This window comes from Polyodon spathula, chromosome 1 (assembly GCF_017654505.1).
Source record: "Polyodon spathula isolate WHYD16114869_AA chromosome 1, ASM1765450v1, whole genome shotgun sequence".
NCBI classification, from domain to species: Eukaryota; Metazoa; Chordata; class Actinopteri; order Acipenseriformes; family Polyodontidae; genus Polyodon; species Polyodon spathula.
Window position 1 is genome coordinate 48,338,184 of NC_054534.1, and position 60,948 is coordinate 48,399,131.

The 60,948-nt window shown below is 41.2% G+C and overlaps 1 protein-coding gene across 1 annotated transcript; it reads left to right on the plus strand.

The window, feature by feature from the left end:
• Window positions 1-32,446: 32,446 nt before the first annotated feature.
• On the plus strand, window positions 32,447-58,667 carry LOC121319476 (mitochondrial nicotinamide adenine dinucleotide transporter SLC25A51-like). Its single transcript, XM_041256931.1, has 2 exons — window positions 32,447-32,540; window positions 56,381-58,667. The coding sequence occupies exon 2, from the start codon at window positions 56,430-56,432 to the stop codon at window positions 57,315-57,317; it is 888 nt and encodes a 295-aa protein (XP_041112865.1). The 5' UTR covers window positions 32,447-32,540; window positions 56,381-56,429; the 3' UTR covers window positions 57,318-58,667.
• Window positions 58,668-60,948: the final 2,281 nt, after the last annotated feature.

Consider the following 60,948-nt stretch of genomic DNA (forward strand, 5'->3'; position numbering starts at 1 on the left):
GGTTTGGCAGCCATTTTGGATTTTTCGATCATTTTTGTAATGTTTTAAAAATCTTCTCCTCTGAAAAGCTTCTGGTAGAGATGAGAAACTTGGTGCAATAGACTACCATCATGGCCTAGATGTACGGTTCTTCAAGAGAAGTCAATTGGTGACATGGTTTGGTGGCCATATTGGATTTGTCAATAATATTCTAAAGTTGTCTTCTCTGAAACCGTTATGCCGGGTCTGTGTAACACGAGTGCTTAAAATGTATATTTGTATTTTGTCACTAGGATTGAACAGCACTTCAAGTGCAAGTAAAAAGTAATAATATGTGAGCACAGGAAATTGCACTTTATTAATTCACGTACAGTTGTACCGCAACTCCAATTGAATGATTGATTAGCAATCGAGTCACGGTACAGCTGCATAAAAGCTGCATGTTTTCACCCACTCGGGGTTGTGTGTTCGGAGAGTGGAGAACGGGATTGGAGACAGAGGTAAAGAGAATAATAATAATCATTAAAAAGAAGCTCACCATGTTTTGTTTGTATAGTCTGTTTGTTTGTCTGTTTATTTTGGCTACCAGTGCCGTGTACTGTGTCTTTGTTTGTTTCCACCGTTTATTTTCTGTCTGTTCTGTTCACTCATTAAATGCTGAGCAAAGCCATTCGCTCAGTTCCACCAAACTCCACCTCTCTGTTTGTTTATTTTCCTGTTTCTGGTCGGACATCCCCCACTCCAGCCGTCTTTGTGACACATGGTGTAATCGTGGGATTACCAGCGCCACCTAGACGCCGACCAGAGCAGGGACCGCAGTTTTGGGGGAAAAAAGCAGGAGCTGCCTCTGCCTCCACCGCCTCCACCGGCAGGAGCAGAGCAGCAGGAGCTGCCTCTGCCTCCACCACCTCCACCGGCAGGAGCAGAGCAGCAGGAGCTGCCTCTGCCTCCTCCACCAGCAGAGGGTGAATGTCTGCTTGGTCCCTGTCCACCAGCAGAGGGTGAATGCCTGCTGGGTCCCTGTCCACCAGCAGAGGGTAAATGCCTGTTGGTATCACTTCCCCACCGTGGATGAATGCCTGCTAGTATCACTTCCCCCACCAGCAGAGGGTGAATGCCTGCTGGTATCACTTCCCCCACCAGCAGAGGGTGAATATCTGCTGGGTCCCTGTCCACCAGCAGAGGGTAAATGCCTGCTGGGTTCCCGTCCACCAGCAGAGGGTGAATGCCTTTTGGTATCACTTCCCCCACCAGCAGAGGGTGAATGCCTGCTAGTATCACTTCCCCCACCAGTAGCGGGTGAATACCTACTGGGTCCCTTTCCACCAGCAGAGGATGAATGCCTGCTGGTATCACTTCTCCCAACAGCAGTGGATATTTCGCTGCAGGAGTTCTGGGGGCTGGATTCCCCCCAGAGGGAGCTGCTGGCTATAAAGGGGGGAGAGGTCAGGAGACCACCTTCCCCCATAGCAGTTTCGCTGCCGGAGATCTTGGGGGAGGTCTGGAGACCACCACCCCCTGCAGCTTTTCCGCTGCTGGACTTGCCCCGGCTGAAGGAGTCAGTCTGGGAGCTGTCAACACGTCTGCTGACAGCCGCACCATTGGCAGCATTTCCGCTGCCAGTGGTACAGCAGGAGGAGAGATTTGCCCCACTGTCAGCACATCTGCTGACAGCATGGCCAGTAGCAGCCTGGCTACTGGCAACATTGCTGCCCATCAACCCCTTAAAGTCCCTGTTTTTGGCCCAGGACTTTGAACAAGACTTTTGGGATTTTAAGGGGGCAGGTGGCCATTGAGGCCATGTGTGCTTTGCACAGGGAGGGGTATATGTGACGAAGTGCCCACCCCTGTGTGTATTTTCTGTTATATGTTGCGTGTTGTGTGCTAATGTTGGTATATAGTCACTGGTACACGGGATATAAACGGGTCTGTGTAACACGAGTGTTTAAAATGTATATTTGTATTTTGTCATGAGGATTGCACAGCACTTCACGTGCAAGTAAAAAGTAATAATATGTGAGCACGGGGAATTGCACTTTATTAGTTTACGTGCAGTTGTATCACGACTCCAATTGAATGATTGATTAGCAATCAAGTCACGGTTCAGCTGCATAAAAGCTACATGCTTTCACCCACTTGGGGTTGTGTGTTCGGTGAGTGGAAAACAGGATTGGAGACAAAGGTAAAGAGAATAATAATAATCGTTAAATAGAAACTCACCGTGTTTTGTCTGTATAGTCTTTTGTTTGTCTGTTTATTTTGGCTACCAGTGCTGTGTACTGTGTTTTTGTTTGTTTCCACCGTTTATTTTCTGTCTGTTCTGTTCACTCATTAAATGCTGAGCGAAGCCATTTTCTCAGCTCCACCAAACTCCTCTCTTTGTTTATTTTCCTGTTTCTGGTCGGACATCCCCCACTCCGGCTGTCTTTGTGACAGGCCGCTATGGTCAATTTGTATGTATTGCAGTGTTTTTCTATGGTAGAATGTGGTAGAGTAATGAAATGTTATAAAAGCAATAGAGGCCTATGGGAATTAATGTCAACGAAAGAATGAAGTGATTGGTCACATGGTTTGGCAGCCATATTGGATTTTTTTAGCCAAATTTTTGAATGCCCGTAAAATGCAAAACTAGCTTTAACTCCTTACAGAGTGCAGATAGGGTAATGGTTACTATGGAACACATATATGAACCCATACAGTTTATGCGCTATTCAAAAATGTTCTTGACCTTAACCTTTCACCTCTCTTCTCTTTTTCAAATGCTAAATTCCATGATATGAAAGCTTACACAATGATTTTAGCTATAGAAGATCAGTATAGAACATTTTTAAAATGTCTGTATAGAACAATTTATACTATTGAATTCACTTCTCTCTTTTAAGGTCAAATGTTAAATTATAGGATATTAATGCTTATAGAACAATTTTGATAATTGAATTCCCTTACCACACTTTTAAAATTACAAACTTACAAAGCAACCATACCACGCAGACAAAGTTTCTCCAGAAACTTTCATTCTAGTTATTGTCTGCATTGTAAAAAGCAGACACTATTTTCTCTCGGTTTCTTTCTTGTTATTATTATTATTGTCTGCGTTGTAAAACATAGACATTCATGGGGTTTCCATGAAAGTTTTTTTTTTTTTTTAACTCGAAACATTTACACAAGAAAAATGTTTCATGTAACATGCTTTTTGGGGTTTCAGTTCGCTCAGTTTATTTCTCTAGTAGACCGGGCTTTTCACCTGACGTCATGCAAATGAATGGGAAAGGTGAAAGTTGGTATATGTAAAGTACTTGTGTTGTTTTTGAAGATTACTAGTGAAATTTTGTGAAAATGTGGTTTCCATGCGCAGAGAACTGGTACACAAGTGAATCTAAGCTGCAGTAATAAAGCAAAATACCTTATGTCTAGTTGGTTAATAATGTGTTTTACTGCTCTTGTCCAAATTGTTTTTCAAATGTCATTAGTGGATTATTATCATGTCACTAGTAGTGAATACTGTTTCAACCTTCTTGACTCATTAATTAAAAAAAATAAACTAGGAGGTATAAAATGAAACTGACCAACTGGTATTGCAGATCACCATAGCTGAAAACCAACGGAGACAGACATATATATATATATATATATATATATATATATATATATATATATATATATATATATATATACAGCTCTGGAAAAAATTAAGAGACCACTGCAAAATGATCAGTTTCTCTGGTTTTACTATTTATAGGTATGTGTTTGGGTAAAATGAACATTTTTGTTTTATTCTATAAACTACTGACAACATTTCTCCCAAATTCCAAATAAAAATATTGTCATTTAGAGCATTTATTTGCAGAAAATGACAACTGGTCAAAATAACAAAAAAGATGCAGTGTTGTCAGACCTCGAATAATGCAAAGCAAATAAGTTCAGATTCATTTTTAAACAACACAATACTAATGTTTTAACTTAGGAAGAGTTCAGAAATCAATATTTGGTGGAATAACCCTAATTTTCAAGCACAGCTTTAATGCGTCTTGGCATGCTCTCCACCAGTCTTTCACATTGATGTTGGGTGACTTTATGCCACTCCTGGCTCAAAAATTCAAGCAGCTTGGCTTTGTTTGATGGCTTGTGACCATCCATCTTCCTCTTGATCACATTCCAGAGGTTTTCAATGGGATTCTGGTCTGGAGATTGGGCTGGCCATGACAGGGTCTTGATCTGGTGGTCCTCCCTCCACACCTTGATTGACCTGGCTGTGTGACACTGAGCATTGTCCTGCTGGAAAAACCAGTCCTCAGAGTTGGGGAACATTGTCAGAGCAGAAGGAAGCAAGTTTTCTTCCAGGACAACCTTGTACTTGGCTTGATTCATGCATCCTTCACAAAGACAAATCTGCCCGATTCCAGCCTTGCTGAAGCACCTCCTGATCATCACCGATCCTCCACCACATTTCACAGTAGGTACAAGACACTGTGGCTCGTAGGCCTCTCCAGGTCTCTGTCTAACCATTAGACGACCAGGTGTTGGACAAAGCTGAAAATTTGACTCATCAGAGAAGATGACCTTACTCCAGTCCTCTACGGTCCAATCCTTATGGTCTTTTGCAAACCTCAGCCTGGCTCTTCTTTGCTTCTCATTGATGAAGGGCTTTTTTCTAGCTTTGCACGACTTCAGCCCTGCCCCTAGAAGCCTGTTTCGAACCGTCCTCGCCGTGCACTTCACCCCAGCTTCCGTTTGCCATTCTTTTTGTAGGTCACTTGATGTCATCCTACGGTTGCTGAGTGACATTCGAATGAGTTGGCAGTCATCCCGGTCAGTGGAGAGTCATTTTCGCCCTCTGCCGGTCTATAGCTTTGTTGTCTCCAATGTGTGCTGCTTGACCTTGTTCTTATGAATCGCTGTCTTTGAAATTTTAAGGGTGGAAGCAACCCAACGCTCATTGTATCCCTCTGCCAGTAAAGCCAGAATTGAACCCTCCTTTTTCTCACTCAAAACTTTCCTTTTCAACTCTTTGGGCATGGTCAATAGTTATTTTTTGATTCCAATTACTTTTGAGGTACTACTAACACTGTTTTGCCATCCAGCTGGTCCTATTGCAAGAGGATAGTGATGACCACAGGAGTGGTTTTTATACTTTTCCTCATTAAATAAGATTTGGTTCAGGTGATCCCCTAATCAGTACCTCATTCAGTAGAATGAGGTGTGCCTGTGTTGGTATTCAACAGACACTGGAATGGAATGGCTGCCATACATGTAGAGATGCTGATTTAAGAAGAAAAATTTGCAGTGGTCTCTTAATTTTTTCCAGAGCTGTGTGTGTATATATATTGTGATGTATTCTGACCTTTTCAGCCGGAGTCCGCGTTGTTCTTTCAAACAGGTGTCTGTTTCTTTAGTTATTACACGACACAATGGAAGTGCTCTGTAAACGCCGTGGCGTACGTTTATTAGCAAACAGAAGTTATAAACAAACAAAAACATAAAACAAAACCTAGCCCTTCTTTAGGCGCTAATTAAACTGGTTAACAGTAGTTCTATCTAATGCAGGGCAGGGTAAGCCTGTTCCCCTGTTTAAATCAATTCCACAAATCACCTAAACCAAATCATATTCAAGCACTTTTGTCAGAACTCGTACCTTTGTTTCGACACACCTTTCCACCGATCAGTTTCTTTCCTCGCTCTCCGTTTCAACCCTCTCCCCTGAACACACCAACTGAAAACCTTTTTAACCCCAACTTGATCACTCACATCTGATCAGCATTTGCCCATTAAATACACAATTAAGCAATTGTTACCTTAACTATACAATTAAGCAATTGTTACCTTAACTATACAATTAAGCAATTGTTACATTCGTCATCATACAATGTGTGTGGCTATCCCCAGGGTCCAACAGCCTCCAACTTGACGTTTGGTACATACACATCATCACTATATATATATATATATATATATATATATATATATATATATATATACTACACACTGAACAAAAAAATAAACGCAACATGCAACAATTTCAAAGATTTTACTGAGTTACAGTTCATATAAGGAAATCAGTTAATTCAAATAAATTCATTAGACCCTAATCTATGGATTTCACATGACTGGGAATACAGATATGCATCTGTTGGTCACAGATACCTTTAAAAAAAGGTAGGGGCGTGAAAACCAGTTAGTATCTGGTGTGACTACCATTTACCTCATGCAGCGTGACACATCTCCTTCGCATAGAGTTGTTCAGGCTGTTGATTATGGCCTGTGGAATATTGTCCCGCTCCTCTACAATGGCTGTACAAAGTTGCTGGATATTTGCAGAAACTGGAAAACGCTGTCGTACACGTCAATCCAGAGCATCCCAAACATGCTCAATGGGTGACATGTCTGGTGAGTATGCAGGCCATGGAAGAACTGGGACATTTCCAGGTTCCAGGAATTGTGTACAGATCCTTGCAACATGGGGCGTATCATGCTGAAACATGAGGTAATGGTGGCGGATGAATGGCACGACAATGGGCCTCAGGATCTCGTCACGGTATCTCTGTGCATTCAAATTGCTATATAAAATGCAATTGTGTTTGTTGTCCGTAGCTTATGCCTGCCCATACCATAACCCCACTGCCACCATGGGGCACTCTGTTCACAACGTTGACATCAGCAAACTGCTCGCCCACACAACGCCATGCACGCTGTCTGCCATCTGCCTGGTACAGTTGAAACCGGGATTCATTCGTGAAGAGCACACTTCTCCAGCGTGCCAGTGGCCATTTGCCCACTGAAGTCAGTTACGATGTTGAACTGCAGTCAGGTCAAAACCGTGGAGAGGACAACGAGCACGCAGATGAGCTTCCCTGAGATGGTTTCTGACAGTTTTGCAGAAATTTTTCGGTTGTGCAAACTCACAGTTTCACCAGCTGTCTGAGTGGCTGGTCTCAGACGATCCCGCAGGTGAAGAAGCCAGATGTGGAGGTCCTGGACTGGCATGGCTACACGTGGTCTGCGGTTGTGAGGCTGATTGAACGTACTGCCAAATTCTCTAAAACGACGTTGGAGGCGGCTTATGGTAGAGAAATGAACATTCAATTCTCTGGCAACAGCTCTAGTGGACATTCCCGCAGTCAGCATGCCAATTGCACACCCCCTCAAAACTTAAGACATCTGTGGCATTGTGCTGTGTAACAAAACTGCACATTTTAGAGTGGCCTTTTATTGTCCCCGCACAAGGTGCACCTGTGTAATGATCACCCTGTTTAATCAGATTATTGATATGCCACACCTGTCAGGTGGATGGATTACCTTGGCAAAGGAGAAATGCTCACTAACAGGGATGTAAACAAATTTGTGCACAACATTTGAGAGAAATAAGCTTTTTATGCATATGGAAAATTTCTGGGGTCTTTTATTTCAGGGGACCAAAACTTTACATGTTGCTTTTATATTTTTATTCAGTGTATATATATTTCCCTTTCATTCAGGCAATACAGCATATAGGGGATCAAGTTATGCTGCATATATTACCTTGGCTTAGAAACCCTACCCGCCCGGATGGCTGACCGCTGCTGAGGAAGCATTCAACACCACGCTTGGGCAAATACAGGTAGTGGACACTTGAAAGGGAGATGGCAGATACTGATGAAACGGACTGAAGTGCATTAATTCATTCCCAAAATTGCCACTGCCTGCTGTATCCTGCACAAACTCTTTGTCAAAACAAAATGAGGTGTTCAGGAATCAGTGGCTGCCTGTGAGACAGAAGGGGAAGGTTACAGTATCACAAGAAACAAAGTGGCACTGTTTTTCACAAGCAGTGAAAAAACAAGCGCAACCCATGTTAGAGTGGGTGTTTAGGAAAACTACAACCCATAAAAAACAAGCCCAATTCCACTTATTATAAGTGGACTTGGCAACTGTGAATGCTACCTCAGCCGCCAGTTTCAATTGGACAGCAGCGATCTGAGGAGGCTCGTGCTGTCAGAGATTCTTTCCTTTCTTTAAGTTGTGTTGGATTTGCTTTTGTATTAAATATTAATAATGCAAACAAATAAAACACAGCTAATACGTTCATTTGCAATTATATTTGGTCAGTTCTGAGAGGGAGTCAACAACTTGTTAGATGTTTGTTGCGCTGTTTTGGGAGATCGAGCTGGCTCTGTTGTATATTATATAGTACACTACAGAACTATAAGTAATGTATATACTATATTTCAAGCAAATATAGAACACTAAGTTTGTGCTGCAAATATTAATATATTTCATTATGTTGGGATATACTGTAACTAACAGAGGCATTTAGGAAACTTCAATCTCTAGATGCCATCATTACATTTTACAATGATTGTAATTTGTTAGTATAAAAACTGTAATGGCTATAATCTATCGTTCATGGTCAAACTGGACAATTCACGGTTCGTACAGTATATAGCTCCTTACAATGCAGACAAAGTTTCTCCAAAAACTTCAATTCTAGTTGTTATGAACCTGCATCCATCTTCTGCAGGATTTTCTGTATGCATATGGAGTCAGCAGAAAACGATACTTGAGACCAAAAGCGAAAAATAATAATTTATTTTTAATTATTGTTTTGAAAGGAGAACAGAAAACTAAAATATAACACAATCTCGAGCTTTTTCCAGGTTGCTGTCTCCTTTGGATGGGGTCCTTCAGCTGTGCAGTTACAAAGTGAGTCGTTGTTGCTAGTCCACTTTATTGCAGCTCCTTATTTGTTGGCACGTTGGGTGTGGTCTCTCTGTTCCTTTGTCGGATTTCCACGAACAACCAACAGATGGAGCTGCGTGGTCAGAACTAGCAGGTTGGTCGCACACTGTATATGGTGCCCTCAGTTGCCACCTTTTGTTCGGTTGGAGTACTGCACCGTATACTGTACCCAGCCGAGCTTAAATGGAGACAGAACACAAAGACAGAACACAAAAGACTTATTTTATACACTCACGTTCCATTCATTCTTTTCGGATTGGTGAATAAAGCTTATTTTTAAATCCAGTTGACTTCTCTGTGTTTCCTTAACTTGTCTGCCTACAGGTAACCTTCCCCATACACAGTCGTATTTACGGTCTTGGTGATGACAGCATCCAGGACATTGTGTTTGTCTTGACTGTAAAGCTACGTCTTAGTTGGTGCTTATCTTGGCGAGAGCTGAGTTCAAATTTTAAGTGTAATTACACTCTCGTGTAATGGAAATCATGAAGATCTGGATACATCCAGTGACTGCTGTGACTAGTGCAGCTGGCAACAAGGGAAAGACCTTGTGACAGCCTGGAGAGACAGCTGACAGGAGGAAAGAGACCCCATTGGGGCTGGCAAGGGTTAGCTACCCTTGTCGGCAGTATCCAGCTCTGTGTTTACAGGATGCTGGAGACACCCGCCCAAGGCTTCTAAGAAATTAAAGAGAAAAATACCCCTAGAGTCTGCGAGAGCGGGGGCGGAAGATAACTCAACGTTGCACAACACGATTAACGACTTAGGAACGGGAACGGATATGAGAATGGAGAGTACTTCACAAAAGACTAGTTCAAGATCTGCAGTTAGCAAAGACATGGAACTCCAGGTTTGTGTCTGTGGCTGGAGCAAGGCGACGGTCAGTCAAATCAGTCGAATGAAATCCAGCGACAGGAAGCAAACCACAGTTCGCAGGATATCAGCACCCATGTCATAGACGTGAGGAGGACTTGCATGGACACAATTCGTGATGAACCCAATGATCCTTGCGAACCCGGTCAGACAAACCAGCATAAGAGAGAAAAGAACCTCAACGGGCACAAGCCTGGAGTTAAATGGCCAAGAGCTTGTGAAAAAACTGCATGGGACACAGTAAATACAGATCTCTGCTTTGCATTGGAAAGGTTAAGTGGAACAGTTGAAAAGAAGCTGGATAAATTTGGGGACATCATCTACGCATATGGAAGTGAGAGGTTTGGAATTGAAAAAAGGAAGGAAAAAGTACAAACTATCCCTGGAAAGTCTAGACGGCAGCAGGAGATTGAACGCTTAGTTAGAGAAAGGAGACAGCTGAGGAAGCAATGGAGAAGAGCAGAACAAAGTCAGAAGGAGGGACACAATCTCTTACAAAGGGTCATAAAAGATAAGCTTGCAACATTGCGCAGAGCTGAGCGCCTACGGAAACGCTACAAAAAGAAGGAGCGTGCAAGAGCTAACTTTTATAAAGACCCATTCAAATTTGTTATTCACCAGTGAGAAGAATGGCACACTAAAAGCATCTAAGGTTGAGCTGGAGAGATATTTGGAGGAAACACATACAGATTAAAAAAGCCAGGAGCCTATATCAATTCCTTCAGACATCCCACCTATCAATCCACCAGAATACCAAATGGAGGACTGTGCACCTAAGTGGAAAGAAGTAGAGCAAGCTGTGAAAAAAGCAAGGGCTTCATCATCACCAGGGCCTAATGGAGTTCCGTACAAAGTGTACAAGAGTGCTTCTGGAGTTCTACGAATTCTGTGGAAATTGATGAAAGTGGCATGGGAAAAACAGGATGTACCAAGAGCATGGCGCCGAGCAGGTGGAGTCTTTATACCTAAAGAAAAAGATTCTACAAGCATCAATCAGTTTCATTCTATTTCCCTATTAAACATAGAAGGCAAGATTTTTTTCAGCATTATTGCTCAGAGATTGTCAACTTACCTATTAAAGAACTGCTTCATTGACACTTCAATACAAAAAGCGGGCATTCCAGGTTTCCCAGGATGCTTAGAACACATCAGCGTAATCTGGCAACAAATTCAATCAGCTAAAAAGGAGAGGAAGGAGCTCCATGTGACATTCCTGGATTTGGCTAATGCATATGGTTCAGTGCCAAATGAACTTCTTTGGGCAGCATTTGATTTTCTCAGTGTACCGATGACAATAACAAATTTAGTGAAAGCCTACTTTGGAGATTTGCAATTTAGTTTTTCAACTTCAGAATTCAGCACTACATGGCAATGCCTAGAGGTTGGAATAATGGCAGGATGCACCATTTCTCCACTGGCTTTTACCATGGCAATGGAAGTAATCATTAGGGAATCAAAATGGGTAGTAGGAGGAGAGCGCTTGGCTTCTGGAATGTGACTACCACCAATTCGAGCATACATGGATGACATGACAACCATGACTACAACAGTAGCCTGCACTAATCAGTTATTGGACAAATTAACCAATAACATTGAATGGGCACAAATGCAATTCAAGCCCACTAAATCAAGGATCATCTCTATAATTAAAGGCAGAGTAGTAGATAAAACATTCTTCATTAATGGTGAGGCAATACCAACAGTCTCTGAGAAGCCAGTGAAGAGTCTTGGGAGACGGTACGACGGGGATCTAAAGGACACAGTTCGTGTGGGAGAAGTTAGACAACAAGCAGTGAAAGGGTTGAAGAGCATAGACAGCTGCGCTCTACCAGGCAAACTAAAACTCTGGTGCTTTCAGTGTGGTCTGCTGACGAGGTTGCTGTGGCCACTGACTGTGTACGAGGTTTCTTTGACAACAGTAGAGAAGCTGGAAGCTTTAATCAGTTCATACATCAGGAAATGGTTGGGAGTTCCACGCTGCCTCAGCAGAGTGGGACTTTATGGTAAAGAAATACTGCAGCTACCAGTCTCCGTTCTAACCGAGGAATTTAAGTGCGCCAAGGTCAGACTGGAAATGACATTAGTAGAGTCACACGACAAATGCATAAGGGAGGCAGCACCTGTGTTGAAAACTGGAAGAAAGTGGACGGCAAAGAAGGCTGTGAGATGCAAAGGCTGCCCTTCAAATTGATGATATCATGGGGCAAGTTCAGCATGGAAGAGGGGGTCTTGGTCTCAGTTCAGCTCCTCCTACATGGCACAAGGCAGCCCCAGCTCAAAGGAGGAAGCTGGTAGTCAAAGAGGTGCAAAAGCAGGAGGAGAGGATGAGGTGTATAAAGGCCATTTCCCAGGCCAAGCAGGGAGAATGGATGAGATGAGAGAGTGTGGAACAACGCAAGATTGGCTGGCAAGGCCTACAGTCAATGGAACAGAGCAGGATCAGTTTCCCCATCAGGTTAACATATGATGTTCTCCCATCATCACAGAACCTAAACCTCTGGGTAGGACAGGATCCCTCATGTCCTATGTGTTCATCACCTGCAACATTAAGGCACATTTTGACAGGATGTAAGGTGGCTCTTAGCCAAGGTCGGTTTACTTGGCGCCATGACCAGGTGCTGCTATGTTTGGCCTTAGCAATGGAAGACAAGCGTTTCCTTGGACGTAGTGGGTGTTTGTTGATGTCCTCGAAGTAACAATTCCATTGCTGGTTCGTTCTTCGTTTTCTTTTTAACAGGTAAGTTGTGCTCTGTGCTGCACTCACTTGTACAGGCACGATTTCCATCATTTTCGAGGTTGTCCTCCACCAGCGTCACTAGTTTGGAAGACAGTCCTTCAGACACTCTGACTTTGGCCTGTTCGGATAGGAAATCCAGATGGTGAAATCGTGGGGTCAAGAAATGACACAAAAAGCAGTGGCATAACCTCATTACTTGGGTCATTCAGCTGATGCAAACAAAATTACTGAAACAACTTACTCACTAGCTTATCTCTCAAACTCCGTTTAACTGGAATTAGCAAATCAGTTGAATTTGAAGAAGACGGTGTCTCCTCTTCATCAGGAACTTCAGTCAGTCTGTGTTTTATTGTTGCAAGTGGGTACAAAGAACTAGCCGTAATGTTTTTCTCTGCACTCAAAAGTACTGTAGCCAGTTCGACAGTAGTAGAGGTAATATCTCAACCATTGGCTTCCACTGCTCAGTCGTGAGATCTAAACTAGCTCGTCAACTTTCTGGTCAAATCTGGGTTTGTCAAAACAGCAATAATTGGCTATTTTAATTCAATATGGCTTTCAAACATATAATAAACCGTGTTCCACCTTGTTTGTACGTCCTATATTAACTTAAGTGGTGCTTTTTCTGTGTTCACCATTTCTGTTTGTTTCCTATTTAAAACACTTATTGCCATCTCACACTTTTTAAAATGTGCAGCCTGTCTCCTTGCTGCTGCCACTAACATATGGACTTCTTGTATGAATGCAGAGATGTATATTGTGCCCTGCACAGCTCACACTTGCCACGCTACCAAAAAGTAACACAGCATGCTCGCTTGCAGGAAGCAAAGACATTGCTCTGCACACGTTGGCCGCATTGTCATGAACACAAGCTATTACTTTTGTAGCCATTTCAAACTCTGTGTTTATCTGATTGATCGCTTTTGCTAAATTCACAGCTGTGTGTGTCTCGTGTAATTTTCGTGTCGCTAATACTTTTGACTCGTTTCCAGTTTTGCTTAATGTAATGGCAGGTGACTGTTAAAAACGCTTCTTGTGCCATGCTTGTCCATACATCGGTAGTGATGGACATTGAATTACACTCCTGACTTAAATCCTGTCAAAGCTTTTCCTTTGCACATTCATTATCCAGAGTAATGAATTTAGAGATTGTCTTTTGACAGGGCATTTCATAGCCCTGAGAAAGATTTCCAATCAGATTTTTAAGCGCAGCTCTCTACTATACTAACAGGTCTGATATCTTGTGTGACAACACCCATTATCAGGCCTGTTATTTCTTTTGCTCTGACACTTTTTGGATCAACTTTCTTTCCAAAATAAGCCGTCACTGAAGGTGTTGTTTCCTTTAGTTTTTTTACTTGTGTTCCCACGGTTGTGTTTTGTCGGGTGCTATTACTAAATGATCCCTCAGGTTGGTGTATTGCCACAGAAACTCATTAAAACTCAACAAATAGCGCATTTTACCTTTCCATTTTGTTCTTTTGTAAAAAAAATAAAAAATAAATAAATAAATACTACTTCTAAACATCTGACTGCATTATTTTTAATTAAATTACATTAAATTGACAATTTAACTAGCAAAATCTGATCCTGAAATGCAGCCTACTAGTCTATTCTCTAAGGTTTTTTGTTTTGTTTTTGTCACGTTTACTCTGAAAACGTACATGCTGCGCCATCACCCGCGGGTTAGTTTATAATATTCTTATTATTATTAATGATATTATTATTATTATGATTATATTATATGTATAAAGGAATAAAAGGAAAGGGATAAGTGGTTTCCTTTCCCTATTGCCAGTCTAAATAAAAAATAAAACGGTCAGGATTATTTTTTTTATGCAGCATCAACCCCCCCCACACAACAAAAACCAACGATTAGGTCTGCATACCAATAAGTCTGCTAAGCTACGTTAGCTACCTAACAGGGGTCGACATCAGTCAGAGGTAAAAAAAGGTACTAGGAGGACTAAAAGTGGTTCAACTCCACGCTAGAGCACAGACTCATCATTGTCAATGTACTCAATTTTTTCAACCTTCTACAATCACCATCATTACTGGACTCTTTGCTGGACTTCCTTATCTGCTGCTGAGATGATTCCATTTATGTTTTGATTTTTTTTCTAATTTAATTTGATACTTTGTTTCCAGTATTTTTTGGTTTTGTACTTTTGTTACTTTGTTTGGTTTTCAATTACATTGCTGCTCTGCTGGGCTTGTTAGGCCTAACTTTCATGCACCATCCATTGCCATTCTGACTGTTGTTATTTTATTATTGTTACCACCTGTGACAATTTCATTCACCTTTTATCTTTGTGTGTAGGTTTATTTGAGGCCCACCAGACACTACATCCATTTCTCCATTGTGTTACTTTTTGGTCTTCTGTTTTCCATTTACCAACTTACCTGTACCATCTTTATACTTACCTGTTTTATTCACCTTTTGTTTTTATTTTTATTTTATTTGTTGACATTACTGTTTACAATAATGGACCGATTGTTTGTGAAATTGACACCTCTGACGTCACTGTTTTTGCTGTGTCACTCTTGTTGACTTATTTAGTTATAGGAATAGGGCCAGTAGTATCTCCTTAGGGATGACAGTGCAACTGCTTCTCAGTTGTGCAGTGTGGACGGGCTGGCCTGACAGTTCATTTCCGAGGTCGGGAAATCGGTCAGCCTGGGTGGAGGTGAGACTCTGTTGCAGGAACGTATTGACCTGGAAGGTAAACGAGGTTGCAGCTGCAAGCAATAGACGCAGCTGGAATCGTTTACCAAGGGGCCATGCGGGATAGCATAAAAGGGGCCAGGTTTTGGGTTAGAAACTGGAAGGACTGTGAGAGACGCAGAGAAAGCGTATTGGAAATGTCTGTGAGTGTTTTTGTTTGTTTGTCGTCTCTGTTTAGTAACTGTCTGTGTTTTCTGATTATAGCACTAGATGACTAAACACAAATCCTGAGCTGTTGCCAAGGGCCAGCACAAACCGGATCAACACTGCACTTCAGTCATGATTAACATTATGATCACTGTCGTTCACAAATAAAGCACGTATTATATTGAACTGCACCAAAAGCACTGAGAGCACTCACTTTGGACTGGTGATCGTGTGTGTGTCTAATTGTGTGTGTTTAAGTACTGTGCAAATTATTTACAGGACTGCACCAGTAGAGCTATACATAAGTAAGACAGGTGGGTGATGTTTTTCCTAAAACGACGAGACTGTTATCAAGTTTCTTCTGCGGCTTAAGAAGGCCAAATTTTCCGTAAGTATACGTCTTGTTCAATTTATTAAAGTAGATAAGTCAGTTTCTCTGATGCACCACTGGATTAAATCGTAAGTTAAGATTTCCATCACCGTTACAGTGGGTTCCCTGAAAAAGCTTCGGACTTTTTCGTTGTACTGGTCCTAGTGGTCCTCCTATCTGCTTCTCCCGTTAAGTTGTCTTTAGTCCGTGGAAAAATGTTGTCTCTTTAACACTATCAGCCTTGGTAAGAGTCTATTACAAATTCGACGATGGGCCCAAGAAGTTTTTCGCCGACTGACCTAGACCATTGTTAGTTGAGATTATTGGTTTACTTCGTTCTACCGGAACCCTTTTTCAATACTGTGCAATACACATCGGTGTGTATTGCAAGCTTGTTATTATTTACTGTCTGGTCATCAGACCCTTGGATTATGAACAAATAATAAACAAACCATTTCACCCGTACTTTGTTGTTTGTTGATTTCTTTGGATTATTGCACCAGCACCGCACCTGCTATAGACCTGTTCACTATCAGCAGCCACTTTGCCACACCTCTCTATAGGTTCAAACTCAAAACTAGCTATAACACCTTACACAGTGCAGATAGGGTAATGGTTACTCTGGAACATATATAGGAACCCATATATTCTCTATTCAAACATGCAAAACTAGCGCATGACTTAATGACTTAGATTCTGTATAGTAAGCAAGCTTGTTAAATTTGCAGACAACACAAAAATAGATGGAGTGGCAAACATTGTTTCAGCAGCAAAGGTCATTCAAAATGATCTAGACAAAATTCAGAACTGGGCAGACACATGGCAAATGACATTTAATAGAGAAAAGTGTAAGGTACTGCACGCAGACAATACAAATATAAATATCATATGGGAGACATTGAAACTGAAGAAGGAATCTATGAAAAAGACCTGGGGGTTTTTGTTGACTCAGAAATGTCTTCATCTAGACAATGTGGGGAATCTATAAAAAAGAGCTAACAAGATACTCGGATACATTGTGAAAAGTGTTGAATTTAAATCAAGGGAAGTAATGTCATCTCGAGTATTGTATTCAGTTCCTGTCACCTCACTACAAAAAGGATGTTGCTGCTCTAGAAAGAGTGCAAAGAAGAGCGACCAGAATTATTCCGGGTTTAAAAGGCATGTCATATGCAGACAAGTTAAAAGAATTTCATCTATTCAGTCAAAGAAGACTACGTGGCGACCTAATTTAAGCATTCAAAATTCTAAAAGGTATTGACAGTTTGTTTCATATGGTTTTTGGCGCCTGATTGATGCAGCTAGATTGTTTATGTCGACTGTGTTCCAAGGGACTTTTTCAGCCTGAAAAAGTGTTGAACAAACAAGGACCAGGGGTCACAAATGGAGATTAGACAAAGGGGCAATCAACAGAAAATAGGAGACACCTTTTTACACAGAGAATTGTGATAGTCTGGAATCAACTCCCCAGTAATGTTGTTGAAGCTGACACCCTGGGTTTTGGTTATTGACTTTCTGATCCTTCAAGAAGCTGCTTGATGAGATTTTGGGATCAATAAGCTACTAACAACCAAACGAGCAAGATGGGCCGAATGGCCTCCTCTCGTTTGTAAACTTTCTTATGTTCTTATGTTCTTATGTTCTGTCAAGTTGGCTGGTAGTGGATCTGTACTTCGAATAGCTCGTTCCATCTCATCCCACAGATGCTCAATTGGATTGAGATCTGGTGACTGGGCAGGCCACTGCAGTAAGCTAAATTCACTGTCATGTTCATGGAACCATTCCTAGACAATCCTAGCCTTGTGGCATGGGACATTGTCCTGCTGAAAAAATCCATTAGCAGATGGATACACTGCTGCCATGAAGATATGCACTTGATTGGCAATGATGTTCAGATATCTTGTGGCATTCAAACGTTGCTCCACTTTTATCAAGGGGCCCAACGTGTGCCATGAAAACACACCCCACACCATCACACCACCACTACCAGCCTGCAATGTTGACACGTGGCATGATGAATGCATGTACCCGTGTGGTTTTCACTGTCATGTTCATGGAACCATTCCTGGACAATCCTAGCCTTGTGGCATGGGGCATTATCCTGCTGAAAAAAATCCATTAGCAGATGGATACACTGCTGTCATGAAGATATGCACTTGATTGGCAATGATGTTCAGATATCTTGTGGCATTCAAACGTTGCTCCACTTTTATCAAGGGGCCCAACGTGTGCCATGAAAACACACCCCACACCATCACACCACCACTACCAGCCTGCAATGTTGACACGTGGCATGATGAATGCATGTACCCGTGTGGTTTTCTCCATACCCTAGACCTCCCATCAGCGTGAAACAGCAGGAACAGGGATTCATCAGACCAGGCAATGTTTTTCCAATCCTCCAGTGACCAGTGTTTTCGTTCCTTAGCCCACTGCAACCGCAGTTTCTTGTGTTTTGCTGAAAGAAGTGGAGCTCTGTTAGGTCGTCGGCTGCCATACCCCATTCTTGAATAGGTACGACGAGTTGTGCATTCTTTTATGGGTCTTTTGACATCAATGTTGTACTGGGCTGTCAGTTGACTAATTGTAGCCCATCTGTTGCTCTGCACAATTTGTGTCAGCCTCCTTTGACCTTTTCATCAATGAGCCGTTTTCGACCACTGGCCTGCCATTGGATGGATGTCCTTTGGGTGGTGGACCATCCTTGATACACACGGGAAACTGTTGAGCGTGAAAAACCCAGCAGCGTTGCAGTTCTTGACACACTCAAATCAGAGCGCCTGGCACCTACTACCATACCCCGTTCAAAGGCACTTAAATTTTTTGTCTTGCCCATTTACCTTCTGAATGGTACACATACACAATCAATGTCTCATTTAAATCAAGGCTTAAAAATCCTATATATATATTATATATATATATATATATATATATATATATATATATATATATATATATATATATATATATATATATACACACAGTGCCTATAATAAGTATTTACCCCCCTTGGACGTTTTCACAGTTTATTGTGTTACAGAGAATGACAGCCATTACCAAACGGGAAGAGCCCTCTCTTACCGCCAATCGCTGAGCATGTATAAAAAAGCTGCCCTATCAGGGCCCTGCTGTGAGGAGGAGGTCCCTCCCACCTCCTGCTGAAGAGAGATGTCCTCACAGTAGCATATCGCCAGGGAAGGGTAATGGTTGTCCTTCTCTTTCCGGGAAACAGGGTTATGGTAATAACCTAACGTTCCTCATTATACAATACTGTCCGTATTCAATAAAACAGTGGCGTTATCAGTTCATTAATTTGAAAACTCGGCGCCTAGCTTTGGAGCCAATTGTGCAACATTCCCTTTCAATGGAATGACAACCATTACCGAATGGGAAGCTGTACCAAAGCTGTCGTGGCTCCCGATTACCGACAGTACAGCCTCATGGTGATAACCACAGAGCCCACATGACGCCTAAGGGCATGCCGCCTGCAACATCCTAGAGCCCAGAGATGGTCTCGGTCGGTTTGCAACATCAAGGCGGTACAAACGCGCAAATATCTGACTACCTGTCCATGGAGCAGCATTGCATAGCTCATCCAAGGAGGCGCCATGAAGGAAAGCCCACGAAGTTGCCTGGCCCCTGGTAGAATGGGCCGTAATGTCCCTCGTCTGTCATTCATCTGCCACCCAGTGCGCTAGACGTTGCTTCGATAGGGCCTGACCTCTAGAGCGGGACCCATAGCAGACAAACAGCCGGATGCCGTCCTATCCAGGTAACAGCACAGAGACCAAACTGGGCAGAGTATGTGCTGTCTACAGTCAGTGCAGGAGAAGTCTGAAAGTTTCCAAAACCACTGGTTGGTTAATATGGAATGAAGATACCACCTTTGGCAAAGAGGCTGGATTTGTTCTTAATGTTACCCATGAGTCATTTCCAGTGAAAGCCATACGTGTGTCATTGATGGACAGCACATGAAGCTCACTTACTCGTCTGGCAGATGTAATGGCTATTAAAAACGGCACCTTCAAGGAAACAGGGCACAGTTCTGCCTGTGCCATGGGCTCGAATGGGGGACTCGTAAGGACCCGCAGTACCAGTTCTAGTTGCCACTTGGGGACCATACTTTTCATGGGAGGACCATACTTTTCATCCGAGCCCCTTTAAGAAATTGCACTGCCAGGAAATGTGCCCCAGGGGACACAGAGTCAATGTTGTCGTGGCACACTGATATTGCTGCCAGGTATACCTTCAAAGTGGACGCTGATTTTCCTGCGTCAAACAGGTGTTGTAAGAAGGTTAATATTGTCTCAATAGGGCAGGTCACAGGATCGTGACCTTCAGCAATGCACCAGTCTTGGGAAACTTTCCATTTGTATAAGTACTGAGCTCTAGTGCTCGGCGCCCTAGCAGACTGCAGTGTTTCTACCACTACATCTGGCAAACGACATCTGAATAGATGGCTTAGCTCAAAGGCCAGACCCAGAGTTGGAGCTGGGCTGGGTTCGGGTGCCATAATAACCCTTCCGCTTGACTCAGGAGGTCCTTGTGTGGGAGCTGCCACGGTTGACCAGACAACATGTCGGAGAGGAGAGCAAACCAGGGGCGCGTCGGCTATCTGGGTGCAACCAGCAGAACCTGTGCTCTCTCCACCCTGATCCTCTCTAGTGTCAGTGGTATTGATGGTAGCACAGGGAATGCATAGAAGAGCCCCTGTGGCCAGGGTTGAGCTAGAGTGTCTACTCCCAGGGGGGTCCTGTGTCTCTCCATAGAAAACCATAGGGGGCAGTGAGTGGAGTCTGCTGTGGCAAAGAGGTCGACTCGTGCAACACGGAACCTCTCCCAAATCTGTTTCACCACTTGGGGATGTAGTCTCCATTCTGAGCTGTCTGGAGATCTTCTGGACAGGAGGTCCGTTGACTTGTTGTCCACAACGGGGAGGTGAACCACCCTGATGGAACGCAAATTTCTGTGCATCATTGACAGGAGTCTGTGTGCTGCGTGGTGAAGGCCCGGTGAGTGCAGACTGCATTGGTGGTTTATGTAGGCTACCACTGGCCAGACCAGCACATGTTTGTGCACTAACTGCTGGCGAAAATTAGATAATGTCAGATTTACTTCCTGCAGCTCTTGGGCATTTATGTGCGCTTGCTGCCAATGTCCCTTCCACTGACCTCTTATTCCTCTCCCATTCCAGTGTCGCAAGTAACGCTGAATCAGCTGGGCTGGTCAGTAAAACATTGAATCCCTTTGTATGGAGAATCTCAGTAACTAAGGCTCATGGTTGTATTGTGTCTGCCAACTAATGATGTGAGGCAGAACAGTAATTGGATACCAGAAAATATGAATAACAGTGAGTTTTGGCCTTCTTCAGTATTCTGGATGGAAGGCATACCTCGCAAAGTGACCTTGTGTGAGCAGAAAGTAATGTATTGTAACAATGTGTACAGATCCAGAACTATTGTACATGGTGCAGAAGTAACCCTGACACATAAATTAAAACATAATCCTCTTGTTAATTGTGCATGAAATATGTGCCAAAGTAAGTCATCAGTGACTGTGCCCAGACTTTGTCCGGCCTGCAGTCATTTGACTAAACACTGTAGAATCTTGTTTGAATGCAATGATTCTACAGGAGTTTATTTCTCCCATTTAAATGTAAACCCAAAAGATATTAAGAGGATTGAGTGCATGAGTTGTGAAGGAGATCACTTAGTGAAATGGGCACATCTAGGTAAATTGGAATGTGTAGAAGGTGTCCCAGCTAAACGTGTCCAAGTATCTTGTAGGTACGAGGTGAGGAAGATGGCATCTCACACCTGTGATGCTAAACTTTGGATAAAGAGACCTGTGATAGTATTTTCGGAGCCAACCAGAGCTGATCCCAGCACAGAAGTTGAATCCTGCTGGGAACGTGGAGATATGCTGGACATGCAATTTCAAAAATGGAATGAACTTTGATATAAAAATGAAGTGTTAGAGTCTTTTTGGAAGGAGCGATAAAGAGAGAGTATCCTTGTACCACCAGTAAATGGCTCTCTTGTTCCATGAAATAGGTCAGTCTACACATGTTTTTAATTAAGTACTTAGTAAAATGGGAATTTCTAAGAAAATATATAATGAATGATTTACCACTTGTATATCTTATCTTTAGAAAGCATGACGCTAGATAAAAAGCACCATTCCGGCTAAAAAGTGAACGTTAATCTACAAATTTATATTCCAACAAAATAAGATAAGAAAGGGATTCTTTACCACAATAAATTAATATTAATCCTTGAACAACCAAAGTCTTAAGAAAAAACCTGTCTCGGCTGGATTTTCTATGAACAAAGAACAGGGTCAAGCCTAGTTCAATCATTATAAAAATATAAGAGTCAAATGCAGTTATATTAGTTGATGTTTGGATTTAAATCTTAGAGGGAACCACCAAAGAAATAAAGTGATAATATAAATTCTAGGAGCAACTGTTAAACTGAAGTAAATTAATTGAACGATTATCTTATAATGAAACAAGTTCAGTGCTAATTGATACTGTTTATAGTTCATAATAGTTAAAAAATAGTAATTAGACACAAAGGTATTATAAATTAATAAAATAAATGATTAACTCCTTTTTTAGACAGCATGATATTTGAAACTAAAAATAATTATTTGATTTCATAAGATTAATAATATGTTTTAAGTATTTGCTATAATAAAAAAAAAAAACATATTATTCAAAACTGACAAGTATTATTGCTTGTTCATGACTTCACTTTAGTGATAAGAAGATTCAAAGCTGGAGCAGTATTCGATTTAATTAAATGGGAAAATGATACAGTTTTATTTCTCCTATTGAACAACAAGACCTCTAGACATTATGATATCCATTGAATTACATAATATAAAAGGCGTTGTGTTATGTTTTTGTGTTAAGTTTGTAATGATATACTATAATGTACCTTGTTGTTAATCCACTATACTATTGTCTAATGACGGTAGATGGAGTCCTTATAATGTGGTTCTTTGAAACTGCTGCATTGAAAAAGCGGGCCTCTCTCCTTATCCAAAAAGGAGGAATGTCCTTGGGTCCTTATAGATTTGGAAATTTAAGGTTTATGGAGTTAGTGGTTTAGCACAGATAAGAATATGTCTTGAAATAATATGCAAAAATTATGGCTTAACAGACATGTATAGGTCATAAATCTAAAAAGTGTTTGCACAGACTCTGGCTTTGTAAAAAGCAAGAAACTGTGGAAAACTGCTTGGAATAGCACATTCAAAAGTCAGGTACAGGTCAGAGCCTGGTTAGTACAATTTTTAAGGGATAAATAATTCTGATGAAAACTATTACCACTTAAACTTAGTGAAGCTAATTGACTTAAATACTGCATGAGACAATCTTTTGTCAAATACTCTGTTAGACATTGGTATATGGAATTAAAACTGACTCATTAGCAAAATGATGAAACAATATGAGGTTAAAAGAAACACATACCTTTAATTTAGTAAAATATAATCAATTAGAAGAGGATGTCACATATTAAGAACATCTCTCATATATAACACATATAAAAATAGTGTTTTGCATGCGCATATAACAGTAGTGTTTTTATATTATATTATAAACCAAGATCCTGGGAACATTGGTTCACTTAACTTTTCAGATAAAGGAGGGGCTCGGAGGAAAACAAGGAATGAGATCATAAGAGTTGAAACAAATGTGAAGTTTTGAATTTATTTGAGTAGATGACACCTATTAATTCTGAAAAGTTAGTCCGGATCTTTTGAAAAACTATTATTTGTAAAATGGATAAGAACTGTCTCACTGATTAATGATTGGATTTAATTGAGGCGTCCCATGTATTCCAATGGGATGAAAAACCTATATAACTTCTAGGTAAATTACAATAGACCACCACACTTATCACAGACAGGGTAAGGTGGTCCATCTTCTGCAAAACAAAACACAATTGAGCTGAATGAACTCAGTTTAATTTGCCTGGTGAAGACAGTCCTATCCTTTTACGATCTATATTCAAGGGTAAGCATTAATCAATTATTATTTAATCTCACATGTATTGCATGTATTGCTATAAGGGACTCACGCTATGTTTTAGAAATTAGAGAGTGATTTGTTGAATGTGCTAAAATAGATCATTGGGTACTTTAAGTGACATGTTCTTGGCCTGCTTGTCGGCCTTGAATACATACATATATACGTGTATTACAGTGTTAACGTTGATATCTGTTAAGACTCTGTACTGCCCAGTGTGTCTGTCAGCTGGGGATACAAAGTAGCCTGTAACTACTACTTAAATCTAATATTTAACCGTTAATAAACCGAACGAGTACTAATCATACTCCGATTCATAAAAAACTTTAAATACATGAGTCTGCCAATTTCTTGGGTGCTATATTAATCATCTGGATATATTGCGGGTCCAGTGCAGGAACAATACCCCACTAGGAATAATACCATCTCTGTCCTCCTAGCGTCTCCCCTGAGATAAGAGTATATGCTGAGCTATATGGAAAGAGTACGTAAAGAAATCTGTACCTACGGACTTTGTGACACCAGACCGCTCCCCAGCCCAGGCTGGATGTGTCTGTAGTGACCACTTCCCTTCTGTGAGGGGATCCGATGGGAGATCTGAAACGCAGATTGCCAGGACGGAGCCACCACGCACCAGCCGGTACCTATCTGAACAGGGAGAGTATCGTTTCCAATGACCGAATCCTGTCTTCTGACGGTGAGGCAAGCACGCTCACAGAGTTCAGTTTGATTCCCAGAAACACTGTGGACTGAGACGGTATGAAGTTGCTCTTCTGTTGATGTATCGAGAGCCTTAGCATCATCACATGATCTATGACCTGTTTGGTGTGTGCCTCGGCGCGTGCTTTGGAATGCATGCAAACTAACGAATCGTCCAGATAGTTCAGGATCTGAATAGCCTGCAGTCTAAGTGGAGCCAGTGCTGCATCCATGCACTTTTAAAATGTGCGGGGTGCAAGAGAGAGGCCAAATGGCATCTGGCAGAATTCGTATGCGTTGCCTTGAAAGGCAAAACGCAGATACTTTCTGTGCGCGGGACAGATCTGGACATGGAAGCAGGCATCTTGCAGGTCGATCGATGTGAACCAGTCACCTGGTTGGACGGACTGGAGGATACGCTGTGCTGTCAACATGCTGAACTTCCTCTGTTTGAGGAACAAGTACAGGACCCTGAGGTCCAGAATAGGTCTGAAACCGTCGTCCCTCTTGGGCACCAGGAAGTATCTGGAGTAAAAGCCGCTGAGGGCATCGCTAGGATTTACCAAGCACACAGCGTTCTTCTGTTGAAGATTGGCGATTTCCTGTTGAAGGAGTATCGCTCACGCTGGTTCAATGGTGGTGAGGAGCTTACCCTTGAAGGGTGGCGGACCTAAGCGGAATTGTAGAGCGTATCTGTGTTTCATTGTCGATAGCACCTGGGTGCAACCTTGCCATGGGTCGTGTCCAGTGGTCAGTCTGGTTGGGGGGTGGGGGGGCAGCTGGGGCCCCTCAGGGGCGGTCTCCCTTGGGCTTGGGAGAGTGCACATCTTTCTTAGGCCCCGGCCTTGGTCTCTAGCCAGAGAACCGTTTCCCCCTTACCGCCGGCTCTTCCTCTGCCTGCTTGCTTGTTCTGGGGTGGAGGGCAGCGTTCAAGCCAAGTTGCTCCTGCAAGCCGGAATTGCACTGCACAAACTTTCACCAAATAACCTGTTATCACCCATCACGAGCACTACTACATGCACCCAGGACTGGTGACCATGTTTTAGTATTGTGGGACAGATAACGTTTATTGTTTGGGGATATGCATTCTTGAGCATTGTGTCAGTTGTCCTACAGGGCTTGGATGGGCAAATGGAGTCTTTGTCCCCTCTGGTAAAGGTGGAGTCTTACACAAGTACCGTGACCATCTCCCCAGTGGTGGGGAACTTGCCCAGGTGAGCTTCTTGTCAAGCAGGGGTTCTGCCATTCTGGAGCTTGAGGGAGCGGATGCTGGGTTGCCCCAAGAGGTGCGAACCAGCTTCAGAAAGTCCTGGCACAATGGTAGGGCTTGCTATGGATGCCCCTTTTGTTTCGGGAAGCGGTTCCCTTGCTGTTCAAGCTGGTGCAAAGTTAATACGGTGTCGGGGTCGGCGCCGAGAAGAGTACAGTCGATGCCGTGCTGATGTAGCCGAGTGAATCGGTGTCGGCGTCAGTAGAAAGCGCAGCCTCAGTAGGAAAGCCCGAGGCTTGATAGGGGCCCAAGCTGCAAGGTAGCCGAGGCAGAATAAATCAGTGAAGAGAATGACACAGAGACACTGCGGGGTCACTCTACAGCACCACAATAGCTCAACCAATGGTAAATTAAGCCTACATGAGGTAGTAAAGAGACAATGGCTGCTTGCCAATCTCAATAAGAGGGCTCAAGACCAACTCTAATCAGTAAAACTGATGCGAGACTAAGGCAAGAGCGATATGCGTTGTGAGGATGACCCTCTTCAACAGGAGGTGGGAGGGCCGCCTCACAGCAGGACGCTGATAGGGCAGCTTTTATATATGCTCAGTGATTGACGATCAGAGAGGGCTCTTTCCATTTGGAAATGGTTGTCATTCCATTGAAAGGGAATTACAGTTAACAGAACTCCTTCTCCCGCCTCAGCTAACTTATGATTGAACTGCTGCATAGAAAATACATGTCTTTGATTGGTTGATAGTATCACTGATCTGGCTTTAGGAAAACGTTAGCATGCCTTTCACAGCAAGAGTGCCCTGATGGTGTTTGGCTCTCCAAATTGCAGCTGCCCACCACTACACTTGAAATGCACAGCAACATATGGAATAGCCAAATAAAGCAATGGGCCACAAGATGGGTGTATGACGTATTTATACAATTAATTTACAGATGTGTGGCAACACACAGCAAAGATAACAGGCAGGACCCCCCTCCCCTCTTCATCCTTCTCTCAATCTTCATTTCTATGCTTTGATGGTACACGTTGGATGCCAGTATGCCTGTGGAGCAGTGAAGAACACTTATAACTGTATATGTAAACACACTACTTCTGTCCATCATATCAATACATTGATAAAACACATAACTGATCCGTCCATACAGTGTGTGCGGATGGGGTGGTTGGGGTTCTGTACTATTGTCTGTTTGTACTATTGTACCCAACTCCAGAGTGGACTGTTACTCCAACACTATTTGAGCCAGTGGTGCGCAGTTACTGGAACTAGCGCATCACAATTATCATGCAGTTATTGGTATATTCAGATGAATTAGGGTTTTTGCCCAATTCAAATTTGATTGTGTTAAGTGCATGTTGAATGTCCACCTCAATATGCACTTAGATGTGTAAAGCACGGGGATAACAAAAACAGGGCACAGTCCAGAACAAAACAAACTGACGGTCACCAGTCTTGGGTGAGTGCAGTCGTGATGGTGGTCAGTACAAACACAGATAGTGTGGTGGGCAGTGGTGCTCCGGACAGTGCTGACCCTTGGCTACAGTTCCGAGTAGTGCGTTAACTGTCTGGTGGTAAAAAACACAGATAATTACACAGACAAACACAACCAAACACAACACGTAATTCTCTTTAACAACAAGAGCTCCTCTCTCGAGCCTTCTCTCTCCAAACTTTAACCCAAACGAAGGAAGAGATCAGCGTTACCCCAGCCCCTATATGTAATCCCGCATGACATCTAGGTAAACGATTGCAGCTGCCTTATTACTTGCAGCTGCCCCTCGTTTACCTTTCAGGTCAATACAGTCTTACAACAGAGTGTCGCTTCTTACCAGGCTAACCGACTTCCCGGTCCTGGAAACAAACTGTCAGGCCAGCCCTTCCAAATACTTCTCCTCCCGTTCTTTAGCGCCCTCACAGGTCGGGAGGGAGACTTATCACCAGAAATCATTGTATTTCTGTCACAAGATGTTATATATGTTATTATGGAAACAAAAAACCGAGGCTTATTGCTTGTATGTTTTTGCCGCAAATTCACTAGTGATGCAGTATATAGGTTTGCATCACCATCAACTTTAGGTAAACTGGGCTCGCTATATCATGCAGCATTCAGGTGCATTACAAATACAAGGTTTAATAGTCATCGTTGTATATTATACAATTCGGTAGGCTGGACTTCTTTGGCTTTACGCAGGTTAAGCACTTATATTCTGGTATATAAGGCTAGTCAATGTAAATTACCCGCTTATTTACCTTACAGCTTTCCACAGTAACCATAGCCTCAAATCTCATTCTTTTTTGCATTTTAAAATCCCAAATGTGCATACTGAAGCTGGTAAAGGATCCTTTGCTTATTATGCCCCATGGTCCTGGAATGAGTTCCAGCCCAAACTAAAGCTGCAGACCAAGATATCTTTATTACAATTTAAGAGTAAACTGCATGATTTCATGACTGAGAGTTGTAAATGTTTTAAATATTTGACTACTTTTCTGTATTTTGATTATTGGTTTAAATGTGATTTGCCCGTGTCTTAATTGTATTTTGTTGTGTATTTGTTCTTTATATATATATATATATATATATATATATATATATATATATATATATATATATATATATATATATACACACACACACAGTGCCTTGCAAAAGTATTCAGATCCTTGACCAATTCTCTCATATTACTGAATTACAAATGGTACATTGAAATTTCATTCTGTTCAATATTTTATTTTAAAATACTTAAACTGAAAATCAGTTATTGTAAGGTGACATTGGTTTTATGTTGGGAAATAGTTTAAAGAAAAATGAAAAATTGAAATATCTTGCTTGCTTAAGTATTCAACCCCCACACATTAATATTTGGTAATTGGTAGTCTTTTGGGGTAAGTATGTACCAGCTTTGAACACAGTGTCGGAGTGATTTTGGCCCATTCTTCTTGGCAGATTTGCTCCAGGTTGTTCAGGTTGGTTGGACACCGCTTGTGGACCGCAATTTTCAAACAGTGCCACATATTCTCAATGGGATTGAGATCAGGACTTTGACTGGGCCACTGTAGGACATTCACCTTTTTGTTTTTGAGCCACTCCAATGTTGCTTTGGCCTTGTGCTTGGGATCATTGTCCTGCTGAAAGGTGAATTTCCTCCCAAGCTTCAGTTTTTTTTAGCGGACTGAAGCAGAGTCTCTTGCAGCATTTTCCTGTATTTTGCTCCACACATTCTTCCTTCAATTGTAAAAAGATGCCCAGTCCCTGCTGATGAGAAGCATCCCCACAGCATGATGTTGCCACCACCATACTTCACTGTAGGGATGGTGTGTCTTGAGGCATGGGCAGTGTTAGGTTTGCGCCACACATAGCGCTTTGAGTTTTGACCAAAAAGCTCTATCTTTGTCTCATCTGACCACAAAACCTTTTCCCACATCACAGCTGGGTCACTCTCATGCTTTCTGGCAAACTCCAGACGTGCTTTCAGATGGTACTTTTTGAGTAACGGCTTATTTCTTGCCACCCTCCCATACAGGCCAGTGTTATGCAGAGCTCTTGATATGGTTGACTGGTGCACCATTACTCCACTCCCAGCCACTGAACTCTGTAGCTCCTTCAAAGTGATTGTTGGCCTCTCTGTGGCTTCTCTCACAAGTCTCCTTGTTTAAGTGCTGAGTTTTGAGGCCTTTTCTTGCCAGTGCCTGGGTGGTGTGATGCAGCTTCCACTTGATTATTGATCCAACTGTGCTCGCTGGGATATCCAAACACTTGGATATTATTTTGTACCCTTTCCCTAATCTATGCATTTGCATTACTTTATCTCTAATTTCTGTAGAATGCTCTTTGGTCTTCATTTTCCTTCAGATTCACATCCTTACCAATGATCCTTCAACAGTGGGGTTTTTGTCCAGAAAATGTGACAGCAACTTTAATGGTTCACAGGTGGAGGCCAATGGTAAGGTAATTGTGTCCTTGTTAGGGCAATTTCTTTCACCGGTGCAAACGGGGAGCTTCCACAGCACAGGTGTTGAATACTTATGCAAGCAAGATATTTCAATTTTTTATTTTTCTTAAAAATATTTCCCAACATAAAACCAATGTCACCTTACAATAATTGATTCTGAGTTTCAGTGTTTAAAAAAAAATAATCAAACAGAACGAAATTTCAATGTACCATTTGTAATTCAGTAATATGAGAGAATTGGTCAGGGGTCTGAATACTTTTGCAAGCCACCATGTGTGTGTGTGTGTGTGTGTGTGTATGTATATATATATATATATATATATATATATATATATATATATATATATATATATATATATATTATATATTTTGATTTTCATTACATGAGATTAGATTTTGAACTCGGCTTTCGCCAAGCTAAGCACCAACTAAGACATAGCTTTGCAGTAAACTAATATGATCCATCTGCATCTCGATCCATTTGCATCGTTTTCCATCTGTTGATGTAGATATCCTTCTGTCTGGTGTTGATTGCTGAAGTGTAATGCTGGCTCCAGGGATCAGCTCATTTTGCCTCCCCAGTGCATCAGCACACACAACGGCTGCGATGCTGGCTCCAGGGATCAACCCAGTGCGGTCTCCCCAGCGCATCAGCATTACAACCGTCTGGATTGAGCTAAGTAGGGTACATCTCTGGGGTCTTCAAGTGGGCACCTTCCATCCTCAGTGTTTCGTCGACTAGCCCACAACACCTCAACAGGGCTCAACAGTGACTCTGGCGTCCCAGCATCACCCCCCTCCATCCCCCACTCAGCTCAGCCCAGCTTACTTACCTGTATATCAGCGTTGCTTTCTTTCTATTGTGCTTGAGATCCCCATCCAGAATCTTTCTGTCTCAACCATGCCAGTTGCTGCTCCTTTCTGCTGCTTCAGGTAAGTTCTTCACTGTGCGACACAACGCTTGGCCACTGAACCCAACATCTTTAAGAAACTGGATTGTAGATGTGCCACAAATCCTCGACAACCCACCTTCACTGGGAAACTCGGACACTCCATCCTCGCTCTTCCACTAGTTGAGCATACCGAAGTTTCTTCCTCTCATACGCCTCATCCGCCTCATCTTCCCATGGCACTGTTAACTCTACCAGATGAACAAGCCATGTTGATCCAGACCACAAGACAATGTCTGGTCGAAGGTTAGTGGTGACAATCTCAGGTGGAAAAATAAGCCGTTGACCAGCATCTGCCAGCATCTTCCAGTCTCTAGCAGCTTCCAGTTGTCCCAGGCAAGGCTTAGTTTTAACACCTTTTCTTGGTGGTTGCTCTCCTGGATGGAGGAATATTGTCTTTTGTGTGCAATGCTTTGATGGAACTGGTGGCAACTTATTGGTCAGGTTACGCTTGTCTTCCAATGCTAAGGCCAAAAATCGCAGCACCTGGTCATGGCGCTAAGTAAACCATCCTTGGCTAAGAGCCACCTTACATCCTATCAAAATGTGCCTTAATGTTGCAGGTGATGAACACAAAGGACACGAGGGATCCTCACCCACCCAGAGGTTTAGGTTCTGTCGTGATGGGAGAACATCATATGCTGATCTGAAGAGGAAACTGATCCTTCTCTGTTCCATTGTCCATAGGTCTTGCCATGCCGATCTTGCATTGTTCCACACTCTCCCATCTCATCCATTCTCCCTGTTTGGCCTGGGAAACAGCCTTTACACACCTGATCCTCTCCTCCTGCTTTTGCACCTCATTGACTACCAGCTTCCTCCATTGAGCTGGGGTTACCTTGTGCCACGTAGGAGGAGATGAACTGAGACCAATACCTCCTTTTCCATGCTGAACTTGCCCCATAATTGAATGGCAGCCTTAGCATCTTTCACAGCTATCTTTGCCATCCATTTTCTTCCAGTTTTCAACACAGATGCTGCCTCCCTTACGCATTTGTCGCGTGAATCTACTAATGTAATTTCCAGTTGGACTTTGGTGCACTTAAACTCCTTGGTTAGAGCAGAGATTGGCAGCTGCAGTATTCCTTTACCATAAAGTCCCACTCTGCTGAGGCTGCGTGGAACTCCCAACCATTTCCTGACGTATGAAATGATTAAAGCTTCCAGCTTCTCAACTGTTGTCAAGGAAACCTCATACACAGTCAGTGGCCACAGCAGTCTTGGCAGTAGACCAAACTGAAAGCACCAGAGTGTCAGTTTGCTTGGTAAAGCGCTGCTGTCTATGCTCTTCAACCCTTCCACTGCTTGTTGTCTAACTTCTCCCACACGAACTGTATCCTTTAGATCCCCGTCGTACCATCTCCCTAGGCTTTTCACTGGCTTCTCGGACACTGTTGGTATTGCCTCACCATTAATATAGAACTTATTATCTATTACTTTATCTTTAATTATAGAGATGCTCCTTGATTTAGTGGGCTTGTATTGCATTCATGCCCATTCAATGTTATTGGTTAATTTGCCCAATAACCATTCAATGAAAAACAGTATAATACAGAATTTAGTTATATTTAAATTTAAAAAAAGAGACTAAAAATGTGGTTTTAATTGTAAAATTTGAAAAAATACTAAGATAAACAGATAGTTTGTAAAATAGAATTAAAAAATAAAATCTACAGTTTAATTATAAAATTAGAAAAACTAAGATACAAATCCCGTTTGTAATTATATATATATATATTATTATTAGATAATCGAGTTTCAAAGAACAATAACATACATGTGAAATTGGTAAAAATTAGTTGAAATGCTAAATTTTGATACATTGCTCAAGTCTGCGTTTTGAACACCGGAAGCAGTTTGGCTTATTGTTGCCTATTGGTGCTAGCTTCATGGAACTGGAAAGTATGTTTATGCCCGCTATGCTGAACTCTCTGGGATCGTTTAGAAATTAAGTCGGTATTGGCTCTTTAAATACAAAATATGACCCCATGCTGTACGCAAAGACGTCACTTGCGATCACGCCTCATTATCGTAGGCACTATGGGAGGAAGGGGAGGGTCTGGAACTGCTGTGTAAATGACAGACGGACATTCGCTTACTGAAGCTGTACAGGAGACTACATGATTAAAGTCTGTGCCTGGGGTATGTAAAATTCATTATTATTATTTTTTTCAGAGTAGTGATTGTAAATGTAAGACGCGAACCACCGAAAACTGGCAAACTTGTTGTGTTGTTATTCGCCTAGTCACCTCCGGCAGTGTGTGTTGGTTGCTTGGTGTGTGTGTGTGTGACTGCACACGCTATATACAATTGAGTTCCTTTGAGTCCTGAACAGGCCCCGTCGGTCACACGCCTTCACCATGACCTCCAGAGCAATTTCACCCGCTACTTTTGACGTTTTTAAAAATTATTTATCCGAGTTAACCAGGCGTGAGAAACTAGTAGTAGCTGAAAGTAACATACCCCGGCCTATCTTTGATTATGACAGAAAGTCAATGTTGAAATAAAAGCATAGGCATATTTTACTGCGCTTAAGCATGATATTTAGTGAACGTGGTATGGATAATCTGGTAATTATTTATTTATAAATGGTTTAAAACGTAACCTGAACTGGTGCTTGTTAAAACCCATACGCGTGGCAAAACAAAGTTGTACCTGTAAAATAATTTTGTAGACTCGTATTTCGTAAAAAGGTGTACCTGAAAAATCATTCCGTGTATCAAAACGTACAGCTCCTTTTTGACAGATATTTAACCCACACAAGGCTCAGGCAGCCAATGCCAATGCCGATGCGATCGAGCAGGCACATAATTCAACCTGACCTCACTCTACATAGTTAAATCTCATACACTACATAGTATAATACATAAGGGACATACTAAACATTACAGTAAACAGTATGCAACAGTTATTTCTCAATGACTTCTGTTACAATGTATTATTTTGCATAAATATGATTACAGAAATGGAACCAATGAAAGTTCCTCATTTACCCTCCTGGAGATTCAGTTGGAAGCACATGTATCCATTTCGCTTCTTTTTGTAACAGTATTTTATCATGATTACCGCCCCTCCTTGGATTCTTAATCAGTTCAGTACCCAAACATTTAAATGTGCATAAGTCATGTCCCATTCAATTAAATGTCTTGCTACTGAAACTGATGATTTAGGGGCACAATTCCTTATAGCACGTTCCGATTTCACCATTTTTTTTTTTTTTTTTTACCCACCTAACACAATCAACATGAGTGTCACGGTGCTGAACACATTTAATTGACCCAAAACACCACAGTGAAAATACAGCAGATCTTTATTTAACAGGGAGTTCATAGAGTACAGGTTACAATCCACATATAGGCATGTGCCATGAGACGTCCAACAAACAGGAACAGCACTAGTTTGACAGATTATTCTGCCTAAAACTTTCAATCGTTTGCCAAGATGAGGATGGTCCCAGGTAGTGTAGTAAAAGGAAATAGTTTAGGTGGTTGAAAGACATCTGCTCTGACTAAATACTCCCCTAGATTTGTAGCCCTCCTATAGGCAAACCTAGGAGTATCTTGAAAAAAGTTGCCCAGTCTTAAATCACTGAACAAAATGTGAAGATAAGAATTAACAATCTATTTTATCCTCATGCTGGAAAACGATTGAAAATTATAGGTAGAATAACATGTCAAACAAGTGTTCCTGTTTCTTGGACATCTCACATTAAATAACAATTATTAGCGTTTTACAAAAACAACACGTCAGCCTGCTCAATGGACCAATTATATTTGTTTTCCTTCCTAAAAAACTTGTTCGAGTAAAACACGTTGCATGCACAGAGACAATTGAAAACAACGTTTATAAAAAAACTGTTAATATACATTATAATAATAAAACAGTGCAACAGTACATTTCCAGATGAGAAAGCACAGTGCAACTGAAATACAGCTCTCCAGTATGGAACATTATAAGGGTCAAAATTAAATCTTTAATTCTTAAGTTCATTTGTCAATTCATAAATGACTAATTCATTTAATAATTAAATTCTTAAATTCATTTGTCAATTCTTTGCATAACTTACTGTTTGCCAATTGATCTTTCAGTTTAATTTGGTAAATGATGTTTCAATTTAATTTGGCAAATGATCTTTCAATTTCATTTGGCAAACGAAGACTTCTTTAAAGCTTGTCAATCACTTGAGGGGCGGGTTTTGTCCCCAAGAAGTGACCAGTCAATCGAACGAGGGGCGGGTTCAGTCGACTGTGCAGTAATTATGAAGCAAGGCTCGTTGTGGGGATGATTGGCCAATAGGAGAGTAGGGGAGGTTCATCCTGACTACATTATTTTTTTTCTGTTCTGGTTTTTCAAAACAGACATTGAAAAACAAAGTTATTTTCCAAATAATTAAAATAAGACCTTTGGACCTATTCTCCTGGTGCTATGATGATCCAATGATTTTGTGCCTGCTTACATTCTTTTTCAACAAATGTGCTTATGTGGACTTGTGTTCTCTCTTTGCGCAACCAATTATGTATTTATTTAGCAGACGCTCTTATCCATCGTATTATCCATACTGTACAGTACACTACCTTACCCCCAGTGAAAAGGAGATCTATATACATCAGTGGACCCTGAACATTTGTGGTATAATCCAGTTAATTTTATAGTTGTAATTGTAATTTTATAGTGCTTATTTTCACGACTTGCGTGTATAGAGACAACTCTTGTGCTTTGTATTATTACTTTGGAGCGCAGCAGCTGTGAATAAGCTGTATCTAGGTTGTATGTTCACATTGTTGTTGTATCGTAGTACGTACTAGTACTTTGTAAACAACTGTAAACCATGCTGGATAAGAGCGTCTGCTAAATGAATACATAATAAAAAATATTGGCTGAGCATGGAGACAGCACACATTCGCAATAAGCACATTTGTTGAAAAATAATGCGAAAATCATTGGATTGTATAGGACTGAGGGCAAACCCAATGTGAGTGAAGAATGTCTTGCTAAACAAGGACTTTGTAAAAGAAACGTAAAAGGTCTTATTTCAATTATTTGGAAAATGGAGAATGGCTTGGTTTTTGTTTTTCAATGTTTGTCATAAAAAAACGAAACAGAAAAACGTTTCCTGGGGAGCTGTGTTCTGAGGGCTCTACCATAACGCTTAGAGAGGAGAGAGCGCTTTGAAGAAGGCAAGGACTACATTACCCAGAATTCAACAGTGTAACTACAGCATTTTGACAACATAGTTTTTAAAAAATATACATACATAATGTAGATTTCACCTATTACATACTGTATGTACCCACCTAACATTTGGCGAGGCAGCTTTTCAGACTATTCGCTAACGTGTGGTAGAGGTCTGCCTAGCCTACTGAACGCACCCCTGGTTTCCTGAGTTCTTTTGCATAATGCAAAAATGATTGAACGGGATGAACCTCCCCTCCTCCCCTATTGGTCAATCATCCCCACAACAAATCTTGCTTCACAATTACAGCTCGGTCAATTGAACCCATTCTCGTACGATTGATTGGTCACTTAATGTGGACAAAACCCACCCCCTCAAGTAACTGACAACCTTTAAAGAAGTCTTGATTTGCCAAATGAAATTGTCAAATGAAATTGAAAGATAATTTACCAAGTTAATTTGAAAGATCAGTTGGCAAATAGTCAATTATACAAATAATTAGGTGATTTCGAAATTAATTTATGAATTGACAAATTAAGAATTGACAAATTTAAGAATTAAATTATGAATTGACAAATGAATTTCTGAATTAAAGATTTAATTTTGACCCTTATAATTAGGGGTCTACTTAAATCATGGTAAATTTATGTATTTTTCACGAATAGGTTGCGGAATAAAATTAGGATTTCACTGACATTTCGCAGACCTGTTTAAACATTAAATAAACCTAAGCAGACAGTATTTCAGAACACTATAAAGCCTAAAATAGTGGTACATGCTTCCTTACTAAAACAGAGTGCTGTCATTTGTTAAAGGCAAGCAGCATCCCCCTGCAGTTGACTTGCCCATCCATTGAGACTGCACGTTCTGCATCCACTGAATTGGTTGGAAGTGTAAAGCAAAGCAGATGTGGAACTTGATTAGAAACAGAGCCAAAACTCGGTTTCCAAAGGGCATCTGGCATACTTTAATAAAGTCAATGTATGCAGCACGTTCGTTGTAGTGTTATTTGTCCCATCCAGTAATTTATTTTATTAGTACCGAGTCAAAACAAAGAAAACATGGTTATTCAGGTCTAAAATTCCAACTGCGAAAAAGTAAGCAGCAGGTTGAAGCGAGGTGGCTGAGCTAGATCGTTTTAGTACTGATTTAACTTGCAGACAGGAATACCTTTTTGTCTGGACTGACTTTCCAGCTTGGTTTCTGAAGGCTGTTTATTTTACGTTCTGTTCAGTAGCCTCTGTAGTAGCCTTTTGTTTAATGTATGATTCTGAAGCTAAATATCGATCGATCGTATTTTCTCCAAAGACACATTAAGATATGCAAAACAATTACCTCAGTCTGCACGTACAGTCTCTTGTGAAATATCTTGAAACGATCATCAGCCGAAATATACTTTGTTTTGTTTGTCATCCATTTCTACTATTTTACCTCCAGCGATGAAAACTAGATTTTAGCAACCTAAATCAAAACAATGCAGCACCAACTTTGTCCCACCCCCTACTGCACAGTACAGGTCATGGAAAAGCAGCACAGACGCACTGATAGGCTGAATAGTAAACAACAATGTTAACCGTATTGGAGAATTTTTTTTTTTGTAAATGTTATTTGTGGACTCTTTTTGTTTGTTTGGTTTTTGCTTAAGTGCAATGCACACAGGACGGTGAAGGAATGAAAAAGGGCTTTGTGCAGTAGTTCATTTCCGCGAAATCGCAATTTAGGTAGACCCCTGTGCTCCATACTCCAGTCTCTACACTTACACTGGACTGCAAGCAGCAACCTGCGCATGCGTTTAAATACTCCTCGATCACATTGGCATTCAGCTGTGGGTGCCTGAGAGCTTGCAATCATTTTTTTGTGAACATGAAAACTGTCAAAAATGAGTTGTACACAGAATGTGTCTTATTGAATATTTATTTTTTGCCAAATTACCCTTTTGTATTTTTTCATTATAAAAGTTTGTTTTTAAATTAGATATTTATACCATTTAATCTTTACAATGGAAAAGTATTTTTGTAACAATTAGCGCATGAATCACTCAGAAAACATTGATTTGTGTTTGTTTGAATTAATTTCATCTTCATAATAGGCTCAGCTATATTTTTTGTTGTTTTATGAATGAGTATGTAATCACCTTGGTGCCCTTGGGTTGGATTTATGTTTTGCCTTTATGCCACCTAGAACTGACTTGTTGCAACATTACCTGCACTTCATGTCCTGAAATCCAACTAAATTGGAAATTCCATAATTACAGTATTTTGTCCAAAATACACAACTAACAGGATCATTTTCATTCAATATTGATTGACACTGAATGGTAATAAAACTAAATGGAAGTAATGTGCATTTGTCTTGTTGCTGTTTTAAAGATGTACTTCATGGGTTTTACAATATAGTTTAATGGTGAAGTAGGCTTGGTGGTGCAGAGCTTTTTGCTGTTGTGCACCTCGGAACTATTTCGATTACCATTAGGCAGGTTGAAACATTGGATTCTTTTCAATTTAAATTTGAAAACATATATTTTTTATGTGCTTTTAAATAATTGGTTGTAACTGGCGTGCACTGTACACATGAGGGTCATTCCACGCCAACTCAACCAGAAAAGGGACATTTCTTTGCCCAGCCATCTCAGATTTTCCTAGAAAAATTCACCTGGGGGTTTTCAGATACAATGAGTACAGAAATGAGAGCCATTTTTTAAAATTTCCCCTTCAACCTGTGACCTTGCAAAGGTCAAGAAAAATCAGCCTGGGTGCAATTTAGATGCTACCATCATGTGTAGCACCTTGTTCTACTCCTATTGAACAGGGCTTTTCAGAACAAAATACTAGCAGCACCCTGCTCACTTCTGGAAAATTCCAAGACAATGGGGTAACTGACGAGTTTTATTCGAACTTCAGCCTAACCCTTTACCCTGTCAGGGGTTCTGCAGATGAAGGCATGGAAAGCATCATGTTATCTCCAAACTCGGGGAATTTGGTGATTCTAGGGGGGAACTGCTGGGGTTGGAGGGCTATTAGTGCGTGTGGGTGTTATCACTGGGAGAGGCTGGACTTGGTTTTGCATGTGTTATCACTTGTAATTTGCCATTTTTCCTGGGGTGGCTTGTGTTGCTTGAGGTAGGGTGTTTTGTGTGTTGGGCTTTGAGTTTGTTGCAGGTGGCATATTGTTAGAGGAACTTTAACCTTTTATGGATCAAGCATTTTTCAGTGGGATGGTCCCCCAGGACCAGATCTTTTTTGGTGGTATTTGACTGTCTTCTTATACAAAGACAGACAAGCTTGTGTTTATCCTCTAATGCAGGGGTGTCGTATTCCTTTCTTTTGGCAGGCCGACATGTGGGCAAAGACAAACCCAAAACCTCAATTATTGTATTTAACAAAAATGATCATACATAGCATATTTACATTCCCCTAAATAAAACGTGTCGATTACTGTACTCACCGTCACCTCTTAGAACACGTGTGCGTATGAGCCTCCAGCGAGGTCCTTCGCATGGGCAGCTCAACTTGTCATGTTGCTGTGATTGCTGTCAATTGGCGACCACGTGGCTGAGATGGCATTGCGTCAGCTAGTTCGTGTAGATGACACAATGATACCAGAAAAAGGTTTTCAGTTGATTTGTAAGTTCTGTAGTGACAAGTGGCATCATGTCTTTATCCATGAAGAGAAAGGTGGAGCAAGAGTGCTGTGTGTTTCAAGAGAAATGCAAGATTTCGTATTTCTTTGTAAGCATGAATGGAAAGCCAGTGTGCTTAATCTATATTTAATGTGTCTGTTGTGAAATAATATAACATTCAAAGACTATGAAGCAAACCATGGCAAGAAATATGATAAATATACAGGAATGTTAGGAGATCACGTGACCCTATCACTGGGATGGTTGCTTGCTGTTGGAGCTCCTGCTACCACTTTTATAATATAACAATTTACACTCCTTATATTATTTTTTTGATTTTTTTCTATATAAAATTATCTACTTACCGTTAAACGGTTGAGTGCAAACAGCCAATCAGCTTCCAACTCTAGCGGGCTTCTATTTTGCCTGCTGGAACATTGAAGTGCTTAACTGTGAATTAAATTAAATCAGTACGTGCATAAATACTGGTGTCACAGGAAATAAGTTAACATTTGCCTTTTCGAGCCTTTCTGCGCATGCGCGAATCTTAGAACTTAAAGGCAAGGTTCTCTGTGGCGATTCATCCAAAATTGCAGGATGCCGTTTGTATTTTTTTGAGAAACGAAAACAGGTATTGCATTGCAGACAGTAATTTTTGTTTAAAAAGGTGACATTTATCGTAATGTATATTTCTGTTTAATTTTTATTTATAAATACATTTTATCTTCAGGAAATTGCTCACTATTTTAGTTTTTTTTTTTTTTTTTAAACATAGACCTTATTTTGTCGGTATAATTTATGTCTATGCATAGTTACAATCACTACTTGCCAAATGTGTATTTCGTGGACATGTCATACTGTGGCATAAGCAATTAAGTGTTTATGTAGGCTCACTATATTATTTTCATGTAAATTGCTTGGTGACTGAACCTTTTCAATTAATTGAGTGGGAAAGTGTGTACAAACCCTTTTCTTTATGTAGAGAATACTGTTTTTGACGTTTTAATCAAGTCTACGTGGGATATCTAAACTACGTGGTGTTTTAAGGTGTATGTATAATTTGAGGTTATTTATGTGAACATCTGTAATCTTAGTTGACATGGTGGATGTATATGCACAGCACCAAATACTGTACTAATAATTCAGATGGCTCTCCAATTTAATATAGTACCCTGTGCAAATCTCTGATCCTCACTTCTACAATAAAAGTCCCAACTCAATAGTCGTATTTCAGGAAAAATAAAACGTCATAACACAGGTTATACTTTTTACTTGTACATTATTATGTGAAACACTGAAAACTTGCTCTTAATGTTACGTGATTTGTTTTAATTATTATGTTTTACACCACCTCTCATGAATCAAATATAAAGCTATCATGAATACAATATAAAGATGTCATGCAGCATTCATTGCATACCGTGTAGTAATGCTTATGTATATATACAGAGTCTATAGAAAGTCTACACCCCCTTTCAAAATGTTCACCTTTTGTTGCCTTATAGCCTGGACTTAAAATGCATTAAAATAGTTTTATTTTTTCATTTATTTACACATCCTACCCCACAACTACCACGTGAAAAACATGCTCTAGAATTAATTAAAATAAAATAAAAATAAAAACTGAACTAACTTGTTTGGATAAGTGTCCACTCTCTTTGTAAAAAGCAATCCTACATTCGCTCAGGTGTGACCAGTCGCCTTCAAAAGCACACACCAAGTTAAGTGGCCTCCACCTGTGTTAAATTGTAGTGATTCACATGATTTCAGGATAAATTCAGCATTTCCTGTAGGTTCCCTGTGCTGTGTAGTGCATTTCAAGGCAAAGACTCAGCCATAAGAACCAAGGCGCTTTTAAAAGAACTCCAGGACAAAGTTGTTGAAAGGCACAGATAAGGGGATGGGTATAAAAAAAAATAACCAAGGACTTGAATATCACTTGGATCACGGTCAAGATGATTATTAAGAAGTGGAAGGTGTATGGCACCACCAAGACCCTGCGTAGATCAGGCCATCCCTCCAAACTGGATGACCGAGCAAGAAGGAGACTGATCAGAGAGGCTACCATGAGGCCAATGGCAACTTTGCAAGAGCTTCAGGCTTTTATGGCCAAGACTGGTCAAAGTGTGCATGTGACAACAATATCCCAAGCGCACCACAAATGTGGCCTGTATGATAGTGTGGCAAGAAGGCAGCCATTACTCAAGAAAGCCAACCTTGAATCCTGTTTTGAAGTATGCAAAAACACTCGGGAGATTCTGTAGCCATGAGGCAAAAAATGTTGTGGTATGATGAAACTAAAATGGAACTTTTTGGCCTAAATGCAAAGCGTTATGTTTGGCACAAACACAACACAGCGCATCACCAAAAGAAAACCATCCCTACTATGAAGCATGGTGGTGGCAGCATCATGTTATGGGGATGTTTCTCATCGGCAGGGGCTGGGGCACTTGTCAGGATAGAAGGGAAAATGAATGGAGCAAAGTACAGAAATGCCCTTGAAATCCTGCTGCCCTCTGCAAGAAAGCTGAATTTTCTTACTTTCTTACTTTACAACATTTTTTCACACTTGCCTAAAACTTTTACACAGTACTGTATATATACAGTACCAGTCAAAAGTTTGAGTACACCTGCTTAAAACCAGGTTTTTCATGATTATCTATGCTTTTAACTGTATAAACTTGTCTAAAACACTTAATATTTCATTATAAGATGTGTACTTCTATAAACTGATAATCATAAGTATAAGTGAATTGCATTCAGAAAATACATTTTTAAATGAAAATGTAAATTTTGTCAATTTCAATGAAATGGTCACCCAAAGCAAGGGGATTTCAGTCTAAAGCCCAAGTCAGTTAAAAGTCTGAAATGTGTTTAACATGGTGTTAGAACAAGAATGTAAGTATAAAAGTGTCTTTGTTAGATGTTCTCCGAGTTAACTAGCATGTTACCTAATTAACCTTTTGTCGCCAATTATTTTTAACAGGTGAGGGTCCATGATTACTATAAATATAGGTAGCATAGGCACAGGTTTGTCATTGGAGAATACCAGAAAATGGCAAAATACACTTGGTTAAGCAAAGAAAAAAGACTGCAATTAAGAAATGAAGGTCAGTCTTTAAGACAAATCGAAATAACTTTGCAAGTGTCTTGGCCACAACAGTTATAGACCATCAAACGATTTGAAGAAACTGGCACTCATGAGGACAGAACAAGGTCAGGGAGGCCAAGGGTGACCTCAGAATCAGAGAACAAGTTCATTGTCACAAGGCTGCGAAACCGGCAATTTTAACTGCCCCTGAAGTACAAGCTCAGCTAAATGCTACTAGAAGTACAGATGTTTCAACATCAACTGTTCAGAGGAGATTGCATGAAGCTGGCCTAACTGGAAGAATTGCTGCAAAGAAACCATTGTTAAGAGTGCAGAATAAGAGGAAGAGACTTGACTGGGCTAAAAAACACAGAAACTGGATGTTTGATAAGTGTAAGTCGGTCTTATGGACCGAGGAGTCAAAATTTGAAATATTTGGGTCCAGCCGCTGAGTATTTGTAAGACGCAGAGTGGGTGAGTGCATGAGTTCTGCACATGTGGTTCCCACTGTCAAGCATGGAGGAGGCAGTGTCATGGTCATCCTCAGAGTTGGGGAACATTGTCGGAGCAGAAGGAAGCAAGTTTTCTTCCAGGACAACCTTGTACTTGGCTTGATTCATGCCAAAGCTGCCCGATTCCAGCCTTGCTGAAGCACCCCCAGATCATCACCGATTCTCCACCACATTTCACAGTGGGTGCGAGACACGTGAATCAAGCCAAGTACAAGGTTGTCCTGGAAGAAAACTTGCTTCCTTCTGCTCTGACAATGTTCCCCAACTCTGAGGATTGGTTTTTCCAGCAGGACAATGCTCCATGCCACACAGCCAGGTCAATCAAGGTGTGGATGGAGGACCACCAGATCAAGACCCTGTCATGGCCAGCCCAATCTCCAGACCTGAACCCCATTGAAAACCTCTGGAATGTGATCAAGAGGAAGATGGATGGTCACAAGCCATCAAACAAAGCCGAGCTGCTTGAATTTTTGCGCCAGGAGTGGCATAAAGTCACCCAACATCAATGTGAAAGACTGGTGGAGAGCATGCCAAGACGCATGAAAGCTATGCTTGAAAATCAGGGTTATTCCACCAAATATTGATTTCTGAACTCTTCCTAAGTTAAAACATTAGTATTGTGTTGTTTAAAAATGAATTTGAACTTATTTTCTTTGCATTATTCGAGGTCTGACAACACTGCATCTTTTTTGTTATTTTGACCAGTTGTCATTTTCTGCAAATAAATGCTCTAAATGACAATATTTTTATTTGGAATTTGGGAGAAATGTTGTCAGTAGTTTATAGAATAAAACAAAAATGTTCATTTTACCCAAACACATACCTATAAATAGTAAAACCAGAGAAACTGATAATTTTGCAGTGGTCTCAATTTTTTCCAGATTTTTTTTATATATATATATATATATATATATATATATATATATATATATATATATATATATATATATATATATATATATATACACACATATATATATACATACATACATACATACATACAGCTGTTTGCAGAAGTATTCACCCCCCTGCAAAGTTTTCACATTTTGTTGGCACCTGAGTGTACTCCACGATGCTTTCAAATTAGACTTTACATGTATAATGTACACAAATTACTTCACATTGATGAACATAAAAATGCATATAGAATGTAAATAAGTAAGGTTTACATAGAAAAAGAGATTAATCTCAGTTGCATAAGATCTCAACCCCTTTGCTACTGCAGCCCTAAATCAGCTCAGGTGCAAATTATTTGTTTGAAACATTACAAAATTACTGAAATAGTTTCAGCCAGTGTATACTCAAAGTGGTTTAACTTGTAGATAATTTCCCTCCAGGTATACAAAGACTTTCAAGCTGCAACTCACAAAGTGATAAAAAAAAAAGCAAACATGAAGATCAAGGAGCTTTCGGAACAAGTCTGGGATAAAGTGGTAGAGAGGCACAGAGCAGGAGAAGGGTACAAGACAATTTTAAAGGCGCTGATTGTCCATCTCAGCACAGTGAAGTCTATCATTAAGAAGTGGAGGATGCATCATACCACCCAGACACTAACCAGATCAGGTCTCCCTCCCAAACTGAGCAGCCAGGTAAGAAGGAAACTGATTCAGGATGTCACTTTGAAGCCAGCAATGACCTTGAGAGATCTGCAAAGTTCTGTGACTGAGATGGGAGTCAGTGTTCACACATCAATAATAAGTCGTTTCCTACACAAAGCTGGCCTGTATGGACGCGTGGCAAGAAAGAAGCCATTACTCAAAAAGCCTCATCTTAAAGCATGTATGGAGTTTGCAAAAAAGCATGTAGATGATGCTGCACACATGTGGAAAAAGGTTTTGTGGTCAGACGAGAAAAAATTGAACTTTTCAGTCTAAATTCAAAGCGTTACTTCTGGCGCAAGCCCACCACTGCACATGACCCAGTCAACACCATCCCAACTGTCAAGCATGGTGGTGGCAGCATCATGTTATGGGGATGCTTCTCTTCAGCAGGGACTGGGAAGCTTGTCAGGATGGAGGGGAGAATGGATGGTACAAAGTACAGGCGAATCATTGAAGAAACCCTACAAGCCTTGTTTAGATGCCAATTAACAGTTGAACTTCTTTTGGACGCGCGACTCAGCACAGTGCAAGCAATGACCGTAAAACTTTAATTGTAAAATCGTCCACGTCAGTGGGCTTCAACAAAAGCAAACGTTCGGTTTGTTTCGGTTGCAGTCCATCGACGATCCCCAACAAACTTCTCAGAACTGGAGCAATTTTTCCGTGAAGGAAGAAGGGCTAAAGTAGTAGAGGACCTCGTTCCAAAAGACTCTGGCACTTCTTCCTGTTTCGAAATAAGCTGGATACCAAGTTCATGACTAAACCTTTGGAGTTTTCACGAGATTTCAGTGAGATGGCTGTCAGGTCACGTAAAGCGTCACCAATTTATTTTATAAGCGCTGTTTTCTCCTGATCACTCGTTTTATCACCAAACTCAATGTGATCCAAGGCATATTTTTTATTTTTTTCCGGAGAAAAGACGACTAGAGACCTGTGTTTTACATCTGTTTGATGTCAGACAGGGTCCGACATCGGACTGGAAAGGGAAAATCGTAATGTTGGAACTCTTCCAACACTGGGCTGAATACTTATGCAACCAGTAAATTTCATTTTGTACATTTTCTTTGCAAGGTTTGCTGACATTTAAAAGCGCTCTTTCCTCATATATTAGTGTACAGTTTAACCACTGTGCACACATTATTTGTACTTCAGCAAAATGTGACGTTATATGGGTCAGGGGGTGAATAGTTCTGCCCCACTTATTTAGTGTGTTATATCATCATGTATATATATATATATTACATTATATATATATATATATATATATATATATATATATATATATTATAATATGATATAATATACACATACATATTCTATGTGTATATATAGACAAACAGAATGTAAAAAGTCATGAGGTACACACTTGCTGGAAACTAGGTTTTTTTCATAACTGACAATGTTTCACGTCATATACGTTTCTGTAAATACTTGAAAATGAAAACACATGTTACAATATACAAAACAAAACATAAGGAGTATCAAAGCAATGTTCAAGAAAATTGAAAATTGTCTCTAAATCTTGGATTCCTCAAAATAGCCATCCTTTGCCTTAATAACAGCCTCACAAACACAAGGCATTCGGTTAACAAGTTTCATCAGGAAATCGCCTGACATGACTTCCCAGGTCTTCTGCAGCAATTCCCAGAGATGTACGGCACTTGTGGGTAGCTTTGCTTTGACTCTTCTGTCCAGTTCGTCTCGTACAAGTTCTATGGGATTGAGGTCTGGAGACTGGGCAGGCCAGGTCATTAGATTGAGTTGTCCTTCACTTTCCTCCTTCGCCAGATAGTTCTTGCACAACTTTGAGGTGTGTTTTGGGTCACTATCTTGCTGAAGAACGAAGGACTGTCCAACTAGCTGTAATCCTGATGGAATGGCATGCCTCTGAAGTATGCTATGATAGCCATGCTGGTTGAGCTTGCCATGGACTTGGTAAAGATCACCAACTCTCTCACCAGCAAAGCAACCCCAGACCATGACACTGCCTCCTCCATGCTTGACAGTGGGAACCACATGTGCAGAACTCATGCGCTCACCCTCTCTGCGTCTTACAAATACTTAGCAGTTGGACCCAAATATTTCAAATTTTGACTCCTCGGTCCATAAGACCGACTTCCACTCCTCAGACGTCCAGTTTCAGTGTTTTTTAGCCAAGGCCAGTCTCTTCCTCTTATTCTGCACTCTTAACAATGGTTTCTTTGCAGCAATTCTTCCAGTTAGGCCAGCTTCATGCAATCTCCTCTGAACAGTTGATGTTGAAACATCTGTACTTCTAGTAGCATTTAGCTGAGCTTGTACTTCAGGGGCAGTTAAATTGCTGGTTTCGCAGCCTTGGCCTGCCTGACCTTGTTCGGTCCTTATGGGTGCCAGTTTCTTCAAATCGTTTGATGGTCTTGACCACAGCAGTTACAGACACTTGCAAAGTTCTTGCAATTTGTCTTAAAGATTGACCTTTATTTCTTAAAGTAATTACAGACTGTCTTTTTTCTTTGCTTAACTGAGCGTATTTTGCCATTTTCTGCTCCCTTACATTCAGGAATGACAAATTTGTCCCTATGCTACCTATATTTATAGTAATCATGGACCCTCGCCTGTTAACAATAATTGGTGACAAAAGGTTAATTAGGTAACATGCTAGTTAACTCAGAGAACATCTAACAAAGACAGTTTTTTATATTTAGGCCAGTGTTCTAACACCGTGTTATACACATTTCAGACTTTTAACTGATTTGGGCTTCAGACTGAAATCCCCATGCTTTGAGTGACCATTTCATTAAAATTGACAAGATTTACATTTTCATTTAAAAAGTACATTTCTGAGTGCAATTCACTTATGATTATCAGCTTGTATAAGTACAATTATAGTATAATGAAATATTAAGTGTTTTTAGACAAGTTTATACAATTAAAAGCATAGATAATCATGAAAACCCTGGTTTCAAACAGGTTTACTCAAATGTTTGACTGGTACTGTGTGTGTGTGTGTGTGTGTGTGTGTGTATGTATGTATATATATATATATATATATATATATATATATATATATATATATATATATACACACACACACACACACACAGATTATCTCTCAAAAGTATCCCCCCCCCCCCCTTGGACTTTTCCACATTTTATTGTGTTACAACATGGAATCAAAATTGATTTAATTAGGAGTTTTTGCCACTAAGCAACACAAAAAAAGTCCATAACGTCAGTGACAAATAAAATCTACTAATTGTTCTAAATTAATTACAAATACAAAACAGAAAATAATTGATTGCGTAAGTATTCACCCCCTTGAGTCAATATTTGGTAGAGGCAACTTTGGCAGCAATTACAGCCATGAGTCTATTTGGATAAGTTTCTACCAGCTTTGTACATCTGGACACTGCAATTTTTGCCCATTCTTCTTTACAAAATTGTTGGATGGGGACCTTTGGTGAACAGCAATTTTCAACACTTTCCACATACTCTCAATTGGATTGAGGTCCGGGCTTTGATTGGGCCACTCCAGGACATTGACTTTTTTGTTTTTAAGCCACTCCAATGTGGATTTGGCTGTATGTTTGGGGTTATTGTCCTGCTGGAAGATTAATCTTCTTCCAAGTCCCAGGTCTCTTGCAGGATTTCTCTGTATTTTGCTGCATCCTTATTTTGCCCTCTATCTTCACAAGCTTTCCAGGCCCTGATGCAGAGAAGCATCCCCATAGCATGATTCTGCCACCACCATGCTTCACGATAGGGATGGTGTTCTCAGGATGATGTGCTGTGTTAGGCTTGCGCCAAACGTAGCGCTTAGCGTTGAGGCCAAAAAGCTCTATTTGGTCTCATCAGACCATAGAATTTTCTTCCACTTGGTCTCAGTCTCCCACATGCCTTCTAGCAAACTCCAGCTGAGTTTTTGTTTTTTTCAATTTTGATACTTATTTAATTTATTTATTAAAGAAAGTTATGCAACACCCAGTGCCCCAGTGTGAAAAAGTAATCGCCCCCTTAGACTCAATAACTAGTTACTCCAGCTTTAGCAGCAATAACTGCAACCAAAAGCTTCCTGTAGTTATTGATCACTGTCACAGTGACATGGAGGAATTTTGGCCCACTCCTTCATGCAAAACTGCTTCAACTTGGTGGGTTTTCAAGCATAAACTGGTCGTTTCAGGTCCTGCCACAACATCTCAATTGGGTTTAGGTCTGGACTTCGACTAGGCCATTCCAAAACTTTAAATATCTTGTTCTTCAACCATTCCGATGTAAACTTGCTTCTGTTTTTGGAATAATTGTCTTGCTGCATGACCCAGTTGTGCTTCAGCTTCAGCTCACGGATGGATGGCTTGAGATTCTCCTGTAGAATTATCTGATACAGAGCAGAATCCATGGTTCCTTCAATAATGGAAAGTTGTCCAGGTCCTGATGCAGCAAAACATCCCAAATCATGACACTACCACCACTATGCTTGACCGTTGGTATGAGGTTCTTACTGTGGAATGCAGTGTTTGGTTTTCGCCAGACATAACGGGGCCCACGTTGGCCAAAAAGTTCCACTTTTGACTCATCTGTCAATACAACATTGTTCAAGAACTCTTGAGGATCATCCAGGTGCTTTTTGGCAAACTTGAGAGGGGCATTCATGTTCTTCTTAGTGAGCAGTGTTTTCCACCTTACTACTCTACCATGAAACCCATTTTTGCCCAGTGTCTTTCTGATGGTGGAGTCATGAACACTGACCTTAGCCGAGGCTAGAGAGGCCTGCAGATCTCTGGAGGTAGTTCTAGGGTTCTTTGTGACTTCCTGGATGATTTTACGCCTTGCTCTTGGAGAGATTTTGGCAGGTCGGACACTCCTGGGAAGATTCACTACTGTCCCAAACTTTCCATTTGGACAAAATGGCTCTGACTGTGGTTTGGTGGAGCCCCAGAGCCTTGGAAATGGCATTGTAACCACTTTTCCACTTTTCTCCGGAAGTCTTCAGGAATTTCTTTTGATCATGGCATGATGTAAAATGTTGTTGACAAATGTTGTTGAAGCTGACACCCTGGGATCCTTCAAGAAGCTGCTTGATGAGATTTTGGGATCAATAAGCTACTAACAACCAAACGAGGAAGATGGGCCGAATGGCCTCCTCTCGTTTGTAAACTTTCTTATGTTCTTATGTTCTTATGTAAACTTCACTATGAAGGTAAGGGCCAAAGTTAGTCTGATTTTGTATTGGGCAGGGCTGGCCCAAATGTGGCCTGATTGTTAACCAAAGTATTCAAACAACTGACCATAACTATCCCTTTAATTGGGTTGCATTAACTTGGGGGGGGGGGGTAATAACTTTTTCATACCTGAAGATTGCATGTTTGATTTCCTTGCACATCAAACAAATGAATGAAGCACCAAACTTTGGTGTATTTTTTTCTCTGACTCCCTCTATATACTACTACAACCCACAAAAAACTCGATTTGTGCCTCTTATTAAACTGCTTTTTACAGGTTTCTGTCATATAACAATGTTTTTTCCTTCAGTCGATAATATCTACCATGAATTAAAAAAAAAAAAAAAAAAAAAAAAAAAAAAAAAAAACCTTGTGTCGTGAGCTGGTTAGTCCGAAGCGGCCGTGAGCCAGCGGGAGCCTGCGACTTGCGTTCGCCCTCCCTCAGGTCTAGCTCACTCTTGCAGTGAAGTACTCTCGTCTGGACAAGGCTCTGTTCCAGAATTAAAAATAAGTAAATAAAAATATAGTACTACCCCGGCCGGGATAGTTTCGTTATCTTTGTGTGTTCAGTACTGTTACATTACTGTTTACTCCCTGCCCTTGTTTTCTTTGTTTTACAGAAAACTGGATTGAGTTCTGTGGGCTCACAGGACTCTCCTGTATTACGGCTGTAGTACAGAGGCTGTATTTCATACGGAGCGCAGTGCAAAGGCCAAGAGGTGCTCAGTGTTTGACAAGCGTAAGGAGATTCCATCTGAAGCCTACCTCGTTATGGCAACACCCGGTCGGGCACAACCTATAGGGAGCATGAGGGGGATAAGATGGGACTGGTCCAGTTCTCCCCAGTGGGATCAACCATACCAACCTTGGCGCAGCCAGCGAACCTGGCATTGCTGTCCAAGGACGCCACTTGCCTGAACAAGCAATGTAGGGTCACGGAGGTCCTTCTAAAGAAAGCATACTCCGCTGACGCCTTTGTTGCGTGTTTGGGCAACTACATTACAAGCCTAGTGGCTTACCAGAGCCACATTAGGACCACTGCAGAGGTGGGACTCGCCCCTGATCAGACGGATGAGCTGCAGTTAATCTCTTGCATGTTGCTACAGCTGGCGAAGCTCCTGAGCCAAGCAATAGGGCGGTGTATGGCAGCATTGGTAGCAGCACGCCATCAGCAGAGTCTTTCTCAAGCCAGGCTGACAGAGCGTAATAAGGCTGCTCTGCTTAACGTGCCCGTTACACCAGTGCATACCTTCGGTCCCAGGCGGCAGGATGCACAAAGGTGTTTGATGACCTTGCCCCTAAGTGTACCACCGCCTAAGAATCAGTGTTATCAGAGACCACCACCCCGGCCACAATGGCAGCCTCAGGGCTGTCCACCAGATCCTCCAGCAATTACTGGTACGTCAGGCCAAGGGCGTGGTAGGCACAAGCGGTTTCAGTGCAATGCGCCTGGCAAGAAACCGCAGGTACCAATGTTGAAGCAACAGCCCTAGGACATTGCTGCCACAGGCCCAGGGCCCCTTCTCCAGGCACCATCTGGACACTGGGACCAATGCACCCATGAATCTTGGGTGCTCACCACTATATGTTGGGGGTACTCCTTACAATTCAGCCATGGACCATCACACTTTTTTACGGAGTGCATGGATGCTGTTCTGGCCACTCTGAGATTCGAGGGTATCAGAGTTCAGAACTACCTGGATGACTGGCTCATTTGTGCGGCATCATCAGGACAGGCATGACAACACATGCAGTGCGTCACAGATCACCTCTTCAGACTAGGTCTGAAAGTGAATCATGTGAAAAGCCAGTTGGAGCCAACCAGTAGTCTGGATAGTCTTTGAGTCTGGATTCTCGGTCCATGACAGCTGCTCTGTCGGACGACAGGGTGACAAGCACAGGGTGTCTATACCTATTCCGGTTAGGTGACATTCCAGAAACTTCTGGGCTTCATGGCAGCAGCTTTTCAATCCCTTCCCCTGGGTCTTCTATATATGCGGCCTCTACAGGTTTGGTTCAGCAGGATGGTCCCTCACGCAATGTTGAACCGCAACCGCTTAGTGACAGTGTCCAGATACTGTCTCCAGACTCTCTCTTGGTGGAAACAACCAACCCACCTGCGCTTAGGCGTCAGGCTGGGAGCAGTAACAAGAGAAGTGATCACCACCGACGCCTTCAACCACGGTTGGGGCGGAGTGTGGAACGGCTGTGGTGCACAAGGGATGTGGCATCCCACTTGGCGGGGCCGACACAAATCTTCTGGAACTGCAAGCAGTGTTTCTAACCCTTCAGTTCTTTCTGGAGGAGATCAAGGGGAGACACGTGCTTGTCCGGACGGACAACACGACAGTGGTGGCTTACATCAACCACCAAGGTGGTATCAGGTCGCCCAGTCTCAACAGGGTGGTCACCAGGCTTCTGCTTTGGGCACACACCCACCTCCTCTCACTCCGAGTGATTCATCTACCTGGAGTGGTAAACACCGCCATGGACCTCCTTTCGAGGCAGGTTCCGGATGGTGCAAATTAGAGACTCAATCTCGAGGTAATATGGGAGTGGTTCGAGACAGCAGAGATCCTTCTCTGCCTCCCGGGAGTCGACTCATTGCACCCTGTGGTTCTCCATAAAGAAAGACGAAGGGTGTCTAGGGGTCGATGCACTGGCTCACCAGTGGCCAGCATGACCACTATGTACGTTCCCGCCGTTAGCACTGCTACCACTCTGTCTAGAGAAGATCAGACAGGACAGGGCCATGGTCCTACTATTAGCACCTCGCTGGTTCAAGAGAGCCTGGTTTGCATCGCTGATACAGCTTCTGTGCGGACAACCATGGGAATGCCCAGTCGCCGCGACCTGCTCAGTCAGGCACAGGGAAGTTTGTGGCACCACATTTCCTGGCGGGACAGTTTCTGAAAGGGGCTAGGAGGCTTTGTCCCCAGAGTAGGGACGTTGTTCCTCACTGGCAGTTGAATGTCGTGCTGAATGCACTCGCGAAACCACCTTCTGAGCCCATGGAGTCCGCAGAGCTCAAATGCTTGTCTTTTTAAAACAGCTTTTTTGGTAGCTGTCACTTCTGCAAAGCGAGTAAGTGAGCTACAGGCCCTGTCCGTGGCTAAAGCTTGTTTGTTTTTTGCACAATGGGGGTCACGAGTAACACTCTGGACCAACCCTTTGTTTTTTACTGACAACAATTCGGTTTTTCATGTCAATCATTTGGCGAAGTTGGAGGCCTTTCACCTTCCCCCTTTCCAATCCAACAGAGACAGGATGCTCCACCACACTGTGCCTGGTGAGGACACTGGCGTGCTATGTGCAGAGGACAAAAAGTTGGCACCAATCGGAACAACTCTTTGTTTGCTTCGGCTCTCAGTCCCAAGGGCAGGCTCTGTCCAAACAGCACCTATCTCGCTGGCTGAAGGAGACCGTGAAGATGGCATATCAACTTTCCAAGTTGCCCCCGCTGGAGAAGATAACTGGCCATTCCACTAGGGGATCCGCTGTGTCCTGAATTTGGATCACGGGTGCTGAGGACTGCTTCGGAGGCCGTCACCTCAACCACAGATTGATTGATGGGTAACCTAGTTACCTTAGGACAGCTAGCGCCATTAGCTCAGAACTGTCTTGCGCCTGTCCTCACGACAGATTGGGTATACGTACCCATTAGTGATGGTTCATATTTCGTATTTGTAAGAGAACATTAGGTCATTATTATAACCCTGGTTCTCTGAAATAGAAATATTAACCATATGTCTTCGTGGTCGCTGCAGAGCCATGAGACTCAAAAGTAAAAGAGAATTTGCAAATGGCCACAGTATGCTTTTGTCGGGGCAACTCTCACTGCGTCACACACTCTCGCGAGAGTTTGTTGGCATACATGCTTCAGTTCTTGGGTTCTTAAAGGGGAATAACCCCATTAGTGATGATTAATATTTCTATTTCAGAGAACCAGGGTTATGATAATAACCTAACGTTTTTCAAAGCTGGACGTGGATGTGTGATATTCCTGTCCCCTGAGTCCTGCTGTGTTCTCAAGCACTGCCATTGAGTTCTGCTGCAGTTTGCAACAAATATTGAAAACAATAGCAAACTAATTATGTAGTAAAATAAAACAGAATATTTCACACCTTTATGAAACTGTACTTTTCTTTTAAAACCTCTTTCTATGAAGTCGTCAAATCTAAGGGGATACAGAATTCTGCATAACACTGGGCCGCCTCCCCTCATCCTATAGAGACCCATTGAAGATGTAGCTGGTGCCTCCTTGGTCACTGTCATTCTGACAAAGTGAGGGCCGGACCACATGTCCTTTGGAGTGCCCCTATATTAAAATAAAGGGTGTGTAACGCGTGCAGCATTAGGAAAAATGAATCATTTAGCTCGCCTTATTCGTTCATATTGTTATATTAGTAAATAGAGCAATCCCACCTTCCTTTTTGCGCGCAGTATTTCAGGTACTTTGCCATAGTTTAGTACTTGAGGCCCTTAGATTTTTATGCCGATAAGAACATAAGAAAGTTTACAAACAAGAGGAGGCCATTCGGCCCATCTTGCTCGTTTGGTTGTTAGTAGCTTATTGATCCCAAAATCTCATCAAGCAGCTTCTTGAAGGATCCCAGGGTGTCAGCTTCAACAACATTACTGGGGAGTTGATTCCAGACCCTCACAATTCTCTGTGTAAAAAGTGCCTCCTATTTTCTGTTCTGAATGCCCCTTTGTCTAAATTCCATTTGTGACCCCTGGTCCTTGTTTCTTTTTTCAGGCTGAAAAAGTCCCTTGGGTCGACACTGTCAATACCTTTTAGAATTTTGAATGCTTGAATTAGGTCGCCACGTAGTCTTCTTTGTTCAAGACTGAACAGATTCAATTCTTTTAGCCTGTCTGCATATGACATGCCTTTTAAGCCCGGAATAATTCTGGTCGCTCTTCTTTGCACTCTTTCTAGAGCAGCAATATCTTTTTTATAGCGAGGTGACCAGAACTGAACACAATATTCAAGATGAGGTCTTACTAGTGCATTGTACAGTTTTAACATTACTTCCCTTGATTTAAATTCAACACTTTTCACAATGTATCCGAGCATCTTGTTAGCCTTTTTTATAGCTTCCCCACATTGTCTAGATGAAGACATTTCTGAGTCAACAAAAACTCCTAGGTCTTTTTCATAGATTCCTTCTCCAATTTCAATATCTCCCATATGATATTTATAATGTACATTTTTATTTCCTGCGTGGAGTACCTTACACTTCTCTATTAAATGTCATTTGCCATGTGTCTGCCCAGTTCTGAATCTTGTCTAGATCATTTTGAATGACCTTTGCTGCTGCAACAGTGTTTGCCACTCCTCCTACTTTTGTGTCGTCTGCAAATTTAACAAGTTTGCTTACTATACCAGAATCTAAATCATTAATGTAGATTAGGAATAGCAGAGGACCTAATATTGATCCCTGTGGTACACCGCTGGTTACCACACTCCATTCTGAGGTTTTTCCTCTAATCAGTACTTTCTGTTTTCTACATGTTAACCACTCCCTAATCCATGTACATGTGTTTCCTTGAATCCCAACTGCGTTCAGTTTGAGAATTAATCTTTTGCGGGACTTTGTCAAAAGCTTTCTGGAAATCTAAATAAACCATGTCATATGCTTTGCAATTATCCATTATCGATGTTGCATCCTCAAAAAAATCAAGCAAGTTAGTTAGACACGATCTCCCTTTCCTAAAACCATGTTGACTGTCTCCCAGGACCCTGTTACCATAAAGGTAATTTTCCATTTTGGATCTTATTATAGTTTCCATAAGTTTGCATATAATAGAAGTCAGGCTTACTGGTCTGTAATTACCTGGTTCAGTTTTGTTTCCCTTTTTGTGGATCGGTATTACGTTTGCAATTTTCCAGTCTGTCGGTACCACCCCTGTGTCAAGAGACTGCTGCATGATCTTGGTTAGCGGTTTGTAAATTACTTCTTTCATTTCTTTGAGTACTACTGGGAGGATCTCATCCGGCCCAGGGGGTTTGTTTATTTTAAGAGCTCCTAGTCCCTTTAACACTTCTGCCTCAGTTATGCTAAAGTTATTTAAAACTGGATAGGAAGATCAAGTTGAAGCAAGATTGTTTTTGTGTCACAAATGGAATGGAAAATGACAACTGCTTTATAAAAACATACATGTAGAATTTAATAGAAAAGGTGAGTCATGTTTGGTGTCCTTTTTTTTGTTTTGTTTTGCTTTGTTTTTTTTAAGGAAACAGTAAACTAGAACCAGTAACCAGAAAAGAAAACATGGCTATTAGGGTAAAAAAAAAAAAATTTATTAATTTATTTTCAGATCAGAAAGGATATAAGAGCCAGCAGTGTGCTTCTCTATCAGTTTCTCCTGGTTGTCAGTAAAACATGTTGTGTACTATGCCATAGAACAGCCCCCAGCATTATGGATAATTTATAGTGTAAACCGTGACGGTTCAAGTGTACGGTCTTAAAAAATGAAAGTGCTTCCATTTTTGGAGCAAGTTAATCATGCTGTATAAGCAGAAAAAAGCTACTGAAGTGTCTCTAAGCACAGCAGTATTAAGTTCTAGTCTAGTCTGCTGTAGGTTTTGTAATGTGTAATAATAGTTGTCTGAGTGCTGAGCTTTTTTAAAGATGAAAACAACCACCATTTTCAATGCAATTGTGACATCAGAGCGCTGTAGCCATTAAGAATCTACTTGCTGAGAAAATTTAAATGGTACTTCCCCCTTACTTGCATTTTGAGGTTTCATGTCCTTATTACAACTCCTTTTCTATTCCTAGGTGTGATGAGATGACAACCAGCTAACGCCACCCTACACCCTTATCCGTGATGGATTCCGAAGCGCAGCAGAAGCGACCAAAGGAGCTGGTCCTGCCAGGCTCCCCCGGGCAAAGACTAGCTGGCATGGCCAGCGCCAAGCACTACATGTGTGGCTATTGTGCTGCCTTCACCAACATTGCCATCACTTTCCCCATCCAGAAGGCCTTGTTCCGGCAGCAACTCTATGGCGTGCGGACCCGGGATGCTGTGCGCCAGCTGCAGCGTGATGGTCTGCGTAACCTGTACAGGGGCATCCTACCGCCGCTCATGCAAAAAACCACCACCCTGGCTCTGATGTTTGGCCTCTACGAAGACTTTTCTAGTCTTCTGCTCCGGCACACCAGCGCACCAGAGCTGCTGACCCGCAGCATGGCAGCTGTGCTGGCAGGGACCACTGAAGCCATCCTGACCCCTTTCGAAAGGATCCAGACCTTGCTGCAGGACTACAAGCATCACAACCGCTTCAACAACACTTTTCATGCCTTCCGCGAACTCCGGCACTATGGCTTCAGGGAGTACTATCGAGGGCTTGTGCCCATCCTGCTGCGGAACGGCCCAAGCAATGTGCTCTTCTTTGGCTTGCGAGGTCCAATCAAAGAGTGCCTGCCGCATGCCAACACAAACAGTGCCCATCTGATCAACGACTTCATCTGCGGGGGTCTGCTGGGGGCCATGCTTGGCTTTCTCTTTTACCCTGTCAATGTGGTGAAGGCACGCATGCAGTCCAAGGTAGGCGGAGACTTCCAGTCCTTCCGCATCGTTTTCCTTACTATCTGGAAGGAGCGGGAGGGCAAGGTGACGCACCTCTTCAGGGGCGCGCACCTCAATTACCACCGCTCTATCTTGTCATGGGGCATCATTAATGCCACCTACGAACTCTTGCTCAAGCTGCTCTGAAAAAAAATGGGGACTGTCATTAAACCAGGCTGGAAAAAAGTTTGTGTCTGGGAGCAATTAATTTGTGGAGGAAGAAAACTGTTAGTGCTCAGGGTCCAGGGGATTCAAACCCCTTGCCTGCACATCCAGATGGATTTGCATTCAATGTTTAACTGTCCAGTTAGTTGGTTGGCTTTGTGTTTTTAGGACTTGCCAAGTTCACCGGAAGGAAGTGTTTTACATATGTACTGCAATTTGTGGACATTTTCTTGACGGGAATTATGGGATTTGTAACATTTAATAAACCAGATGGGAATTTTTTTTATGTCTACATCACACACCACTGTGAATAGTTACAGTAGGCAGGGTTTTAACCTGGATCTTCATCCACCATCATCCTAAAGTAATGAGTTGCAAAGGAATAAAAACAGAAAAGTCTACACATGACCACTTTTAAATTCTTTCAATAGCAAGAAAGGACACAAAGGTAAACCTACATTAGCAAATTGTTTTTGAAGGTTGAAAGTGTGTCATATTTGATTCCCAGATCAAATTTCAGGTATGGCCATATGTGCTAAAAATGGTCAGTATATATATTGTGCTCCCCTATATAAGCATTTTTATGTCAAGCACACATTGTTGGGCAGATTTTCTGCCAGTCAAATTTAACCTTTTTGAAGACATTGGAAAATGTGATTTTAAAGTCATTCAGTAATGGCACTTTTTGCATGCTTAAAGAATTTTGTGAACTTCTGAAGGATTGCTTAGAATGCTACTGAAGTCGAAGCTGCCAGCAGTGTCATGCAGAGCTCTGATTTCTGTATAAAAACAATAGGGTTTTCTCAAGAGTTTAACAGTGTTTGCAAGGCAAATTGAGCCCTAAGATTAAGGACTAAATTTCTAATCCCAGTAGCGGTAATCTGTGATTCTTCTGGCATTGAGTTCTGTTTTAAACAGCTTCTCAATCCAAAGACTATACCAACCTGAAAGCCGTGGTGATGAGGTTTAGAGCCTGAAAGCCAGAACACAAAAAGCAGACTATTCCTGGCTTTAAAATTTTGTTTTGAAAATCTGTGTTGTGTTTTTTTTAAGAATAAAAATGTTATTGATATAAATGCCACCACTGGTTAAACAGGTACATTATAAAGGGCCAAGGTTAAGAAAATATACAACAGTGCTTGTGTCATTTTAATCATTTAAACTGCTCAGAGCAATTCGCTAAATCATGTTATGTTGACTTCTCCACACTGGTACGTTCAAAACCAACATTTGCTTTACCTTGAGAGTTTACAGTTGTACTAATAAAAAAAACATATATATATATAATTAGTGCCTATAGAAAGTCGACACCACCTTGAACTTTTTTCACATTTTGTTGTGTCAGTGCCTCAGAGTTTCATGCATTTAAATGAGGATTTTTCCACTTATCTACACACCATACTCAACACTGGAAACAGTGGGGGGAAAAAAGTTTTTATTGAGAAAAACATTATATATTAAACACAAAACTGAAAGATCATAATTAGATAAGTCTCTACCCCTGAGTTATTACTTGGTGGAAGAATCTTTGGCAGCAATTACAGCTGTGATTCTGTTGGGATAGGTCTCTACCAGCTTTGCACACCTAGATTTGGCAATATTTGACCATTCTTTACAAAACTGATCAAGCTCTGTCAAGTTCCTCTGGGAGCGTTGATTGACAGTAATCTTCAAGTCATGCCACAAATTTTTGATTGGATTTAGGTCAGAGTTCTGACTGGGCGACTCAAGGACATTTACACATTTACCTCTTTGTTCCTTAGCAACTCCAGTGTAGCTTTGCTCAGTGCTTTGGGTCATCATGCTGAAAGGTGAGCTCCTGTCCCAGTTTCGGCTTTCTTGCAGAGGGCAGCAGGTTCACCTCAAGGACTTTTCTATACTTTGCTCCATTCATTTTCCCTTCTATCCAGTCTGCCGATGAGAAACATCCTCATAACATGATGCTGCCACCACCATGCTTCACAATAGGGATGGTGTTCTTTGGGTGATGCGCTGTGTTGGGTTTGCGCCAAACATAACGCTTTGCGTTTAGGACAAAAAGTTCCATTTTAGTTTCGTCAGACCACAAAACCATTTGCCTCATAGCTATAGTGTTTTTTTTTTTTGTTTGTTTTTGTTTTTTGCATACTTCAAATGGGATTCAAGGTGGGGTGGGCTTTCTTGAGTAATGGCTTCCTTCTTGCCACCCTACATACAGGTCAGAGTTGTGGAGTGTTTGGGATATTGTTGTCCCATGCACACTTTGACCAGTCTTGGCCATAAAAGCCTGCAGCTCTTGCAAAGTTGCCATTGACCTCTTGGTAGCCTCACTGATCGGTCTCCTCCTTGTTCGGTTATCCAGTTTGGAGGGACGGCCTGCTCTAGGCAGGGTCTTGGTGATGCCTTACACCTTCCACTTCCTATTCGTCTTGACCGTGCTCCAAGGGATATTCAAGGCCTTTGATATTTTTTTTTATACCCACCCCCTGGTCTGTACCTTTCAACAACTTTGTCCCGGAGTTCTTTTGAAAGCGCCTTGGTGCTCATGGTGCTTTTGCTTTGAAATGCACTACCTAGCGGAGGGAACCTACAGGAACTGCTGAATTTATCCTGAAATCATGTGAATCACTACAATTTAACACAGGTTAGGTGGAGGCCACTTTACTTGGTGTGTGATTTTGAAGGCGATTGGTTAAACCTCAGCTAATTCAGGATTGCTATCACAAGGGGGGTGGACACTTATCCAAACAAGCTATTTCAGTTTTTATTTTTAATTAATTTTCTACAAATTTCTAGAATATTTTTTTTTACGTGGAAGTTGTGGGGTAGGATGTGTAGATAAATGAAAAAAAAAAAAAAAAAAAAACTATTTTCCAGGCTATAAGGCAACATAAGGTGAAAATTTTGAAAGGGGGTGTAGAATTTCTATAGGCAGTGTGTGTGTATAATATGTATATATATGTATATATAATATATATATATATATATATATATATATATATATATATATATATATATATAATATATATATATATAATAAATGTTTTCTGAAATGTGTCTGGTTTTTTAATATCATTGGAAATCTTACAATTGAGTAAACAATGCATTTTAAAGAACATGTTCTAGTATTGAAAGAATCTGTAAAAAAAGTTTCTGCTGTATTTAAGCATAATACTCTTCAAGAGACAAGGTGATTATGTGTCATTATCCGCAAGGTGTGCTTGTTTTTGTGCTGTTTTTTGGTGCCGGTCCCTTTTTTTATTGTCTAATGTTACTAGATAAATTTGATTGTTAATCAACAAATGTTAATATTGAAAGTGCTTTATTATTAAACAAAGTTTAAAACTGAGACAATTTCACATTCACATACAGTTGTAATCAAAAGTTTACATACCCTCAATGTAAATGTATAATTTCTAGAAACAAAGAATTTTAGGAAAAAGCGCTTGTATTAAAACTTTTGCTTTTGTGGATGAGGAAAAAAGTTACAAGAAATAGATGTCTACAGTTTTATTTATTTCAGCAATACTTTTTCAAAAATACAAAAATGCTAATTCAAAAGTATTCATACCCTTTGATTCTATGATAGTATTGTCTACAAGGTGCTAGATATTTTGGTATGGTCTTCTTTGTT

Excerpts from the sequence above, each read along its gene's own strand:
- LOC121319476 (XM_041256931.1), top strand. The coding sequence starts at position 56,430 with ATGGATTCCGAAGCGCAGCAGAAGCGACCAAAGGAGCTGGTCCTGCCA.